This window comes from Epinephelus lanceolatus, chromosome 21 (genome assembly GCF_041903045.1).
Source record: "Epinephelus lanceolatus isolate andai-2023 chromosome 21, ASM4190304v1, whole genome shotgun sequence".
NCBI lineage: Eukaryota > Metazoa > Chordata > Actinopteri > Perciformes > Serranidae > Epinephelus > Epinephelus lanceolatus.
The window spans coordinates 38,039,409-38,104,140 of NC_135754.1; the positions used below are offsets into that span (position 1 = coordinate 38,039,409).

A 64,732-nucleotide genomic window follows, 5' to 3' on the forward strand; every position below is an offset into this window, starting at 1 on the left:
GAGCCTCTCGTTAATGAGTAGATGCACTCTTCCTTCTGCGCAGTGGTACGGTCGGTGGGTGTAGTTTGTTAGACAGAAAATAGTTCCTGAATGAAACTGCTCACAATAAGGTCTGTGGATTATAAAACTCTGAGCCCCACAAGCTGAGTGACATCTAGTTCCATTATACTGCAGAGAAAGCAGACATCTCTACGGCTGATGTCTCCAACACGCTGCAACTATCTGGACTGATGAACAGCTCTACAGGTAAGAGGAAAATACGTGTTTTTAATTTGGGGGTGAGCGGTCCCTTTAATGTAAGCTGTGCCTCTACACCCTGACACTGACGGACGATTAGTGTTTGTATAAATAAAAACAACGGGCTCCAGGCGGAGGGAGGATGTAAGTGGATCTGGCAGACAGCCTGGTGCTCTAATGTTCCCTCCTCTGCAGGGTCTGCTGTCCTTCGGAGTAAAACATACACAGACTGTAAGTTTCAAAGAGCACACTGCAGTCAGCATGGCCTCCAGCCCAGAAGGGAAAAAAGCAGCACTGACACCAGATATGTGCACGTAACTCACATGTACTCTCACATGCGCCAACTCATAAACACACCCCGACTATCAGAGCACATTCCTGCACACCAGCATCTTCTGAACCTTTCCCCCAGTGAAGAAACAAGCGAGCAGCCACTGTTAATCCACTCCTCGGCCCTCCTTTCTCCCCTCTCCTTTCCCAGGACATTTGCCAAGGTTACAGAGATGGGAGGGGAGCGGAGGGGAGAGGAGGGGAGCTGACACAAAGGAACACAGGGGGGTGAGCGACATGCAGAATGTATGAGACACCAGAGAGGAGGGAGACTCTGAGCTGAGCAGCTGCAGTGTTGTGTGAGGATTTTTAAGGATTTCCATCACATCACAGGGCACCGTTACATCTTTGGGTCGTGGGATAATAAATTCCACTGCATCAGGAGTCAGCTGACGGAGGAGGAAAAAAACCAGAGGAAACAGTGTAAGAGAGATGAGGAGGGTGCACGAGGCTTTTGAAGCAGCAGGAAGGGGGCTGGGCCTCTCTGACAATGCCTCTCTCCAGTAAGGACTTTCGCAATGCTAACTTTGACCTGTGGACTTTATGCTCAGGCTGTAGCATTTAGGCAGCGTTCAGCACGGGCTGCTCTCAGGAGGACACAAGCCGCATGGTGAGTGTGTTCTGAGCCGGTCATCAGCAGCACAGGAGCTGACATGCAGAGTGTACCGGAGGAGTGGAGGGAAGGACGGGATGAGAGGACACAGGAGACCTTAGTCCAGAGGAAAGGGGGCTCAGACATGAAGAATGGAGGAGGTGTAGAGGAGGAGAAGGACTCGCTGATGATGGAGCTGACGAGACTGGTGCAGAAGATGGTGAAGGAGAGCAGCTGGTGGGAGAGAAGAGGGATCGACTGCAGCATCCTGGCAGCAGCATTCCTCTGTCTGCCGCCCGGTGAGAGTCTGTGGGAACTTCACACAGCTTTTATTTAACCATTTAAAACTCTCACTGCATTCGTTAAAGAAGAGGATGTGACCTTAATGTTTATGTGTGTGAATGACAGTATGGCATCAACCAGTTAGACTTCAACCTGCAGATTATAAAAAATAAACCAACACATTTACATCATGTAAAGTGATGTGTGACAGGGCCATAATTATCTGTTTAACACTGGGGGGGCCGACAACCCAGCAATTCAGTTGCAACCCTCCTGAGGGGGTTAACGAAAGCTTTCGAAATTTAACAGCTAAACTGAACATTTTAGAGCATTTGGAAACTAAAATCTGAGATCAGAGATATGGATTTTTCAACCGATATGATAACCAACCATTTACATTTTTTTGTAACTCAACTTTTTTATTTATCTTTTCAGTCAAATCTGAAGAAACTGATTCTGTTATTGGAACGTGTCCACAGGCGGCTGGTAGCACCACAGTGGTTCAACTAAACACCACATCGTTACGGTTCAACAGACATATTACAAACAAAAAAAGTCTGTCCATGAGCTCTTAAAGCTTTCACCTTCATCGCTGACCCTAGCTAACACGTGCTGATATGTGACAATTTGGAACATAGATTCTCTCCATTTTACAAAAGCTGGAGGTGATGTACTCTCCCAGAATCTGAGGCTCACTCAAGCAGCTGTGACGACCCCTACATTTATCACAAGGTCATATTTTAATACATTTGGCAGTTCTGTTTGATCCCCCATAAGGCATAGCTTTGCTGATTCAGGTACCATCATACCCAACCACTTCACTCTGTGATACACAAGTTGTTCCCAAAGTGGGGTAACCAGCCGATAATTTATCGGCCCGATACATATCATGCATCCCTAGCACACACATTACTTTTTTAATACAGAGTTCCTGTGGGGCGATCACACCTACAAGGAGCGCTGGAAACGAGATGCCAGTAAAACAATTGATTCCCTATGACACGGCGCGTCTGACTGGTTTTCAAGCATTTTTTATGATAAGTGTCTTTCTGGAGTCTTTTTAGATGCGCATTTGTAGACATTGAAAGTTGAAATAATCTCAACTTTGGGTGTCTGGTGCCAGTAGCACCATAGAACTCCGTCTTGCGTCCATTTTCAATGTTTTGATCGCCTGGTTGCGCACGCACCCCCGCTCTACAGGCGCTCCTCGTAAGGAGCGCTCAAGGGTGTTTCAGGCATTTCAAGCATCTTTGAAGCATCTGCGTTTCTGGCACCACCTGTAGGTGTGATCGGCCCCTTACAGCTTCAGACAGGTTGAATTTAAGACTTATAAGATGTTCTTTAATGCCACTCGGAATGTAATTCAAGACCAATTTTGCAGTAACCAAAATAGACGAACAAAATGCAAAGCGACGTCAATAATTTAGGGTAAATGAAAATGTTGACGAACTGTTTATTTTACCGTAAAACACGATTTTTTCATTGCACAGCCGAGACAAAGACAGTACTGGGGGATATCTGGCATTTACTGGTGAGTTTTCTTGGCGATTTTGTTTCTCACTCTGCAGGTGGGATTCCTCCGCCTTGAATCCAATTGTGAGTTTGGAAAACTTTCTAATCATCTCTCTACTGACCATGGCCACTTACAAATAAAATAAATAAATAACTAATTATTTCAGGCCTAATTGTCTCAATAATTAATGCATGTCATCTGAAACATAATCATGGAACACATACAAACAGCTCTCTCTCCACAGTCCAACACTGTTGTCATAACTGGTTTACACATTCACAGTGTCCCACAGTTCCCCTCTATCTGGGTCACTGGTGGTCAGCTACTGACCTCAATTAGGACGAGTGCCTATTGTGACTCGTGTCACTCGATCATTGGAGCTGACAGCTCTCAGCACCAACACAGGACACCTGCTTCAAGCTTGTAATCTAGATTTATAGACGTGCAGTTAACAGATTAATTTATGTATTCTCCTGCAGCTTTTATCATGTGTGAGTTTCCCTCAAAATAATCCAAACAGTATCTCCCTGACTGTAGCGTGTAGGGTGAATAAATGCTTCTGAATTGAATTTTGTCTGACAGCGCGCCGGAGGAGGCATCTCTCATTGTTTATCACAGCTGGGGACTCATCCCCTGGAAATAGTTTGCTTTGAAATAGGAGGTGCAGAATATTAGCACCTTTTTATTGGGTTAGGGAGGAAATGTGTCACCTAAAACCTGATGTGAGAGCCAGCCAGACGGCCTCAGTGGCTGCTTCTGTTGCTGGGTGATTATAGGTTAAAAATCCTCAGTGCAACATTGATGCTGCACTGCATTAATTATTCATTGTGATCAGAGTGAGGTCATCTAATCGTCAGACTGAATTTGCTGACAGGAAGTTAGTACAAATATTTTAACATTTGTGAATATCGGATTGAATGATCAGGGTTGAAAACAGCAATTAAGAAAATAATAAAGATTTAAATACAGAAAACACACCAGCCCAGTCACCAGAAGAAAATTTTGTCATCGTATGTTTCTGCAGACCACAAATACTTAACATCTGCACGTTTCGTATGTTTCATATCAATGTAAAGTGACGTAGTATATGAGCTACCTGTCATCAGGAGGTGGAGGGGATGATGGATGGCGTGTCACCTTGGCGAGATGCCTGACAAGCTGCAGACTACAGCAGACCGCTGTTAGACACCAACAAACAACAAATCTGTTGTGTTTTAGTGAGTCATCACTGTGCTCCCAGCAGCTTTTTAGCCCCCAAATATGGGTGTTTTGTAGCAACCAGTCACTGTTTTTCCAGCAGCTTTTAGGCTCCCAACATGGGTGTTTTGTAGCCACTCGTCATGGTAATCCCAGCAGCATTTTAGCCCCCAATCATCGCTGTTTTGTAGTGACCCATCACTGTTTTTCAGCAGCTTTTTAGCCCCCAAATATGGGTGTTTTGTAGCAATCAATCGCTGTTTGTCCAGTGGCTTTTGGCTCCAAACGTTGCTGTTTTGTAATGACCCATCACTGTATTTCCAGCTGACTTTTAACCTCCTGACGTGGGTGTTTTGTAGTGACCTGACGCTGTTTTTTTTTTCAGTGGCTTTAAGGCTACAAATGTGTATTTTGTAGTAACTCATCAGTGTGTTTCCAGCAGATTTTTAACCCCCAAACCTGTCACTGCTTTGAGGTGACCCGTTGTTTTTCTCTTTTTTGCATTTTTTTCAGCGGTTTTTCAGGTACCAAATGTGGATGTTTTGTAGCAACCTGTCAGTTTGTCTCCAGGGATTTTCAACACCCAAACATCACTGTTTGTAGTGACCCATCACTGTTTTTCCAGCTGACTTTTAGCCTGCAGTTGTGGGTGTCTTGTAGTGATCTGTTGCTGTTTTGAGGCAACCTGTCATTTTTTCTCCGTTAGCATTTTTCCAGCAGCTTTTTAAGCACCAAACGTGGGTTTTTTGTAGTGACCAGTTGCTATTTTTCCACTGGGGATAGTGACGTGTTTTTTAGTAAGACTTTGCTGCAATTCCTTCCAGGATAGTGGCGAGAAAAGTAGCTGCCTTTTACTGAGACATTGTGGCTTCTCCAGCAGGGATCGTGCTCCCAAAACTGGATATTTTGAGCCAAAACATGACCTTTCTCTAACCATAACCAAGGGTTTTTGTGCCTATTGGGTTGAAAATGTCGATTCCTGCAAAAAAACATGTACATGTAAATAAAAAGAATATAGCGTGATGTCATCGTACAAGGAACTCCCTGTGTGATGACATGATGTCAGACACAAAGCAGCACAGTCACCTGCAGCAGGGTAAAGTTTCCTCCTCTCACATGATCCTCCTGCATGTCACAGCTGAAAGTCACACCGCTGCTGCAGAGGAGCGACGGCAGGTGGAGGCTCTCAGGTGACAGATACAACAGTGTGTGGATGACAGTGTGGGCCTGTTGAGTCAGACACCTTTTATTAATGCATCAGTGTATCTGTGTTAAGGTCGCTGTGCTGTGTCTTCCAGCCTTCCTGCTGCTGGGCTCCTCTCAGCTTCTGTGGTTTGCAGCTGGCATGCTGCTGATGGGCGTGGCGCACGCTGTCATCACCATCAAAGGGACACATCTGGCTAGCCACGGGTCGCTGAGCGAGTCGCAGGCCTGGGGGAAGTTCTGGGCCGTTTTCTTCATCGAGGTGAGATGTTCAGAAATAAACTGAAGAGTATCATTAAACACCCGCAGCAAAGCTTGTTCTCACGTGACGCTCTGTGGCAGGGAGCTTAAAATAACACTGATGCAGACAAGTCACAATGTCGGTAATGTACGATTCTGCAAACCATGAATATGTTATATGTTACTGTCATTGTTTCTAATGTGATGTAGTGTGTCATCAGCAGGTGATGGTGGATGGCGTGATACCTATGCGAGACGCCTGCCAAGCTGCAGACCACTGTTCAAGACCAACAAATGACAAAACTGGCAGCAACCTGACGCTGTTTCCTTTTTTTTTTTTTTTACAGAGAAATCACTGCATTTCGTGCCTGATTAGTGCCACCAGAACTGGGTATTTTAATCCAAAACATTTTAAAACTGAGTTTCAGTGCATCTGATAACGTGAAAATTAACGTGTCTGTGATTTGCAAAAACGTACATTTTTTCGTCTGATTGGGCTGACTGATGAAATGCCTTTACATGAGGCAATTACACGAGAATATTGATACCAATCTCTCTGGTATCTGCAGGGAAAATATGACGCTACAGCTAGTTGGCACATCGACTGGAAACAGGTGGAAACAGCTAGCCTACAGGTCCTTTTAAAGCTAACAAGCTAACAACAAAAGATGTCTTGGTGTGAAGGGGGTTCATGTGCTGGGTTATTGCTGCCTTCTATTTACCTTGGAAATCAGAGCTGGGAATGAGGTCACACCTGATTGGACCATTTCAGTACAACATATCAGAAAACCAAGATGGTGGTGGCAATGCCAGTTCTAGCCAGGCTAGCTATTGTTAAATTACATGGTATTACTCCACATTCTGCTCATACAAACACCATAGCAAAGTGTCCACAAATAGAAGTGTGTGTACAGCTGTTTTAATGAGACACAAATAAGACGGAAATGCTAAGAGCCCCTTTTACTGTTAGTAAACAGTATGATGTTTTTTGGTGGGCGGGGCTTAGCTGGAGGCAAAACAATTCACCACAGACATTAGCTAGCGCTGGCTAACAAGTTGTGTTGGCTTGTTTTCAAGAAAGGAGGAAGAGGATGTGAGTGGTGCGTTCAGAAAACTCATTCTGAGTGTGGGAGCGCACTCTGACACAAACTGGAGCGTTGATAAATTAATTAATTAATTCGTGAAAAGCAGCGCACTCTCAGAGTGTCTCGGAGCAGCAGAGCGCCGAGCGGAGTGAATGTGTGATTAACTTAACCGTTGGTTCATTCATGTAGAAATATAACGCTGCGTTTCTTCCACCAACAGGGCTCTCATTTTAGTGTAGAGCGTCAGACTGAATTTACCAACGCACCATGTCAGGTCACTCACTCTCCGGGACCGCCAGTGTTACTTGAATAAGTAAACACTGACCAACGGGACCAGACTGGCCGACCCGTATGCTCTCACTCAGTGGATGGATGATGTCACAGGAAGCCAATCTTACAAAGGAGGACCACACTTGTTTGTTTTGCTATGGAAGCTAACGTTAGCTAATGTGCTAAAAAGTTAGCGTTGCAGAGAAATCCAATCTTCCTCTTAATCCCTCCCCAGTTTCTGATGAGGTGGACATGATAACCCTTAATACACATAACCTTATTCATCCCTACAACAGGAAATACTTTTTCCCTAACCTGATATGAAGTGTGCGCTGCACATGTGAGCATTTTTGATGATGGCCTCCGTCCAGTCCTTTGGTCTTATCACATTTAACCATAGTTGTCTTTGTTTTTGTTGACGGGCAGTGGCGGCTGGTTTTGAGCCATGACTCCTTCTATTCTGGCTTGTCTTTTATATACTTTGTTGTTGTACAAATGAAACAAACAAGACATTAAGTGTTGCTGGTTAGCGGGTTTGTTGCCTTTGGATGGAGCTGTTTCCCCCTGTTTATAGTCTTTATACTAAACTAACTGTCTGTACCTTCAAATGTAGCATCCAGACACGAGAGTTGTACCAGTCTTCTAGCTCTGAGGAAAAGCACAGCTCCCAAAATGTCAAGCTATTCCCTTTAAAGAGGACCTGTTGTGCTTTCTCTTATTTCCTGCTCATGTTAAAGGTGAGCAGTGTTTCATCTAATGAGGTGAACGTGTTGAAGTAATCCCTGTGAGCAAAACCCTCAGGCTTCAGATGCTTCTGTAAACTGTTTCCAACATTTTTTTCTACTTTGGCTACAAGCTGACATAAACCGGCCAATCAGAGAAGCCTGGGCTTTTTCGGGAGAGCAGCTTAAAGAGGCACTCGCTAAACAGAGCGTCTCAGACAGCACTGTTTTTTAACCATTAAAGCATGTAAACACATTCATGCACAAAGTACAAGTATGAAGTTGAAAATCATCAGAGTAGGTCACTGACATGCAGCTGTTTGAGTGAAGCTGCTCAGAGATCAGTTGGGGGCCTCGGGCTCAGTGAACCTACACTGTGTAAACAGACAAGATAAAATACCCAGATCACTCAGTGCCGGCGCAGCCTGCATGACCCCAGAAACACTAATATTTACAGAAGTGAGTGATGTGTTTGACACTGTGAATCTGGAAATTAAAGCTGTGTTGTTGAGTAACATTAACAACCTCAGTGCTTCAACAATCAATTCAGTGAACTGTTGAACCAGTCAGTTCGGATGTTTGCCGAGCGTCCTGCTGCTCTTTAGGAAAACAGAATGTCATCATGACCTCTGCTGTTCTTTGCCCTCAGACAGTTTTTGGCAGCTTATCAAAGCAAACAGAAAATATAATAAAGCTGGGGCGAAGTCCATCAATAACAATATGGATTTTCCTGCTTGATAATTTTTGTGTTTGTTTTATGTGTTGCATCAGTGACAGTTTGGATGTTCATGAACCCATCTGTCCTTCATCACTCAGATCTGCGGCTCATTCTCAGCGCAAGCCGGCGTTCACGGCCACATTAAGATGCATCATGCTCATACTAATGTCATTGGACTGGGGGACTCCAGCGTTTGGAAGGTCCCCTTCCTGCCTCGCACTGTCTACCTGTTCATAGCTCCCCTGGCCGTGCCCATCATCACTCCACTCGTTGCACTCGGTAAGAGGCGCCAGAGGACCAGAGAAGGCACAGACGCTTTATGAGTTTGCTCAAATATTTCAACATTAAATGTGACTGTCAGCATAACGTTGAGATAGATTTCTTACTGTCTGATCCTGTTCAAGTTCCCGTGTTACCTCGCCTCTCTCACTCAGGTGTGACTTTATTCTCATGCGTGTGATTCTCTGGTTTGCAGCTCATCTCAGAGGACACTCTCTGGCTCTGGTGCTCAGGACCATGCTGATGGTAACACTGGGGCTGTATTCACAGTACTGGCTGCTGATCCACGTCTCTGGCTTCCAGTCGCCTCTCAGTGCTTTGCTCTGTATGCTTGTGTGCAGAGCGATGTTCTCCATGCCGTACATCCATGTCAACATTTTCCAGGTGAGAAATACCTGCAGCACGCCTGCTGTGCTGTACCAGCTCAGTATCCTCTTCATATGACACATGAAGGGTTTTATGTTCTCAGCAGTGTTTTGCCTGTGGTCAAATGTTCAGTGCGTTTCCATGAGTCAATATGTTGAAATCACCCCCCTTCGCCCTGAAATTTTCACATCAAGCAAGACAGTTTTATTGACTTTAGACATTGATACCTCCACCATGGCCAAACGGATTTTTAACGTTCAAACTGCATTTGAAACGTCCATGTCCCTTCATTTTTTTGCATTTCAATTTGCACAGATAGCCCTTACCAATCTCTGTTAGTTTATATCAGGAAACACATGGTCAAAACTCAACACAAGGCTAGACTGAGCCATTGGGAGCACAGGGATGACCCCCTTAGGAACATCAGTGCTTTGAGCTACATGCTAACATTCATTCATTCATTTTCTGTAACCGCTTATCCTGTTTGGGGCTCGTGGGGGGGTGGAGCCAGGCAGGGTTCACCCTGGACAGGTCACCAGACTATCACAGGGCTGACACATAGAGACAGACAACCATTCACACTCACATTCACACCTACGGACAATTTAGAGCCACCAGTTAACCTGCATGTCTTTGGACTGTGGGAGGAAGCTGGAGCACCTGGAGGAAACCCACGCTGACACGGGGAAAACATGTCAGAGCACCTGGAGGAAACCCACGCTGACACAGGGAGAACATGTCAGAGCACCTGGAGGAAACCCACGCTGACACGGGGAAAACATGTCAGAGCACCTGGAGGAAACCCATGCTGACACAGGGAGAACATGTGGGAGCACCTGGAGGAAACCCACGCTGACACAGGGAGAACATGTCAGAGCACCTGGAGGAAACCCACGCTGACGCAGGGAGAACATGTCGGAGCACCTGGAGGAAACCCACACTGACACAAGGAGAACATGTCAGAGCACCTGGAGGAAACCCACGCTGACACAGGGAGAAGATATCAGAGCACCTGGAGGAAACCCACGCTGACACAGGGAGAACATGCAAACTCTACACAGAGGGGCTCCCCCACCCTGGGTTTGAACCTGGAACCCTCTTGCTGTGAGGCGACAATGCTAACCACTGGACCATCGTGCCAATGTAATCTAATTTGATTTAATCTATTAATTTGAATTTATATATACAATAAGATAAAATAAAAAAAATATATATGTATATATGTAATCAATACATACATATATAAATACATATTTATTTATTTTTCCTATAAGTGTATTAGTCACTTATTTTCCCCTCAGTCATTGTTCTTATTATAAACTGATATGTTTCTGTTCTTGTTGCTCTTGGCGGTGGGTGCGGCGGGTTCATTGTTGGAAAAACTCGAGTCACTAAATGATTGTGTGACAGTTCCCAAAATGCTAATAAAATATGTTGTTAAAAAGGTAAAAGCTCCAGAACAGCTCCTAAATGGACCACTCCTACGCTAACCCTGAATTCACCCAGACACAGCCGGGCTCATGTGCTCCCCTCCAACAGATTTGGTAAAGACTTCTGGCCAAACGGTCATGAGAGCGCCTCTTGTTACTCAGACTCAAAGCAGCATTGTGTCGTGGTCGATCAGACCGGCCGGTGAACTAAAGGGATAAAAAGGAACAATTCATGCATGATTTTCCCAGATGGAGTGTGAGTGCCGCAGGTCATTGTGCATTGTTCTGATCAAAGTGTGTGAAGGTGGATTAAACGCAGGTTCTTGACGTGGAGTCGAGGGTCCAGCAGGGGAAGTGTTTGTTCTCTCTGGGGCGTCACACTGAGAACCTGCTCTCCCCTGATCCTGCTGCTGTTGTTGGCCGCTGTCCTATCTGTTGTCCCCTGAACTCAGTGTGCGTCAAGCTGAGGATTAACCTGACTCCAAACATTGTGTCGTAAAACTCCTCCGTTATATGCAAGAAAACAAGTTTCACTTAATAACACTCAATGAAAACACACAGTTTACTCTGTATTTTTACAAGCAGTTTTCTTGATTTGGTCCTTTGACGTCAATCAAATACTGAAATTCCAGGAAGTGAAGTCCAGTCTGGTCGAGCTGGTTCTGCCTCCCTGTGGCCTCAGCTTCACTGTGTGTCACTTTGTGTGTGGACATTTAAACAGGAGAAATCTGCACAACTAAACACAGATTGAGCTGAGATGTTCAGGGGCGTAATGTGGTGCTTATTGTCTAGTCTTAGTTTATAGCTAATATTTTACACATTCCTAATTCAATCTGTGTTTTATCAAATATGTTTATTTCACAAGGCAAACCTGAAACTAAGGGTGCTTTCAGGTGTGCACAAAGACCTTCTCATATTCAGTGTAACAGGACGACTCATAAATGATCATTGTGTGGATGAAGTGCTCCTTTAACCAGTCTTGTCTCTAACTATGTGTCATTGGCAGCACATCGGCCTCCGCATGTTCTCTCCAACCCGCCGTCCGAAGAGGATCTACCAGATGACCCACGGAGTCCTGAACCTGCCACGTAACCCCGTGCTGGACTGGGTGTTCGGACACTCGCTTATCAACTGCCACGTGGAGCACCATCTCTTCCCCTTCCTGTCTGATAACATGTGTCTGAAGGTGAGGTGCAGATCATTATATATTAGCAGCTTCCACACGCTGAGTGGACTTTCACTGCAGCTCTGCCGGATTGTTTTCAGCACAAAGGGAGATTAATGCTTCGTGACATGAAACAGACGGAGAGGTGAAGGAGTTCAGAGGGTCGAACCAACAGGAGGAAACTTTATTGTCCACTACAGTCAGCACTTTGAATTTAGAGGCATTTTTTAATCTACAGGCATTAAATAATGTCATAAAGAAGCTCATATTTGAAGAGACTAAGTGAAAATGTGTTTAACCTTAAACTGAAGCTGCTTAATAAGTCATGAGATCAAGAAAATAAACAGAAAAGCGAACAAACAGTCAGTATGTGAACATTAAATAAGCAACATAAATCAACTAAATACATAAAATAAATAAAACCAACATGGATGTAAACTGTCAGAGAGTTTCGACTGGTGCTCAGATGCAAACGACTGCGGGGAGGTGATTCTAGTTCAGAGCACTTCCAACCCAACAGCCAGAAATAATGTTGTCATCGCACGTCTTTGTAAACCACGTTACATTTGCATGTTCTTATGTCGTCAGTGTGTTGAAACTTTGCACTATGGTTAATGAGTGGTCATGTTTAACAATCATTTGGTTATCGTTCAGAAAAGGTCATGTTATGGCATAACATACCTGTTTTTTGGGGGGCACTATCTCTGCAGGAAGCGCAGCGATGTCTCACTTTTTAGTTCCTAAAAGCCGCTGGAAACACAGCAATGACTCGCTTAATCACAACCTGTTCGTTGTTTGTTGGTGTTGAACAGCGGTCTGCAGCCTGGCAGGCGTCTCGCCAAGGTGACACGCCGTTCACCATCCCCTCCACCTCCCGATGACAACTTCATGTGATCATATCAACGCTTCTGTAGTGATGTAGTATATTATTTTTTGCAGGAACATACAATGCCAAAAATGTTCTTCCGAGGACTGAGCTGGTATTTTAAACAAGCTCCATCTGCTGAAGAAGATCATGCAAAATGACTGAAAGCTCCAAAGAGCTACTAAACTAAACACTCGACACAGCACAGTACACTTTGTACACGCACACTCTTTTTACATTTACTGTACTAATAATTATAATTTATTAATTAACTAGTAAAAAGTCAAAAAAAAATTAAGCCTCGAACGACATCCATTTTCTTGTGCTGCGTTCAGGTACCTTTCAAAACTTGAAAAACACTGGAAAAAACCTGGAGGGAAAAGGCAATGAGCTCTTTTAGAAAATTACAGGAAAACTAGGGAGATGTCAAGTTCTAAATATATATTTAAAATGATATTACAGAAAATAGACATAGATTGTATTTCATTTAATTTTTAGCACTTTTTTGTTTGTTTTTTTGCTTATTATCAGGTAATTTCTTAGTTACTTAAGTAAGAACTTAAAAATGTTTAATGTGCTAATTTTAGCTCCATTTTATTAATTTCTCGTTGCCTTCTTTTCCATATTTTTGAAAAAAATAAAGCCAATTTGTTCATGTTTCAAAGAGTTAATACTATTTCCTGTTTTGTTCTCCCAATGAAGAACAAAAAGAATTAATTCATTAGCTGCAGAAGTTGTTAATGCCCAAATACCTTGCAGATCATTTTTAATTATTGTAGTATTTCTGTGCCATTTCTTGGTTTTAGTTGACAGCAATAACTTTTTCATTAAAATTAGTTTGTGCTGTAAAATAAAAAACATGGAGCAGACTGAGGTTTTATTATTAAAGAACATCTTGATAACTAAACAGCTGCTGTTGGTCTGGATTAATTATTTGTCTGTCATAAATACACTCATATATCACAGTTGAACAGTGAACATGATGGATCGACACTGATATTGATTTTTATTCGCTTTATTTTTCCATTAGTTGTGTCCTTAATGTGTGGAGAAGACACACACACACACACACACACACACACACAGGTCTTAAAGGGGCACCTTGCGATTTCACACATGAGCGTCAGTTTACTCGCCGTGAGGAGTTTGACTGAACCTGTGAAAATAATACTGTGAGATGTCGGCTGTGGCTCTGCAGGAAGTTTCTCAGCATCAGGGAAACTTTTGGTAGAGAAGCCCTTTTTAAACAGGAATTGTGCAAATTTGCAGGAAAGCCCAATCAGTGTTTTTTCAGCATTGGCAGTATAAAAACAAAATCGGGGAGTGCAGCAAAATGCCGCCTACCTACTTTTGTTTATACCAAAGATATTATATTATAACAAGATGGCCCACCTACAGTATACCCCCATTGTATGAAATGGTACATTTCTGGTCTCCTAAGTAGGCGTTGTCCCCCGTAGCCCAATCAAAGACGACTATCCCCAACCTCGCTTGATTATCGTAGATTAGCTGGGCTAACCGTTAGCTGTTAGCGGTGTCTGTAATAAACGGTCCGTGAGTAAAATATTTTTTCCAGCGGATATCTTAGTTACAACATGATTGAGCTAGCAAAGCAGTTTTGTGTTGCTATGTGTGGTATTTATTCAGTTTTGGGAAATCACAATGTCTAGAAAGCATCAGCTGACAGGGACAGCTAACAGCAGCAGCAAAGCTAACATCAGGACGTCATCTGTTAAAAGCCTCCCGTTGTCGGATACGACATGAAACTACTCCAGTTAGCTCAATCATGTTGTAACTAAGACATCCGCTGGAAAAAATCATTTTTTTAATCCAGTGTCTTTGGTGAAACTGCACTGATTTCAGCACCAGAGAGAAGATATCTGTTGCCAGATCTTGCGAGAGTGTGTTGTTAAGACAGAAACAGGTCTTGAACAAAGTAAATTTCCTCCTGATTTGTCCGTCTGAAATTTGCCATTTTGGTGTCGGAATGTTCTGAAGATATGTGGCTTGTGATAAATGGATCCAATATTTGCTTCTGTGACTATGGGGCGAAAGAATCGGCCATAATATGTATTCACGTTCATTGCTCCCACTGAAGTCAATGGACTCAGGACCTGCTGTTAGTCTCCTAAAGGGGCGTGGTGGTCGCCAACCCCACGTGACACTGATACAGCAGTGGACCGTCTTGGTTTATCCCCATTGCCCTGAAAAAGGGGTTACCCTTTTTCAGGGCAATGGGGGGCGTGAGCAAGTAACAAAACGTGTAGCTCAGCGTGTGACGTAAACAGTGACGTGGGAGGGAAGCCGCGGCTGGTCAGTCCTTCGGTGATTCTCTCGTAAGTTGGCCCGTTCTTCACCGTCCCCGTCATCTGACGGTTAATGGCCTCTTCGTTTGCGAGGACAAGGAGGGCGCGCAATTCCTTGTCTCCCCAGTTGCTCATCTTTACAGTGTCTGTCAGGTTTGTGTTTCCCTCTTGCTACTAGCTGCTCGCTAATTCCTGCTATCAGCTGTTTCCTGTTTATCCACCGCCAGTGGCTCGCACGTGCGGCGTCATCAACAGTTCCTCCCACAAGTCATCAACAGCCCCTCCCACAAGTCATCAACAGCCCCCCTTGGTTCTGTTTAAACTAAAAGGTTCCACCAATATGTCTACCCTACGAGGCAGAAAAATTGGGCACCTCGGATCAACTCGCCAATCCTGCTCTGTGTGTCTAAACGCTCACAGCTTGTCAGCAAAATGGCCCAACATTTGCTGAAAATCTGGCAGTGTAAAAGGGGCTTAAGTGAAGTGTGAAAGAGCGAAACATGAACCAGACATTGAGAGACTAATAAAAAATTCTACAGGGTTGCTTTATGGAAAATACAGGATTCAGTGTTTTTGGAGACTGAATTGGAAAGAGTCAGGATGTGTGTCGGCCTCTGCTGCTTCAAGTTTGACCATCTTTCTTTTATGTCTCCTGTGAGTCCTCAGACTTTATGAGAGAGAGAGACACTAAATCTCTGGAGTTAATAAGTCAGAACAAACTTTTAAATGAGGTCTTATAGATCTAATATGAAAGACGGATTAACTAGTTTGCCCATTTTTTCATCTCAGATCTGTTCAGAAACAGATTTGTTTTGGCTGCTGAGGTGAAATTACTGAACGTTCACAGCATATTTTCCTTGTTTCCAAATCAGGGGACAGGAAACATGTATCATGTGCAAAGGATTGTGGGTGCTTTAAGAGCGCTGAGGATGAAATCAGGCATCCTGGGGTTTTTATTTTAAATCATTTTTAAAGGTTTTTTTTTTGCCTTTATTTGGTCGCACAGTTTCAGAGTGACAGGAGAGGGGAAGAGAGGGCGTGACACACAGTCGGTAGAATTTTAAGGATGATGTAGCATCTTTGAAATGCAGCTGATTGAAGACCCTTCATTGACTTTGTGAAGAACCTGATTATTTAAGATTTAATTTAGGTGAGCAGCTTGATGTGGTCCTTTTTATGTCTTTAACCTGCAGCCACATCATGTTGTGTGTCTGTGTGTGTTTGTATAACTGTAGCTGTGGATGTGTGTGTCCTGTAGATGCTGTTCAGTGGTTTCCTAGTTTGTTAGAAACCTCATTTGACTTCTAACCGTGTGTCTGTCCCTCCAGGTGAAGCCTGTCGTGTCCAAATACCTGACGGAGAAGAAGCTCCCGTACCAGGAGGACAGCTACCTCTCTCGTCTGCACCTTTTCTTCCACAAATACCAGGAGCTGATGGTGTTCGCCCCGCCCATCTCAGAGCTGGTGGGCGTGCAGTGATGAAGGAGACAAACTGTTGACACTAATGACTGCTGCTCCAAAGCACAAGCTTCAGTGTTCAAAGTGACACGTTAGAAACCTCCACAGTCCAGGTTTGACCTGCCTCTGACACACAGAGTTTAATCAGTAACACAGTATGATCCATGTAGTTTGATTAAATTACTCCTTATGATTGATTTTTAGGAATATTGTAAGAGCTGAGTGAATATTCTGCACTGTTAGATCAGGGCTCGATTGCTCGTGTCTGTTGTCATTGACATGGCTACCAGTAAAGGCTACCGTTATACTTTGAACATCGTTTCCATGTCCTGGTAATTATACGAGTATCACAGGAACATATACTCACCCCGCATTCGGGAGTCAAGCTATACTACAACAGTATATCTAGGAAACCACAACATAATTAGCACAAAGATAAGAGCTCACCTGATTTAATGTGTGCTGCTATTTCTCCACTGACCTGAGGTCTGGTTTATGAGACATGATTCCCACTGGAGACCTCATTCACTGCAGCAGTAAAAAAATAATGACCCATTCTAGGGCTGGGCGATATGGACTGAAATTCATATCTCTGTATTTTCAGGCTCAACGACGATACACGATATATATCTCAGTGTTTTCTTCGTGTTCAGCTGCAGGTCAAAGACACATTTAAGACGTCAGGAGCACTTTTATAAAAACAGACTGTGATCAGAATAAAAAGCAAAGACAGGGATTTTCTCCCTGTTTGAAAATAAACAGCTGCACAACATGTAAATGGGAAATGATATCAAATAAACAGCAGGGCTGCACGTTAACTCTGTGCACACAGCACTGCAGCTGCAGAGGTTTAAAGGTTTGCAGCGCACGACACTGAACTATAACATGACTGTAAAAGTGTCAGTTAGGTTTGAAACAGTTAAAAATCTTCGTGGGCGGAGTTAAACAGTTGTTCTCCATCTGTCGGCCGTTCAGATGAATCTAGCGCTGGAAATGATTTAAATATTTTAATCTTATTTCTGCACAGAGCATCAACAGAGAGGCCGAGGGAGACAGAGACACTTTGTCCTCCGTATATACGTCTTGTGTGTGAAACATCTGTCTCAGTGTCACACATCAGACTATAACGACCAAGATGAACGGCGACACGCTATGATCCACCTCACACACAACCTAGCAAACGCTCACCTGACACAATCAGGCAGCTCTGTCTCCCACACATGCAGCACAGCGCTGTACTGCACGTGTGATGCTGCGGTCATTTACTTCATCTCACAGACTGATGTAGCGCAGCACGTGCAGCGTACAGACCGACGTCACACTGTAGACTAATGAACATGATGACGGATTAAACACAGGAGCAGTGTTGATGGAGAAACTGTGCAGAGTGTGTGAGAGAGGAGAGATGAACACTGGAATGACATTATGTAACGCAGCTTGAGCCTGTATTGAAGTAAGCCATGTCTAAATTTATATCTTGCTTGAAAATATATCGATATATCACACGTAGTCGTCATATCGCCCAGTCCTGATTCATTCATGTAAAAGTTGCAGCACAACAGTAGTATACTCAACACAGCAACAGAAACATAACACAGGAACTAAAGTTACAGCATCTTATAAACTATAAAACACTTGTCTTGCACAGTAAGAATCATTTTACATGTTTCCTGTGATCATTATGTAGCAGTAATATTTCACCTGTAAAGGAAGTTCATTTATGAGCAGGTTGTTTTTCACATTTGTTTCTCTGTGCTTCTAGTTTTTAGGTTAAGCTCAAGGCCAAAACACACAGGTGGCGTCATTGACGCAAGTCAAGTGCCGCCCCCAACACACACAAAAAGTGTCGCGCTGCGGGGCGTCAACTGGATTTCTATTGCACACTCCAGTCCGGGAAGCTGGGAAGTACAAATAGCGCTTTTTCAAGGGCGGCAATGCTGGAAAAATAGGACAATAGCGTAAAGTGACGCGGCGCGGCAAATTGACGCGCGTTGAGCCGCCGCTGGTGTGTTTTGGCCTTCAGCCAATCACCTGCAGGCTCCAAACACACACACACACACACACACACACACACACACAGAAACCACTGTCCACCAGATACTGTAGTTTTTACTCCACTACATTCACTTGATAACTTCATTTACTTTACAAATTAGAAGAATCTAATAATAGTTTCAGTTTCAGTTCATTTTTCATGCAAAAACATTGAACTGTTTGAGCTTTTTAAAATGAGAATGTGTTGCTTTTTCTTTAAAAAAAAAGTAAATCAATTTAATAAATCAAAATAATTCAAATTTAATTTGATTTATTGAATTGATTTACATTTTTCTGCATTGAGCGTTTTTTTTTACGTCTAATACTACAATGCAGGACTTTTACCAGTATTTTTACAGTGTGCTTTTATTTAAGTAAAGGATCTGAACACTGCCTGGAGATGAGTTTTAGCACTCGTGGTTCCCTCGTCTCAGAGTCAGTATCAAATAAAGTCTGTGGTTAACACAAGCTAAGATGCGTTCATGTTCTGTTCTGCCACATAGTGAATATCTCACTGCTGAACGTTGAAGATTTTTACATGTCTTAAAAAAGGTGAGATAAATGAGATCACAGAATGTCGTCATGTTTAACACAGATTAAGAGTCTTGCTGTGGTAATCAGCTTCTGGTAATGTCATCCTGGTTAATGTCAAGTTGACATTGTTTGGGTTGTCTTGATTATGACAAGTTGACATTAATTAAAGTGACATTACCAGAAGATGTCTTTGTCATAACAAGTTGACATTAACAAGAAATGCACCTCTTTTTGTGTTTATGACAAACTGACATAATGATTACTATTGTTATGACAAAGACAACTTCTGGTTAATGTCAAGTTGTCATTATAAGGACAACCCAAACAAATTTAATGTCAACTTGTCATTACAAAGACAACTTCTGGTAATGTCACTTTGATTAATGTCAACTTGTCATAATCAAGACAACCCAAACAATGTCAACTTGTCATTACAAAAACCGAATGACACTTAATGACAGCAGTCATAAACATTTATGACATGTACATAATGTTTATGACAAGTTCATGACAGTGTCATGTCACCCTTATGTAGATACCTTCAAGTAAAGTGTTACCCCGTGTCCTAGCTGGATGTGAGCGTCAGACTGTCGCACCACATCACGTTACATTGGACGCTCTCTGTCCACAATGGATCTGATAAATACAGACGTCCATCATGTAATTTAAACAAACCACCTTGAGGCAGCTGTGTCTCAGAGGGTGGCAGCACTTGATGCTGTTATTCAGCAGTCTGATGGCCTGTGGGTGGAAGCTGTGTGTCAGTCTTGTCCTGGATTTCACGCTCCTGTAGCGTTTGCCTGATGGCAGAAGTGTAAAGAGACTGTGCTTAATGATGTTGTGGGAATAATAATAGAAACATGTGTGACACTGTGTCCTCACTGAACTTTATTCTTTACTTTGTTATATGTCAGACAAAAGTTTAGCTCAAGATGGCGTGCCGTTTCCCAGGTAGTTAGGATGGTGCAGTAGAAAACAATGCAATCAAACTGATTTAGTTTCTGACGCTCACTCACATGTCATCCAGTTAGGACATGGTGTGTAAGAGTATTTGCACACAGCACAACACCTGCTGTTTCACAGTGTTTAGGGGCCATTTCTGGTGCTAATAGGTTACTTATGATCAAGTGGGATTCATCACTCAGCACAGCTGCAGATGAGCAGACTGGGATGGTTTTGAAAATTAAGAGAAATTTAAGAGAAAGTTTCTGCATGAGGCCGATGATCTTCTCGTCAACTCTACTGCCTTTAATCAGATGGAGAGGAGTGTTCCTCAGTCGTGTTACTGTAACAAAACAGTCTCTTAAGTTTTAATGGAATAAAATGTGTGTGTTTTAAATACTGAACAAACAAAACCTCTCAAGTTAACTTCCTGTGTTAGTTAACCCTCTGTGTTTAATGCTGCTGCTGTAAATGTTCAGCTCCTTGACTTCACTGTAGCTGCAGCACATCAGCACAAAGAGGCGTCTCAGCGTGTTTGTTTTTCTGTTAATAAATTTCATAATTTCAGAAATGTTTTTTTGCCTTTATTGACACAAACGTCTGAGCTGCCTGTATGAGGTTCTTCTTTTAGTGACATTCCTCATTAAATAATTGAACATTTATTCACGTAAATTAAACTCTCCATGGTTTAATCAAAACATATCGAGAGCTATATTTAAAATTGTGGATTTACTGAGACATAACAATAAAGCTTTTCATTAAATTTTGTTTGTGGTGTAAAAATACTTCAAGCAGTGTTAATAGATTTTTTTGCAGCAGAACACACTTTAAACACTGAGTCTGAACACATTCATTGGTTTTATTCATGCTCCTTTCACATTGTGACCTCATCATTTGATCCATTGACATTATCCACTCAGCGACCACTTTATTAGGTACACTCTGTTCAAAGCAACTGTCTGAACTCTGCTCAACAGGAGGCACAAGCAGAGTTCAAACACACGTGTGTCCCCAAGTACGGTGTCAGTGAAATGGCATGTGTTTGTGTGTATAGGCAACAGATCACAGTGTTAAAGTGAACCAACAACGTTCATCTGCACACACTGTGATGACACACAGCTGGTTGAATATGAGCAAAGTTTCCCTGCTTCCCTTCACTGGTTCCTGTACAGCAGGGTCGCTCTTTGTTTCACTGTTAGAATCATTACAAAGCAAAAGCAGCATGTGTATACATTCAGTAGGCTATATCTTCAGTAGCTAGCTAACATTAGCTAACCCTACACTTTTCAGGGTCTGATTTTGGTTTTGGAACAGGGAAGAAACGTATATCAAATATTTCTGTGTGTTTTTGGACCTTTTGTTCACCGTGAAGTGAGAACAACAAAGTTGTCTCCATGACAACGTCACACACAGTAAATGGGAACTTTGTGGGTGACGTGTTCCTTTAAAATCCTTTTGGCCTTTGCAGAATAAAGTCACAAATAAAACATGTAGTGATGTAAAGATTTTTTTAAAACAAAAAAGTGGGGCAGCCAGAGGTCACACCCATGTCTCTGATTGGCTGAACACACATGTGATTAATCACATGACCACATGACAGCTGCCCTAAATGAGGAGGAAGACATGAGTCACTTCATCTTCACTTCTGTGTTTCTCTGTTGACGTCAGGCTGTGGTCACTTGGTGGCAGCATCTGCTCTCATTTACTTCATTCACTCTGTATTTACATTTTCACTGGATTTTCCACTTGAACTTTGGAGCAGTTTCAATGCTCACATGATGTAAGAGAGGAAGCAGAGGAACAGACAGACAAACGGCTGCAGACATGATTTCCTCAGTTTCATCAGGACAGTTCAATCAGGCCGAGACAGAGACATCAGAGGAGCACTGAGTCTGTGTGTGAGGTGAGATTAAAACAATCAACAATCAGTTTCAGTCCAAACACAGTGCATGTTGGGGAACGCAACTCTACACCTCTGTGTTCCTGGTTTACAGTGCGGGCTCCACCCTGCGGCTTCTGTCTCTTCCAGGGAAGGGGAGGGCAGTGATTGTGCGTGGGGGTGTATCACTGCTGAGGGCTGAGGGGGCGGAGAGCTTTTAGACTGAAACTACGAGCCATGACTGTTCACATCCTCTAGGTGTGGCCTCCCAGGCTCCTCAGTGTGATCCAGGAACTACCGGCTGACAAAAGTGGCTGAGCCAGTTATTCTCAGAGAGCATAAGAGGAGTGGAAGTGAGGCCGGGCTGACAGAAACAGGCTGAAGACATGGCAGATACAGAGGCTCCCACCTCCAACCAGCAGCAGCAGCTGTGTGGCATCTGCTCAGGTGCGCTCAGTGGAGACAAGCCGGCAGCCTGCAGTCACTCTGTGTGTGGCTCCTGTCTCGGGGACAAAAGTAAAGGATGTCCTCAGTGTCTCCAGAGCCCGGACAAGCCTGCAGACGCTCCCAAACAGAACGGGACAGAGGCTGAAGCTGTGATCAAGAGTAAAGAGGAGCAGAGTCCGGACCCTAAGGCTGCAGAGGAGACCAAAATCCAAGAAGACCTGAAGGAGTCTGAGGACCCCAAGAAGCCTGAGGTTGAGGAGCAGAAGGAGGAGAAGGAGCAGACAGATGGAGAGGTGAAAAACAGAGCAAAAGAAGAAGAGGTAAAAGAAGAGGAGGTGAAGGCAGAACCTCTCGGCCCCGACGATGTGGTGTGCGACTCCTGCATTGAGAGCCCCTGCAGGGCCCTCAAGTCCTGCCTCACCTGCCTGGTGTCGTACTGCGAGGCTCACCTCCGGCCTCACCTGGAGAACCCCAAGTTCAACAACCACCGACTGGTGGAGCCGCTCAGGGACATTGAGAGACGGACCTGTGAGAGCCACAACTGGCCCCTGGAGCTTTACTGCTGCGCTGACACCTGCTGCGTCTGTCAGGACTGTGTGACGGAGGAGCACAAGGGCCACAACACCGTGCCTGTGACGGAGGCTCGCAGTCAGATAGAGGCAAGTTTTTCTTAAATTCTCTGTCATTTCCCTTTCAGAAGTTCTGGTTTATAAATCTAAATGTTTTAAATTATTAAAACAGACCCTCATCACAGGTTGTTTCTCAGCGTGGACACAAACTAAAGAGTCATTTTTTCTTAACAGATTTATCCTCTTTGAAGGATTTTCAGAAACCCGCAGAGGTCAGAGTAGCCACTATTTCACAGGAAACAAAAGCTGAGAAGTCTGGAAAAAAAAACTTCTTGGACCCTGACCCTCAGGTCAGAAACTGCAATCTGAAATCATTTATCAAGCGAAATGTCACAAATTCACTGGTTCCACATCACATCTCTGCTTTACATAGTTGTAAATTAAATATCTTTGGATTTATTTGGACTCTTAATTGGACAAAATAGTAATTTACAGACAGAGTTTGTCATTTTATAAACTGAATTATTAATCAGACAGTGATTATTATGAATCATACTTAGCTGCAGCAGTCTTTGCGCACACCAGTCTCAGATTACACCCGGCCTCCAGAGTGGTTTTGTTATCTGACATCTGTGTGTGTGTTTTCTGTTGCTATCGATTTTTCAATCTGTGGCAAAGAAGGCTGAGTCCATTACAGTGTGAGCGGTCATGAGGACTTAAATAACTGCCTTCGAGTAATAAATAAAGTTTTCCAACATCAAAACAAGTGCCGTTAATCTCAGTTAATCTCAGTTGCTCTGAAATCATTGTTAAATCGTCCCCACGCTGCTGCTCTCACATTGGAGAGAGATGTATGTCAAACTGAGAGGCTCTGATGGATGTAACCTTCAGCACCAGAGGAGAGGGGATCTTCAAAATGCATCACAGTTGTTCTCACATGTCCAACATTGCAGCTCTGATCACTTTAATCCCAATTAGGAGAGTAATTCTGATTTATATCCTCTGTAAAGGTCATCAAATCACGGGCTCGCTCTGTGTGATTAACAAGATATTTTGGTTTTCCAGCGCTCTGGAAACTCAACGCTCGGATCTATTTCTCCCCTCTGACGCACAGAAAAAGCTCGAGCTTCAGCTAAAGAGTCATTCGTCTCTCTTTCTGACAGTTCCTGACCCTCAGGTTCAACAGTCCACTCCAGGTTCCTGCAGCTTTTAGCCTCCACCTGTTATTTGCAGAGTGTTTTGTTGCAAAACCTCAAAGTGCTTCATTAGAGCCGTAAAGCAAACAGAGTTGGGAGGCCTGTAGTGTCGGGAAGGTGTTTGGGAATATAGGTGAAAATACCACAAACGCCACTTTGAGTTCACGGCTGCTGCTGTTGATGACCTGTGTGAGGAAATCTGTGATTGTGTTTGAATAGAAAACAAGAAGGGAAATACTGAAGTTTATATGTAAATAGATTCTGCTGAAGAGGAAATCATCTCACATTTTCAGCTCTTCCCGTTCAAAGAGGTTCATTTCCACAGAGCAGACATTAGACATGAAGACAATAGAGTGAGATGACTTCCTGTTCAGAGTTCACCTTCCACATTTACACACTAAAAATCCTCTTTTCATAGAGCTCATTATACAACTGTTTCTACTGTGCACTGCTGCTGTGGTTGCAGGGGCATAAATCTGCTTCCTGTCAAACCAGGTGCAAGAAAAAATGTTGGCATTGAACATTTCTGCAAATCACAGATATATTCGTACATTATTATTTAGCGGACATGACTACGCTAATTTGTGGTTATGTTTAGGTAGAAATAGTTTGGAAAAGATTACGTATTTGCTTAGAAACCCACTTTTGGGCCACAATCCTGCTGGAAACGCAGCAATGTCTGTTAAAAACAACTGCTTATCATGTTGCCATTGCTGCTGTAAAAATAGCGATGGGTTGGTGTTGAAGTCACCCACATTCAGGGGCTTAAAAGCTACTGGAAGACGGAGCAATGTCTCACTAAAAAACAACTGCTTTTGTTGTTTGTTGGTCTCAGGCCACGTTTACACGAAAACGATCCACTGAAAACCGAATCGTTTCTCATTTTCGTTTTGAAAATGTTCTGCGTTTAGACAAGAACATTTTGATAACAATCACTGTGCACACGGACCGCAAAAATGACCAAAAACGCTGCAGTATACATGCCAGGCCAGTAGTTGGCGGTGTGACGCTTACGTTTCCTTCTGTATAAACAAACCAAATGGCAGCCGCATGAACGTTTGTCTGGGCGGACGACGAGGTGGAGTAGCTACAGTAAATCTACAGTATGATGGGGAAGCATTGATAAATTCAACAGGGTGAGCAGCACAAGCAGAGCTCGGGAGTCCGCCATTGTTGTTGTGATGGTCGACTTTCTTGCGCATGCCTAGTGACTGGAACCGTAATGAGCATGTGCGAAAAGTCTCTGTTTTCAGAGGAACTGCATATTGCAAGTTTACATGACAATGGAGACGCTGCCGTTTCCAAAAAAATTGCACTCCGGAACCCGTTTTCAAAACGTTGCATTTTCAGGCACCCAAAACGCAGCTGTCGTGTAAACGATCGGCTAAAACGCAACTAAAGTTTACTGTTTTCAGTTGAAATCGTTGTCGTATAAACAGGACCTGAAAGAGCGGTCTGCAGCCCAGGCGTGGTGCCAAGGTGTCACACCATCCACCATTCTCTCCACCTCCAGGTGACAAAGTCATACACCCGGTCTCACTCCAAAGTCGCCGAAATCCGGTGCTTGGGCAGTGACGCCTGGTGTCAGACACAGATGAAAAAAGCTTTCACGTTGGCAAAATACGCTTCCTGTAAGATCATAAAGCCAAACCCTGCCCTCTTTTCCTAATACCATCCATGTGTCCGTTAGCTAAACGTAACCACGAGCGTTTGTAGTTGAAGGGGGAAAAATCTCAATTCACAGTGTTGTGCCGACGTAGTGCTTTTATTTTGAAAGAGACTGTATCAAACTGTACATTTCCTGTGAAAACAGAAGTGTATTTTGAAAACAGACAATGCATGTAACAGGCTGAAGTTGACACGGCGTCCCAGAACGTCAACAACCAACACACCCAGGGTACCTTGGACGTCATATGTGGACGTGGAAAGTCCATGACCAAACGTGGACATGTGATCTTAAGATAACAGTTTGCTCCTCTTCACAGCAGCAGACTGAATATTTTTTTCATCTCGAGTCTGAGGATTCAAAACGACCTTCTGTGTTTTTAATTGTTGGGTATTTATTCTCCAACACTGTGACTAAATGTGATCCAAGAGACATAAACCACAGCAGCTAATTGCGACAGATTCCCTCTGGATATAAAAGATGAGCAGCTGTTAGGTTCTCACCTCTAATAAAATAAAACAGATATTTCTTGTCACAGTGCCAAACAGCAGATCTGCTGTACCTGTTTAGCACTGAGGTATTTCTGCTGATGTTCTCACTGAGCTCTGCTCCTGCTTCGGCCTCGTGTCACTACAAATCATCCAGAGCTTAAAGTGGTGGATGAGTTAAATAAACACAGATGAAGAACATATCAAAGACAAGTTTGTGATCTTTGGAGGCAGATACAGGTCTGATTATACAGATTATACTCACTGAGTGCTAACGTGGCTTTGTGAAGTCAGGTTGATGAGTTTTTACTGTACATTTTATAGTATTTAGACTTTTTAACTTAAGAAAAATGGATACTGACAGGTGGTTTTGAGAATAGACTCACGTCATCAATATGAATCCATACCAGGCTGAGTGCAGGTGCATATGGGCACAAACACTCACAAATATTAGTTTCTACTCTGAGATGAAATATTTATTTACACTTCAGTTAAGCAGGCACAGATTTTTCCAAGTTTATTATACACTGCCTGGCCAAAAAAAAAGTCACCACCAAAAAAAAAGGTCATACACTCTAATATTTCGTTGGACCGCCTTTAGCTTTGATTACGGCACGCATTCGTTGTGTCATTGTTTCGATAAGCTTCTGCAATGTCACAAGATTTATTTCCATCCAGTGTTGCATTAATTTTTCACCAAGATCTTGCATTGATGATGGTAGAGTCTGACCGCTGCGCAAAGCCTTCTCCAGCACATCCCAAAGATTCCCAATGGGGTTAAGGTCTGGACTCTGTGGTGGCCAATCCATGTGTGAAAATGATGTCTCATGCTCCCTGAACCAGTCTTTCACAATTTGAGCCCGATGAATCCTGGCATTGTCATCTTGGAATATGCCCGTGCCATCAGGGAAGAAAAAATCCATTGATGGAATAACCTGGTCATTCAGTATATTCAGGTAGTCAGCTGACCTCATTCTTTGAGCACATACTGTTGCTGAACCTAGACCTGACCAACTGCAGCAACCCCAGATCATAACACTGCCCCCACAGGCTTGTACAGTAGGCACTAGGCATGATGGGTGCATCACTTCATCTGCCTCTCTTCTTACCCTGATGCGCCCATCACTCTGGAACAGGGTAAATCTGGACTCATCAGACCACATGACCTTCTTCCATTGCTCCAGAGTCCAATCTTTATGCTCCCTAGCAAATTGAAGCCTTTTTTTTCAGTTAGCCTCACTGATTAGTGGTTTTCTTAAGGCTACACAGCTGTTCAATCCCAATCCCTTGAGTTCCCTTCGCATTGTGCGTGTGGAAATGCTCTTACTTTCACTATTAAACATAGCCCTGAGTTCCACTGTTGTTTTTCCTCGATTTGATCTCACCAAACGTTTAAGTGATCGCCGATCACGATCATTGAGGATTTTTTTCCGGCCACATTTCTTCCTCGAAGACGATGGGTCCCCACTATCCTTCCAGTTTTTAATAATGCGTTGGACAGTTCTTAACCCAATTTTAGTAGTTTCTGCAATCTCCTTAGATGTTTTCTCTGCTTGATGCATGCCAATGATTTGACCCTTCTCAAACAGACTAACATCTTTTCCACGACCACGGGATGTGTCTTTCGACATGGTTGTTTAGGAAATGAGAAGCAACTCATTGCACCAGTTGGGGTTAAATAACTTGTTGCCAGCTGAAAGATAATCGCCCATGCAGTAATTATCCAACAGGAGGCTCGTACCTATTTGCTTAGTTAAATCCAGATGGCGACTTTTTTTTTGGCCAGGCAGTGTATATGTAAGAGGGGGTAGGGTATACCGAGTAGATTTTAAAATCGGTTGGAGAACAACACTGAAATAACCACACAGTGCAAGTCAAGCTGAAAAATAATTTATTCCAAAAATTAAAATAATTACAGTGCAGACCCACCAGTGGTGTAGATAAGACCCTAAAAGAAATTAAGTTAAAATACTAAAATATTATTTATTAAAAACAAAGCAAGAGTCATAAAAAAACATAACAGGCCCATGTAAAAATGTAAAACGAGAATTAAAACAATCAGCTGACCTTGGTCCAGTTATCTGGCAGCAGGCTCTTGCCAAAATGGTGTTGCAGCGCTCCATTCTTCTGTGTCTGAAGTCCGCGCATCCACAGGCAACCTGTAACAAAGACAGCCGGCAGCCACTGGTCCACAGCACTATGACGCGCTACACCCATGTCACGTAATCAGGCAGATCGAGCTCTCAACTCTGCTGAGAAACATCCACCTGCAGCGCCGGAGACCCACCACTGTTTCAGACGTGCACATGCGCGAGTATCAGACTCTTGAGTTGTTTGTTGTACGGACGGATTGCTAAATACATATTTAAGATCGTTACTGTAAAAATAACATTATGAGCCTTGCGCTCATAAATTTTTGTTTAATGCAGAAATAGAAAACTTTGCTACTACCTAGCGCGCTAGCCTGCTAGCTAAAGCTGTCTCCTTATCAGCTCCTGAATCATGGATCAATAGAGAATATAACAACTTTCACTACAGTTCACTTTAGGAGGACCACTCCAAACTTTTTAGCTAACCTAGCCAGTGTGCTAGCTAATGCTGGCAGCCAGAAACAAACAACCATAATTCATTGTTAGTTCACTGCGCAATCATTGAAACAAAGAACACATTTTCTCATGGTGGTCCTTCTAAAATGAGCAGTGGTTGAAGTTACTGTATTCCATTATGATCGGGGAGTTGATACGCAGACGCTAGTTAGCACTAGCATAGCTAGCTAGTTGAAATGTTGACTACTCCCACTACTGTGAAGTAAAGTTTTTGACTGACAGGGGATTGTGAACCTTTGATTAGCCACATTAAAAATGACTGACAGATACCCGCTCTCTTGACTTGCACATGCGCACGTCTAAAATGGTGGCTCTCCGGCTCTGTGAGGGGATGATATTGACTCTGCCTGACAGGTACGAAGCACCGAAGTGCTGAGGCCACTGGTCGCTCCTCTGCACCAGCCTCTCTTGGTGGGCCACCCCTGGATAGACTGCCAACCACTCTGCTGCTTCCAACGTGGTGTTGTCTCACCACTGTCAACAGTGCTGCTTCCTTCGCGCTTTCTCTGCTCCCCTCAAGCCGTCCTCTCGAGTATTCTCTCTGGCTGTCCTTCCCGAACCGACACACCTGGCCTCTTTTTTTCAGCACCTTTATCGCTGAAGTCTGAAGCCCTCCCCTCTGCCAGTAAAACCAAGCACAATAAAAACATGCACGATAAAACACACTGAAAAGATTAAACACAATAAAACTATCACTTCCACCTTGTGACACATACATCAAAAGATCATCTGCAAATAAACTGATATTGATTTTTGCCTGTTTTGACAAATGTTCTTCAACTCCAACTGCATCGTGGGCATTCGTCGCATAACTCGCATAACTCACTGACACTTTGTTGTTACAAAGAGGAGTGAGGAGAGACGGCATCCCCGTCTTGTACCCCTCCCTATGTGACATTCCTCAGACAATGTGATTCAGCTGTAGGGTGTGTATATATAATAATTTTGGGGATGTCAGGTTGGTAACAGGCACAAACGTGATGCCCTGTCACAGTCTCAACCAGTGGAGATGCAGTGTTCCCCTCAGGGTCTAAACTTCATGGAAAAGAATTTACCTTGACTCCAGCCTCAACTCCGGAGTCGCCTGAACCTGCCCGAGGAATTCAGACAAGTCCACGCTCTGAAGTCTACAGATATCAGAGAGTAGAGTAGGATGTGTGACCCCCCTCCACCCTCCACCCTCCACCTCGTACAGAAAGGAGAGGAAACTGGGAAACACCGTTTTCCTGCAGAAACAACCTAAATGTTTACATCTGCTGAATACATTCACTGTTAGGATCGGGCATATTTTCAGCATGACAGCATGGTTGTGGTTTCTGTTCTGATCTGTGTTTGTTCACAGAGGGAGCTGAGAGAGAAGCAGACGGAGATGGTGAAGACGGTGACGGCGGGAGAGAACGCCATCAACAAACTTCAGCTCAACACAGTTTCTATTGAGGTAAACACACCAGTGTGACGAATGTGAACTGAGCTCACCTGTGTCACAGGGATGTCACAATACTTAATGAAATAACAGCTGGCAGCAGCTATTCTTGTCTCAGATGACACCATCCTATAAGCCCTGCGGTGAGAAGCCACCTAAGCTGCACCGCCTGAGGCGTGGGAGGAAACCAGTGTTTTCAGGTGGTAGTGAAGCAACGAAGCGTTCCCCCACTGAGCTGGCAGTTATGTCACATTATCATGTGACCTGATGCATTCCTGCCCTGTTACCTGTCGGAGCTTTTGATATGCATCGCTTACTGACTCACAGTGTAAAGAATGCTCCGCCCACACTGTGATCTGAAACTAAAAGTTTTCAGGGGAGTTTTCCCATGTCTGAATCAAAGGTCTGAGCTGTACAAATAAAACTTGACTCTCCCGCAGCAATCTGTGACCGAGGTGCGAGCGGTGATTGAGAGCCAGTTCGAGGAGCTGCAGGCGGTGGTGGAGAGGGCAAAGCGGGAGGTGACGGAGATCCTGGAGGGCGAGGAGAAGCAGGCGCTGAGGCAGGCCGAGGGCATCCGGGTCCACCTGGAGCAGAGGTGCACAGAGCTGAAGAAGACGCAGGGGCAGATGGAGAAGCTCTCCAAGAACAAAAATGATGTGGATTTCTTACAGGTAACAGAAACACCACCTGGGTCGGAGAACATCGTCTGTTGGTTTGGTCATCTGAGCCTAAAAAACAAGAACAAGATCACTGGTGTTACTTTGAATAACCTCCAGCATCTGTATGAAGAGAGGGTCACCTCTAAAGCTCAGACTCTCAACAGCCCCTCCATGTTGAGTTTTAGATGTTCCCATCAGGGCGGAGGTTTTGCCTTCCTAAAAGTAGCACTAAGCGTTGCAGATCGTCCTTTGTCCCGTCTATCACTTATCTTAACCAGCAGTGACCACTGATGTCCATGATTGACCCCTGACAGTGTGTGATACTGGATTCTGTGTTATGTTATGTACTGTCTGTTTTGTTGTTCTCATGATGACTGTATCTCAAATTGCCCCTCGAGGACTTTAAAGTTTACCTTACCTTACCTTACCTTACCTTAGGGTGAAGTCAGAGAGCCTGTTTACGCCTGGTATTAACACACGTTTCAGTGATCCAAACACAAGCCAAGACACATCAGCGTTCACACCTGTGTCTATCATTCGTCTTCAGCTGATCACTTGTGTTCAGATTTTGTTGCTGCCTATGTCACTCACCTGAGAGAGTTAAGGGCCCAGCACGCCATTATTACGTCCACACTCTCACCAGCATGCTCACTAGTCACATTAGCACATGGCTCAGTACAGTTGTCATATTGCTGTCAGCAGAATTCAACACGTCTTCTTCCTTAAGGCAAAACGATGGACGATCACACAACACTTTGTCCAACTTGTCTTAAAATGGGGAAGTTATAGAGTGTTAGCATGCTGGCACCAAAACAACCACCATGTCCTGAGGTGATGACGTAGTCCTTGTCGGGGTCACATCAGGACGCATCAGCGTTTACACCAGGGCCCCAGGAACGCTGTTCAGGTTTGCTTCTAGTATTTCCCAGTGGTCACTCAAGTTATTGCAGAAAAAAAAAATCCCCCACTGCCCAAAAAGCATTTTCCCCACAGACCACTGCTATAACAAGACGTCATTAAAACTGTTGACACCTCCAACTGCAAACAAAGTCAATTATGACTCTTTCTATTATGAATATTTGGTCCATGGAGGTTTTATATCTGTAAAACTGCATCAAGCCGAGAAACACAATGCTCAAAAAAATCTGTGACGCCATCAAAATGTAAAGTCTATGAGATGCTTGGAGCCAACGACAGAAACACTACTGCACATATTCAGTGAGCCACATACCCTGACAGTAAACCCGGAGGCTAGAGACTTTATGGTCCTATGTGCCAGGCCATGGGTGGATTACTGAATGGGCACAGACTCAGGGCCCCCTAGCCTTCACTTACAAAATGTATCCCAAGTTAACACAAAATGACCAGGAAAAGACTCAAAACTATCACAAAGAGATGCAAAATGTATAAAAAGACACTCAAAATGATCAAAAAGGGCAAAAAATTATCTCAACGAGCCACAAAATAACTACAAAACGGGTAAAATAAGCCCATAGATACACAAAAGAACCACAAGGAGATACAAAATAATGAAAAAGTCACTCAATGACCTAAAAGGAGACAAAATTATCCCAAAAATACACAGAGGCTCAGAAATAAGAAGCCATAGTTTGTCTCAAGGCACAAAGTCATGCCTGCAGGCTGCAAAGATCCATCTCACTCCTGAATGTCTGTGTTTGTTCACAGGAGTACTCAGAGTGGAAGAAAGAAGCCACTGATATCTCTCTGCCTGGGATCTACATCGGCCTGACGGACCGTCTGAATTCCTTCAGCCGCGTGATCGTCGGCTCCACAGAGGAGCTGTGTGCCATGCTCGTGTCCTCTTACATAGAGAAAGTTAAAGAGATCTGCAAGAATGGTAAGAAAAGCTATCACAGGAAACAAAGCTGCTGGCAGTCTTGACTTAAGTGCAAAGACTTGAGACTTGTGACCTATGTAACGATGACTTGGTCCCACCTCTGCTGCTGGGTGGAATCACATTAAACCACACATGAACAGATAGCTGTCTGAGCGTGTTCACACATGTGAGGAATGCTCAGCCTGTCGCAGCCGCTCAGCTCAGCTGAAGATAATAAATATGCTAACAAACAACCCGAGTGCCTCTGACACACCTCTTCTGTGTGTCGCCTACAGAAGCTGAAAAACAGCACACACTTGTTTCTCTGTGATGCGGAGACAAATTGTATGCAAATGAAACCAGACTGTGTAACCAGAGACTGACATGTGTTCTCTTTCATTGCAGATAAAATTGGAATAAAGACGACAGTTCATGAAATAGTTGCAGCCAAACAGAATATGTCCATACCAGATCCAGAGACACACGCAGACTTCCTCAAGTGTAAGTGTTTTATGTTTGAATATGACCATGAGATACTGCAGTCATGGCTGTAGAGGAGCTTATAGAAACACTGAGGTAGTCCCTCCTCCCTGACACCACTGAACCCTTCACTCAATGAAATATCAGCCATATTTGCAATATGAAGAAAATAATGTGCCAAGTTTAATTTTACTGCAATAACATTATCAAGAACGTCAGCAGTGGAAGAACTGACATCCTCAACCAGAAAAAAACGCATTGTACTCTTGTACAAACCACAGATACATTACATTTCTACATTATTATGTGGATATGTTGAGACGTGTTGCGTGTCAACAAGGCTGTGGTTAGGTTTAGGCACAAAAATCACTTTATGGTCAGATAACGATCATGTTTTGGCCTAACATGTTTGGTTTTGCAACCACAATTCCAGCTGGAAGAGCAGCATGTCTCAATAAAAAAACATTTGCTTTTTGTGGCACTATGTCTGTTGGAAAAACAACAACTGCTTGACAAAGAAAAACCTACGTTTGGTGCCTAAAAAGCAGCTGGAAACAGAGTGATGTCTCGCTAAAGAACAACCGGTTTTGTTGTTTACTGGTCCAGAGCTGTGCATTTTTAGATGGACCAAATGTACAGAGCTGTAAAGTTGTCCACCATGATAGCAGTTAGCTGCTAGCTAACCGTAGCTAACTTGTTTGTCCATTGTTTGGTCTGTGACGTAATAGGTCAACAGGAAAAAGGTCCAATACTAACAAGCTGAAAGGGGGCATATCTCCACCTATCGTAGAGGAGTCGCACATACTTGGCTCAATAAATGGATTCCCCTCCTGTGCTTGCATACTGGGACAAGGACAGTAGGCCAGTTAGATGTCCTCGTCCAGCTGTGACTGCAGCTCCACTTCACTGTACATGTAAGCGTACTGACTGACTGGTTTGTCCGTAGTGGGCTACTGTAGAAACAACATGGCAATCTCTGTAGACAAGGACCTGCTGCTTATGTAGATATAAACAGCTCATTTTAAGGTAATGAAAACACACAACGATCCTTATTTACAGGTGATTACACGCTAAAGAAAACATACTTTAGCCTGGGTTTGTTGAAGGTGGCAGTACTGTTTGGGCTGAGAAAGCCTGTGAGTTTATCTATCTCCTTTAACTTTAGCTTATATTGGAGTTATGCTATGTAGCGTGTGAAATAGAGTATGGTGAATGTGCTAGTAAAGGTAGTATCAGCACTGTCTCTACCTGGAGCTCGCATGTATGGAGCCTGGGTTTGTTGAAGGTGGCAGTGCTGTTTGGGCTGAGAAAGCCATGTGTAAGTAAGGTAAAGGAGGTTGTTGGGTTGGTGCGGGGAGCAGTGAGACCTGGCATTAGGGGAGTGTCTCTGGGACGCCAGAGATCACTGTTTAGCCTCCTGGAGGTGTCGTGGGACCAACTAGATGAAACACTGGTGAAAGGAGGTTCCCACCTGATGACCCCAAAGACATGTTAGTTATCACTGCTCACTGGTTTGTATAGTTAAGCCTTGCCATAATAGCTTATCATAGGGCTTAGGAGGTTATTCACCGAGTGCTGATCCTTTCTCTAGAGCACAAACTTCTTGTGTTTATTTGAACTTATATTCCAAGTCTGCCAATACACCCTCTAAATCCTACACACTGGACCTTTAAATGAACTGCCACACTGTAGACATCCGAAACATGACATCACTGTGGTTTTGTACAGAGTCACGAGTCAGACTACTATGTTGTGACTATGGAGGATATGACCCCAATGACCTCAGTGGTGTTTGTCCTCCTGATTACAGTCTTATGTCACACTTACAACATGAGTAAACATTTTCACAATCCTCCCCCAGACGCCGCCCAGGTGAGTTTCGACGCTGACACCGCTCACAAGTTCCTGCGGCTGACGGAGGAAAACAGGAAGGTGACCAACACCACGCCGTGGCAGCATCCTTACCCTGACGTACCCGAGAGGTTTGAGCACTGGCGCCAAGTTCTGGCAGCAGAGAGCTTCTATCTGGGGCGCCACTACTTCGAGGCAGACATCAGCGGCGAGGGCACGCACGTCGGTCTGACCTACAAGAGCATCGACCGCAAAGGCAGCGAGAGCAACAGCTGCATCACAGGAAACAACTTCTCCTGGTGCCTCCAGTGGAACGGCCGCACCTTCTCCGCCTGGCACAGCGACGTGGAGACGCCTCTGAATGTGGAGAAGTTCACTCGTATCGGGGTGTACGTGGACTACTCGAGGGGCCTCCTGGCTTTCTACGGCGTGGATGAAACCATGACGCTCATCCACAACTACCAGGCAGAGTTCCTGGAGCCGATTTACCCGGCTTTCTGGTTGTCCAAGAAGGAGAATGTTGTTGCCTTGGTGGTGCCAGGGGAGCCATTACGACTCAAAAGCCCGTCTCCTCCCACCTCACCTGCAAACGGAACTATCGTTTCAAAACCAGCAGCGCAACAATGAGTGGAAGTCAGTTTCTCCTGGATCATTAAGGGACAATTCAACAATATGACACTGCTGCTTTTAAAATGTTTGCCTCCCAAAAATAGATTTAATATCTGAGACTTTAAAGGGATAGTTTGGATCTGGGGTTGGAAGTGGGGTTGTATGAGCTTTCTTGTCAGTACTCCAGCCTGCTTCTCCAAACTGGGGCTGTGCTGCCTGACATCTGCTGTAGGTAACACACCAACTATGTGTAAGTACTTCATACAACCCAGCTTCAAGAGATCCAAACTGCCCTTTAAGGAAAACATAAACCTGTTTACAGCAGCCTGATATTTTATAAAGCTAACATAAGTTGTGAATGTTTATCTGGTGTATGTTTGGGTTTAAGTCGTATTTATACTCCTGTACTTTTGGGACTACTGTTACTTTTCATCCCACTGTGAATTCAGAGGTGTTCTATATTTTCTGTAGGCAAATAAAAATTTGTATCTTCATTTGCAAAAAAAAAAAAAGGCATCTGGTTTCATTCACCATTTGAGTTTCCTTATTGCATCAACTGGTGGAAACACTGGGAAGTAATTTTGTCTGTTGCAATCATCATAAATTCAGAGTCATGTCTGAAATGATTAAATACAGATGAGATATGTTGTCAGAGCCCACCAAACAAGACAGGATCACATATGTATGTAGTTCATGTAGAAGCTCAAGGTAGAATTTTGATATCGACCGAAACAAAAACAATACAGTAACATTAAAGGATAACTTTGGTATGTTTCAACCTGAACCCTGTTATCTCATGTTGTTGTGTGTTAGTGACTTATTGGAACAGCTGTGTCTTAAACTGATTCAGTATTGTGCGAGCGCAGCAGCCGGCAGCCATGAAACAGACTTATATAATCCCTCAGGGGAATATTGCACCGAACCTTAACAGCCCTGAAATTACTTTCACCAAAGCCACCAGAGTCCATTTAAATTAACAGTAATTTTATCATCGTATGACACACGTCATTCAAAGTTGACAGAAACAAAATAAATCTCATAAAAACCACCTTGGTTCGTCTTTCCACTGTTCCAACAATCCCCAGCTCTGGTTTGGTTGATATAAACCCTTAATTTCCCCAGTTAGATGTAAAAATATTCTGCCTCTATACACGCTTAAATGACCATTTATTTAAATGGAGTCTGGTGGGTTTGACGATGGTGATTTCAGGGCTGTTTCTGTTTAACCCTTTGAAACCTGAGCAGACTGACTTGATTTCTCACAGAATAAATGGGAAGAAGGCAATGAGCAACCAAAAAAAAATGACGCAAGAAATCGCAAGAAATTAGTAAAAAGAGAAAATTAAAAACAAGAAAATTAGTCAAAGCAAAAAGAAATTAAAAAACAAACAAGAAAATGACCTAAAAAAATTCTAATAATTCTGTTCCATAATGTTTAATTTGTAATAATAATAATAATAATTATTAATATATATTTTTCCTAGCCATTTCCCCAGTTTTTTTAAAAAAAAATAATTTTCTATATCCTATTCTTTTGAGTTTTTCCCCCCCATGTTTTTCAAAGAAATCGCACCAAATTGCTCAAAGGTTCAAAGGTTTTAATACTTGTGAAAGGAGTCTGAAAGCAGCACAAGAAAAGTGATGTCACCCCAGGTTTCAAAGGGTTAAACAAAAAGGATCTTACTCTTTAACTAAAAGGTCTGTCTCCATAGGGATCCTTTCAATTGTGTTGTCAGTCACAAATAACAATCTGAGCCTGTCAGTGGCAAAAACAAACACTTTTAGTGGACATAGTAAATTGATGGTGCGCCAGTGTGGCCACATTGCAGTATATTTTGCGGTTGCTAGCAGCAGCGTTCTCCTCAATACTGAACCAATTACAGACGTGATTGTTCACATTAGTCACTTACACACAAAAACAAAAATATGATCCAGATTGAAAAATACTAAAGTTGCCATTAAAGTTGTGTAACACAGCAAACTGATGGCAAAATCTAAGGTTTGCCTATATAAGTGCAATTGGTGATAATAAATCACGGTCTCACACCACACTCGCCCCATGGCCTTCCCTTGTGAAATGTCACCCAAATTAACACGTGCCAACCAGGAAGAGACTCAACTTCAAAACAAAGAAATGCAGAGAATTTGCAAAGAGACAAAAAGTAACTCCAACAATGGGAAAAAGAATCACAAATGACAATAAAAGACACAAAACCACCACAAAAAGATGCAAAATGACCACAAAGAGACATGTAACTGCCACAAAGTCTGTGTGACTTCAGAGTCAGAATCAGTTCATGTGCACATACAAGGAATGTGACTCCGGTAGACTTGCTCTCAATATACCAGAAGTGACAGAAGTACTCAAAATTAGAGTGGAATATACAAATATACAAAAAATATATACAATATCAATGCTCAGTGCTCTGTAGCGCTTACCAGAGGGGAGGAGTTTAAACAGAATGTGTCCAGGGTGTGAGGGGTCTACACTGATGTTCCTGACCCTTGACCTGTACAGGTCCTCGATGGAGGGAAGATCAGTCTCAATAATCCTCTCTGCACACCTGATTGTCCCTTTCAGTCTGTTCCTGTCCAGTTTGGTGACAGATCCAGATGGTGATGGATGTTCAGAGAACAGACTGGATTATGGCTGTGTAGAACGTGATCAGCAGTTCTTGTGGCAGGTTGAGCTTCCTGAGCTGTCGCAGGAAGTACAACCTCTGCTGGGCCTTTTCCCGGACAGTGTCTGTGTGGGAGGTCCACTTCAAGTCCCGAGAGATTGAGGTACCCAGAAACCTGAAGGTGTCCACAGTTGACACTGTGCTGACTTGCTCCAGAAGTGGTGGGGCCCTTTGCATACCTGTGCCCAGGGGCCCATTGTCTTATAATCCTCCGATGGCTGTGTGAACAAATTAGTGTGCAAACTTACATTTAGTCCTCCTGTGGAGTTTTTTTTCATACAAAGCCACACTAAAATCAAGTCCAGATGTCCTCTCCACCATATCTAATTTTTAAAAATGTCAACCATAAAACTGTCTGTCCTGTTTTCTATAGAATCCATGCATCAGGGGGTACAAAACTTCTCATAAAGCACAACAAATGTTTACAAGGCCTACAGGTAGCACATTAATACACCTGCAGCATTTTACATATCAATGCGATAAAATAAAATAATATAATATAATATCATATAATATAATATAACATAACATAACATAACATAAGATAACGTGACATGACATGACGTAACATAATACAAGGTAACATAACATAACATAATATAATATAATATAATATAACATGACATGACATTATATAACATAACATAATATAATATAATATAATATAATATAATATAAACACATCAGTTATCGGGGGTATTATATAATAAGCACACGATCTAAACACTCCAATTAAACTAATTATTAAACTACTAAAATAAAAACGCAGCCTTTGCAATGACGTAACAATATACGTGACACGTTCTGGTCAGCTGACCACCGTGTACAGTGACGTGTATTCCAACTGAGCATGTAACCACGGAAGATCCTGCCGAAATTTCAACATGCTAACAGACGTAAGTGACTCGTTTTACTGTTTATTAGTTATGTGCAGTGTGTAATATGTCCAGCAGCTGATGTGGCGTCATGTAGTGAGATTAATAACATGAAGTTAGCTCGTCGACACAAAGTATCCTCCAGCTGAGTTGAACATCTGTCGTGCTAATGTCGCTAAGTAGTTAGCTAGCATGCTAGCTTTGGTGGCTATTTACATGTACACACAGCGAACGTTAGCTTAGCTTCGGCTTTCCAAACCTCATAGCGGTGAAGTTTTCCTTTGATAAACAGTCACACAAGTGTTTAGTTTACGTTTGTGTACCGTTACATAGATATAAACTTTGTTGCTAACAGTCAGCTAACGCTAGCAAGCAGCATCAGTGTCAGCTAACGTTAGCTGTTAGCTTAACTTAGCTACGTTGTTCCATTATTACAATGCTGAAACAAAGATATAAACCAGCACCTTAAATCAACAGCGACACTTCTGCTGTTGATTTATATGTCATGTGTAATTTTAAAGGAGAGGCCATTTTCTTGAAGTGTGGTTGTATCGGCTACTCATCCATAGACTGTGTAATTTAATTTAATTTAATTTAATTTAATTTAATTTAATTACCTAATATATTCCGCTGCTGTTAATTGAATTCACTGTATCGGTGCTTTGGCAACACACATGAAATGTTATGCTAATAAAGCTAAGTAAATTGAAATGAACTGACTAAAACACAGTGTTGGGTACGTTACTCTCTAAATGTAATAAATTACATATCATTCGTTGCTTTCATTTGTAAGTAATCACTTACTTATTGCACTACTTTTGAGATACTTTCACCAAAATGACCTCAGAAGAACTGATGTTGATTTTAAATGGATGAGGGTCGTGTTGTTTCACAGCAGGTAATCAGGTCTGACACATTAATATGTTCACAAACAGTGGTTACTACTTTGTATTAAAATCACCTGCTGATATTTATAGTTGCAGGATGATATAAAACAATTAAACAGCCTAAACTGTTTAAAATAAATGAATCTCGTGGACACAGGGAGGGTCAGGCACATGATCAGAGTCTGATAATTGTGAGATATGGATAAATATTTGTGGGCCTATGATGTGAAACACAATAAACAAATATTGAGGTTAGCACAACAAACAGAAGGGTGTGTGATCAAGTCACTGTGACGAGGGCAATGCCGGTTCCTCCTCATATCCTGGAGCACCTTCCTTCTGGCTGAAGCCTGCGGGCTCACGTGTCATGGCCGTGCTTCTCTGTGGCATCACACAGGCTCAACAACAACACGTATCTTAGCCACCTAAACAAAGTCCCACCTAAAAGGTCAATATCAGCTGAAGTGAACGCTATATAGAGACTATTTTACCTTAATGTCAGAGTGATTTCCAACAGGAAAAAGAAGCTGTTATGTTGCCTTCTTCCAAGTCAGACTCCATTGAGCAAAATAATGATTTAACATCTCTGATCACAGGAGCTGCTGGTCTGCTGCTGCCTCCATCAGCTAGTTTGTTTGAGCTATTGTGTGATTCAGGTGTTTTAAAGGGTTAGTTCGCATTCACCAAAGTCACACAATAACACTAACTAACTAACTAACTAACTTGTCGAGGCAGCAGTAGACCAGCAGCTCCTTTGTTCTGTGTGCTAAAATTACTATTTTTGTTAATGGGGTTTGGTGAATTTAATGACCGTGTAAATGGTGAACTGTAGTTGTTAAAAACTGAAGCAGTGAAAATACTCTCAATGTAGCGTACACTTAAACTGATATTGATTTTTTTAGGCGGGGCTTTTTTTGTGCTCGCCAGAATATGTTTTGTTGCTGAGCCCCATCCACAGCAGTACATTGCTTAAGTCTGATTTATGGTCCTGCGGTGTACCTATGACGTACCTACGTCGTTGCCGTGATGCCGTCGTGAGCCCTTCGAACTTCTCCGTCACTCCATTTCATCGCGGTGCAATTCACCGCCAAAGCGGTAGGGGGCTGCGTTCCTTTCCTGAATGGTTATCGTCGTCTGTAGTTGATTCTTTGTTTAGCAACCGGCTTTTCCGGTCACAGTGAACAATGGCGACCGAGAGAGAGAGAATCTTGCTGGAGTTGGAGTTGTTGGATGTCGAAGAAAGTATGTTAATACTGCAACATCTACATCGCAACAGAAGATGTTTAAAGATGGCGGGGATGGCGCAATCTGGAAATACGGAACTGGAAATTTGTTGCTACCAAGCAAACAAATCACAGCCCTCTTGGTCTACGCTGGGTCTGCATCGCCTCGACGTGTAGTTACATTTTTTGGGAGGTGCACGTCAGGCTACGCCTTAGGCTACGCCTTGGGCTACGGCGAGCCTTCTGCGTAGCCACGTACCCTACGATGTAGGTACGTCGTTGATTTAACGCAGGACCATAAATCAGGCTTTAGCTTCTGTGTCTGACTCTGACAACAATAAAAAACAATAAAATGCACAGTAAACATAAAGTGCAAATTCTCAATAAACAAACTAGATAAATAAAACATCTCCAAAAAGGAGTAGGAAGAAGAATACACATACATGGTCCTACTCATTTTGAACTTAGTGTTTATTGAATATACATAGGAATAATAAGCTTAACATCTATCCAGTATAACATAACCATTTACCTTTACCTAGTTAATCAAATATAACTTAAAGGTCCAGTGTGGAAGATTTAGGAGGATTTAGTGGCATCTAGCAGTGTGTGTAGCAACTAGCTAAAACTTCTCCAGCTAGAATTCCTTCAGTGTTTATTGTTCAGGAGGTTTTTATTGGGAGCTGGAAATCCACAGAGGTCTATTCCTCTATTTGTAGGTGATTATACACTAAAGAAAACATACTTATTATGTTCAGTTTCTGCCAATATATCATTGTAAATCCTGCACACTGGATGTCGTTTTATATAGACATACATAATCATTGTGCAGATGCCATCCAGCATAGATAGATAGATTTTTCTTACTGAATACACAAAGAACACGAAGAATTTAAGAACCAGTATTGTTAGTAAAGACTAAAACATGTTGTTACTGCTCAGCTCACATGACAGATGACTGGTCCTTATGTAAACAGAGCTGAGGCTGTAGTTAAGATGGTTTTGTGTACTTAGTCTCTGAGGATTCAGCCTCTTCCTTATTGATCCCTCAGGATACCAATGATGAAGACGTGTCTCTGTTTGACGCGGAGGAGGATGCAGGGAAAAGGTCAAAGAGGACCAATATTAAGTAAGTTAACAGAGCTGATGGACTATAAGTGTGTCTCAGTACTGGCTAAACTTCACATGATTTATTTTAGTTACTTTTCAAGCAAGAAAATGCCAAATATGTTCATGTTCCAGCTTTTACAAGTATCAGATCCTCACATTGAGGATCTGATACTTGTCTTTGTCATGCGTGACAGGAAACTGAATATACTGAGTTTTTGATTGTTGGTCGCGCAACACAAGCAGTTTGAATCCATCATGGCTTGTTTTACGATGCAGGTAAAACATGCTCAACGTTGTGTTAAACGTGTTCTGTCACCAGGCATCCAGTGGCCTCCTTCTTCCACCTCTTCTTCAGAGTTAGTGCCATCATCGTGTACCTGCTCTGTGGGATCATCAGTAGCAGTTTCATCGGCTGCATGGTCGCGATAATCCTCCTGCTGTCATGTGACTTCTGGACAGTAAAAGTATGTCCCTTATTTCTTTTTAAGATGCATAGAGTCATTAACAGGAATTCTTTTCACAGTGCTGATGTTAATGTTTTTACAGAACATCACTGGGAGGCTGATGGTCGGTCTGAGGTGGTGGAACCAGGTGGATGATGACGGACGTAGTCACTGGGTCTTTGAGGCTAGGAAGGTAAGCCTGCTTGTTCCATGTCGCTGTGTGCGCTTTGGTGTCACAGCAGTTGTTGTGTGTCACATGACACTGACCTCTTGGACTGTGTGGAGTTGATAAATGAGCTCTTTGACTTGTCAACAGGCTTTATGGTCTTTGCAGATGTCCTAGTTGTGAGAATATCCTGTTTTCTTTCAGGGAACTGGGAAGCAACAGGCGTCAGATTCTGAGTCCCGAATCTTCTGGATCGGACTGGTTGTCTGTCCGGTCCTCTGGGTCATCTTTGCTTTCAGCACCCTTTTTTCCTTCAGGATTAAATGGGTGGTAAGTCCTCAACTTTAAAGGATAAAACTGCAGTCATTTTATGTTGTCTTACTGTCAACAAATCCCCAAAAAGACTGTCATTGTGTTAGCCCATTTCTGAATACTCTCTGACCTTTCTGCACTGTCTAAGGCTCTCAGCACCAAGCCTACAGCTAAACCCCACCCCAGGGTATTTTGGCATTTCAAGATGTTTCATATTCTCAAAATTACTTCCTGATAGTGCTGATTAGCCACACTGTTCGCCACATACTTGTTTGACAAATAGCTTAAGTTTAAAAGAGTTTAAAGAAGAGCGTTGTTGCTAAAACAGGAAGATGGCGTATGACCATAGCAGAAGCTGCAGGTCATAGGTCATCCTCCAAGCTTGCCCAGGTGCTCTGTCATGCCTCTCTGCACCTGAGTGGCAAAGTGATAAACATCGCCGTGAGCAGAAACCCTGCAATGAGCCATGGCTTTGATAGTTAATCATTCATGAATACACACCCAATGAGCCCATGGATGGATTACTGAACGGGCCGACCAGGCGCTGGTCCAGGGGCCCAAAGTGTCAGGGGCCCCCAGGGCTTGACTTGCAAATTGTAACTTAATTCACACGTGGTGACCAGAAAGAGACTCAAAACAAACATAAAGAGATTCAAAGACAAAAAACTCACTACAAAAAGGGGCAAAACGATCAAAAAAATACACGAAATTACATAAAAGAGAAATGAAATGACACAAAACCACGATAAATGCATAACGACAATAAAGACGTGCAAAACAACAACAAAAATATAGTCTGTGTGTCCCTGTGTAGATGAGGTGGGGCCTTTTGCAGATGTGTTCCCAGGTGCCCCATTGTCTCATGATCCACCCATGACTCAGCCAACGAACAATATGCATTCAAACTAAAATAGCAGCAAGTACTTTCATGTTTGCTTTTTTGTGCTTGTGTTAATATGATTGTTGCATGTGACAGAGCTGCTTAATTATTTATATGTGACTAAAAAAGCTAAGAGAGCTTGTGGAACGAGGCAAACTCGCCGCTCCCTTATCTCCCAGCTGATTAGATGCGAGCAGTGCGACGCTGGCGGCAGTATCTCCCAGAATGCGAGACATTGGCTCAGGTGTAATTGGGTTGATAATAAGATACATATGAACGACCATCAGCCTCGTACTTTCATAAAGTCCTTTTGCTGTCAAATCACAAATATTAAACTGTGACTGTCGTCCTCCACACAGCCTGTTGTGATCATGGGCGTGGTGTTGCAAGGGGCCAACCTCTACGGATACGTGCGGTGTAAAGTGGGAGGCAAGACCAGCTTAAAGAACATGGCTACAAATTATTTTGGACGACAGTTCCTCAAACAGGTGACTTTATATTTTGAGTAGAACACACTGATTAGTCTCAGTGTTTGTTGTTAATGAATCCTCACGTGTGTGTGTTGTGTTTTCCGTCCCCAGGCACTGTCTAAAGAAGAGGAATCGTAGTGTGCAGCTCTGCGATTTTAACACGTTTGCATTATTCTTAATGCTGTTATATCTATTTTATTTAGCAGGTATGTACGTAGAGAGAAACCTTTTTGCAATCTGAACTGAAAATAACTGTTTTTGATTTTTTCTTTTCTTTCTAACTTCATGTGTGACCCCATCAGTCCCAAATCTATAGAGGGTTTTCTTAGAGAGGTTTGAGGTCTGATGGCTGTTTCCAATAACTGAGGCAATAAACCCCAAAGACTTTAACTTTGTGTACATGCATGAATGAAACAGGGTGTAAAGGCTTCAGATGTAGTTTGATGTGTCCTGTCGTCTCACAGCTCCCTGAGGTGTCTTATTTAGTTTGTTTTCATTGCCTCTTCAATCTTTATAAAACTAAACCTTGTCGTTTCTGAGAGGTGTCGTACAAACATTTTTGTTTGTATAAAAGAAAAGGTTGTAAAGTAACAGTGCAAAGAATTCCAGGAGATTTGTAAATATGTATGTAAAGAAACTATGTGGAACATCTTCTTTTGTGCAAATACATTTGTAACATTTTTCCGAACAGTGTGGTGTTTTTTATTGATGCATTATGCATGCAGGTGTTATTGTGACCAAACAAAAGTACAGGTTAAATCTGATGAGTTGTGTTAATGGTTTAAAAAAAGGATAATGATTTAATACAGACAATACAATGTTGTCGGGTCATCAGTTATCATGAATGCGATATGTCAAGAACACCTCAAGGAATTTCTTCAGATTTGGCACAAACGTCCAGTTGAACTCAATGATTATCTAATTAGATTTAGTGGTCAAAGGTCACTGTGACCTCATGTCATACTCATTCTCGTGAACGCAATATCTCAAGAACACCTTGAGGATATTCCTGAAATTTGGCACAAATGTCCACTTGGGATCAATGATAAACTGAGGATTTGGTGGTCAAGGTCAAAGTCACTGTGACCTTGCATCTGTCTCATTGTCATGAATGTAATATCTCAAGAATGCCTTGAAGGAATTTCTTCGAATTCGGCACAAACGTCTGCTTGGACTCGAGGATGAACTGTTTAGAATTTGGTGGTCAAAGTCACTGTAGCCTCGCGTCAGTCTCATTCTCATAAATGTGACATCTCAAGAATGCCTTGAGGGAAGTTCTTAAATTTTGGCACAAATGTCCACTTAGACTAAACGATGAACTGATTAGATTAAATGGTCGTAAGTCAAAGGTCACTGTGACCTCACATCGAACTCATTCGTGCGAACGCATCTCAAGAACACCTTGAGGGAATTTCTTGAAATTTGGCACAAACGTTGACTTGGATTCAAAGATTGATTTAGCTGATTAGAGTTTGGTGGTTAAGGTCCAAGTCACTGTGACCTTGCGTCCATCTCTTTCTCGTGAACGTGATATCTCAAGAGCACCCCAAGAGGATTTCTTCAAATTTGGCACAAACGTCCACTTAGACTCAACGATTAACTCATTAGATTCAATGGTCACAGGTCAAAGGTCACTGTGACCTTGAGTCTAACTTGGTCTCATAAACGCAATTTTTCAAATTTGGCACAAACGTCTACTTGGACTCAAGGATGAACTGAGCACAATTTGGTGGTCAAAGGTCAAGTTCACTCACAAAACATGTCTGTTTTCTAATAATGACAGAAATTGACTTAAATGGCTAATAGGATATAATAATAAGGTGATGACATCTTATATATAGTAGGTCAAAGGTCAACTTCACTGTGACATCATAATATTCTACAAAAATACTTCTCTGGCCATCTATCAACATCCTAACTCAGGAACAGGAGGGGAGACATTTGGTTGGAATGGGTGACACCAATCTTGGGTGTCCACCTTGAAACTGCTGTTCATTTAAATGTTCTGAGCTGTCAGGGGGAGGGTGTGTGTGAAGCAGCCATGTTTTAGAATTTGTAGCTTCATTGCAGAAACATCCATATTTAAAGTTTAACTACACTTTGAGTCCTTCAGTAGACTCCAGCGCCTCCCAGTGGTGCCTTTAGGTCACTGCATATTATGTGCTATATGTTGTCTTAGCTTACGGTTACATGTGTGTCAGTTAGAAAGAGCTCACATTGTTTTACACACAAGTTTTAAGCATATTACTTAATTAATAATTATCAGTATTGAGTCAGCCACAACAAACATGGCGTCATTTTTGTTCCAAACACTCCCGGGATGAGCCACACGGAAGAGAAGCCTCGCCTTCGTCCTCTTCACCAAAAGACCGGAACTTGGGAGATTGTGCTTTCAAAATAAAGACGTTTCAATTTCCACACAGGGAAATGCATTATTTATGCGTCAGTTCTACGGGTAATTCTCACCTACGCTAACTTATTTCCAGTTATAAGATGCGCTGATGTCTTACATTTATTGTAAACTATCAATAAGTATGAGGTAACTGCGTATCTGCATTTTATGAACAACAAATGATCAGTAAGTTCGATTAAGCTAGTAAATCCGTTTATATTTGACATTTTAGTATCACAAACGTTGATGAAGATACTCAGAGAGGTAAGAAACCAACAGGAAGGTAAGTAAAATCTGTTATTATCTGTTTCATGGCTAATAAATATACTAACGGCACTAAATTCGACAACACGGTGTTTTACTTTGAAAATCTAACCGGAAATGTCTGTATTGTAACCGCTAACCTGGCTAGCTTGACGTCGCTGCTTGTAGCTATCCACAACAGGAGCTCTGAGTCGCCGTTGTTTTCATTTTTAAACGTTAAATCGGTGTGTTATTCGGTTTAAATTCACCGGTGACCGTCCTTTGATGGGAATTAGCTCCAGGATGATTCCTACCGAGGACGCGTCCGCCAGGAAGCGGGAGATAGAGGAGAAGCTGAGGCAGGTCAGTCATGGCTGCAGAGGAAGGAAGCATCACAACAACGAGCCTGTTGTCTCTGCGATTTTTATCACACTGGATTAACTTTGTGTTTTAAACTGTCATTATTCTGACACGTTAAATGTCTGTTCCCACTGTCAGCACGAGAGAAGTGAGTCAGTGCTGTTCTGTGTGATGTTACAGGAGCAAGAGACGCTGTCATTCATCCGGGAGAACCTGGAGAAGAGTGATCAGCTGACCAAGGGCATGGTATGATGGAGACACACTCACCCCAGAGAAACCATTATACAATATATATAAGATGTGTTAATGCCTAATCCTACTGTGACCTTAGTTACTGTGCACATTTGGGTTATTTCAGTCACACTGTCATGTTGCTGCATCACAGACTTACAGAACACACTTTATTTCAGTTAAAAATAATCTTTGTGGGTATTTATGTTATTGATTGATTCACGTCCAAACCTTGACATTTGAGTGTAAATTATTTGAATTCTATATATTGTGTTAAAGATACACACAGTGACTGCCCTCAGCTCTGGCTAATGCAATTTAATTTTGCTATTAACTGATCTGGTGCCAAGTGACATATGTCCTCCTGAGAGCAGAGCTTTTGTTTAGGATGCATTTTTAATTTCTCCTTGTTATTTGGGATGGAAAGGACCTGATGAATATAAAAAAACTACATATTGTCTTTGAACAAAAACCCAAACAATACAACCTTAAACAGTAGGTGAAAGTTACAGAAAGTCGCTCAAAGAAGGAGTTTAAAAGAAAGATACAACGACACCATTAAAAACCTAAGAGTTCTTCAATAAATAAACAGATGTTCCAGTAAATAAATAAATAAATAAAGGTGTGCAGAGTTTGCTATGTCTTGTTCACCTGAACAATAGCAGCTGTTTCTGTAGCGCTTTGTTTTACATTTTGGGACTGCAAACCTCCGACCAGAGGGGAGAAGCTGAAACTCTTTATGTAAGGGATGAGAGTGGTCACTGAGGATGGACTTAGTTATCTTCTGTAGCTGCCTGTTGTACAGGAACTCAGGACTGGGCTGTGGTTCGCCAATCAGCTTCCCCGACCTTCTCACAATTTGCATCAGTTTGCTCCTTTCCTTCACAGATAAAAAGCCATACCATGACACCAAGGAAAAAGATAAACGGACTCAATAAAACACTGATAAAACAATGTCATGATGGTTTTGTCCATATTAAAAGATGACAACTTTATTAAACAGAACAAACGTTGGTGTCCTTTTTTACTCAAAGCCTCATAGTTTGTGTCAAAATTTTAATTTAAAGTCTAAAATAGTCCCAAGGTACTTAAATGATTGCACAGTCTCTACTGCTTAACCCTTTTTAACCTTTATTTAACCGGGCGACCCTTAATGGTTGTGTCAGGTGTTGTGGGATTTTTCCACCATCATGTCTTTAATTTTTGAGGTGTTCAGCTGAAGATAAGACTCTTCACAACACCTGACAAAGTGCTCAGTGATAGGTCCGTGGCTGGTCTCACTGTCCTTCAATAAACTAACGATAACGTGTCATCTGCATACTTTAAAATGGTTCGTTTTTCAAACAGGCTCTAACACATGTTTGTGTACAAGATGAAAAGCAAATACTGTTTATTTGAATGCCTGAACATGGCTGTGCAAATACTTAGTTAAAAAAAAAAAAAAAAAAAAAATGCAGCATATCTAAAAGCCTCGTGATTCGTCCTCAAATGACACAATAATAAAGCTCCAGTGTCCTCGAAGTTGGTCAAATTTGTTGTCATATCAAACTACAAAAGCACAAAATAACAAGTTTCAGACAGAAAATGTGATCAGGTTTTAGTCCTTGTCCATTTATGTGTTGGGATCGGCTGCAGACTGACTTGGCAGAGACGGCTGCCATCTTGTTTTTATAGATTAGTGTATTGTGCTCTTACTTAAAGCAGCATATCGATGCCATACCAAGAAAAAAAAGACCAGTATCAGTATGTAAAGTTTGTTGTTATAAAAATGTGAAAAACTTTTCATGTTGTTACCTGATACTGATCTTTTTTTCTCTCAGCTTAGCATCAATATGCTGCCGTACTTACCAGCACTACATGGCACAAAGAAATTTTGACAAACGAGGACAACAGGTCTAAGTTTAGCAGAATGAAGTATAAGGTGCAGGAAACCTAAAATGTGATGTGCTCATATGAGGATGCAGGGTCTCCATCCATCACTGCACCATCATATAAAAGCAACGTCTTATGACTGTGCAGACGGGCGAGTAGTGGATCGAGTGTATTACGTGGATTGAGAGTGGTGATTGTGATTCTTGATTCAGCATTAACGTTAGTTAGTTTTGGTATTTATTAGTGAGGTTTGTAAAATGGGTCGGCACTGTTGCCTTCACGGCTGCAGAAACACTGCAGTGTCACTACATACAGTATAAGGCCAGGCAGTGTGTTGGTATATAGTCCAGTGTCTCCAATCACTCAGGGGGCTTTGCAAGATATTGTCTTAGATTTTGGATATCATATTGTGAGTGTTGGCTTTTCCTGGTTTTAAACAAGGAACCTGTTGTAGGTCTGTTAAGGTTTTATAAATCCATAACTGGGTTTTAAACAGTCTCTTGAATCCCCATATTAGTCTAGTCCAGGTTTGACAGGTCTATGTACAATATTTTTGATCTAGCTGGCTCACCTGAGAACACCCCAGAATAAGAAGACAGAAATGAAACGTCAGGGTGTGTCTGTTTCATTCTCTCTCATGAAAGTCTTCTCACACTAGTGGAGGCAGATTTATGTTTGTGTCCATGTTTGTTGACCTGAGCTGATGTCATTCTCGTCCTGAAAGGTCTCCATCTTGTCGTCGTTTGAGAGTCGCCTGATGCAGCTGGAGAACTCCATCATCCCGGTCCACAAACAGACGGAGAACCTGCAGCGTCTGCAGGAGAACGTGGACAAGACTCTGTCCTGCATGGATCACGTCATCAGTTATTACCACGTGGCCAAAGACACCGACAGGATCATCAGAGAGGGGTGAGACTTTGGTCTGTGGGTGGTGTTGGTGTGTTGCTCCGCCTGATGACATCCTCCACTGTCAGGAAGAGCTGATGGACTCTGAGCAGACGTCGAAACAGACATGTTTTGATTTTGTATTTTGGCGTTTCAGGCCGACGGGCAGGCTGGACGAGTATCTTGCTTGTATCGCAAAGATTCAGAAAGCTGTGGAATATTTTCAGGATAACAACCCTGACAGTCCTGAGCTCAACACAGTGGTACAGTATTAACCTTTATCTTTATATCTAGGTACTGTCTAACAGGAACAGCTCCAACATTTGGGAAATACATTTATTCACTTTATTGCAGAGTTAGATGGACAATACGTTTTAATACAGATTAAACAAACCAGATTTCAGATGGAGAAAGGCGAGCTGTTTCTCTCCATCCTCATATTTAACAGACAGTTGTAGGAGTGGTGTCAGTCTGCTTCTCTAACTTTCAGCAAGAGTGAATAAATAAGAAGCATCTCCCCCAGAAACCAGAATTTTGTGTCTTCTGTGCAGAAAGCGCGCTTTGAGAAGGGCAAAGAGCTGCTAGAGGCGGAGTTCCGCAGCCTCCTGACCCGTTACAGTAAGCCTGTTCCTCCCATCCTCATCCTGGACGCCATCAGTGTCGACGAGGAGCTGGAGGTCCAGGAGGACGTGGTGCTGGAACACCTGCCTGAGGCCGTGCTCCAGGACGTCATCTGCATCGCCGGCTGGCTGGTAGAGTATGGACGCAACCAGGGTACGACTGGATTTGATCTGCTGCTGCTCTCTTTACTGCTCCTCCTCCTCTAGCTTTCCTTTTCTCTTTTAGTTTTCCTGGTTTTCAGGTTTCACACACAGAGTTAGATTGTTCAGGTGGTCAAATCAGAAAGTTTACATCCTATAACCACATTGTGGACCAGCCTTAACACCAGCCTCATATCTAAAAGAGTAACACCTGCATTTTTCAACCTTCAACTTCTCATGTTTTTGTGTCTAATTGACTCATGGGAATTACAAGTTTTGAAACTGGTCCAGTTTTAAGAGAGAGCAAAACAGGCTGCAACGTAATCACTCTGTTCACTGTCCGTCCACTAAAAGTGTTTGTTTTGTCACTGACAGGCTCAGACTGTTATTTTAAGTGTCTGACAACATTATGTAAAGGATGCCTACAGAGATAGAGCTTTGTGTTACAGAGTAAGATCCTTCTTGTTTAACCAGAAACAGCCCCGACATTACATCACCAAACCCACCAGACTCCATTAAAATAAACAGTAATTTTAGCGTGTATAGAGGCAGCATGTTTTCACATCTAACTGAGTGGATTAAGGGTTAATTTCAACCGAACCAGAACTGGTGATTGTTGGAACAGTGGAAAGACAAACCAAGACGTTTTTATGAGTTTTATTTTGTTGCCATTGAGTTTGGTTTCTGTTTCAACAAAAAGGATCTTACTCTTTTACTTCAGGTCTAACTCTATTGGGATCCTTTCCAAAAAAGTTGTCAGACACTTAAATTAATAATCTGTGTATGTCAGTGGCAAAAAACAGACACTTTTGGTGGAAGTAAATTGACGGTACACGATTGCACCAAGTGGTTATTGTAGCCACTTTCACTGCAGCAACCGTCTCGCTCAATACTGGACCAGCCTTAAAAACAGTGGTTCCCCTTAGTCACTGAGGGGGCCATCACACCTGCCCTGTTTGGTTTGGTTCAGTCAAACTCAAATTCATTTGCCCCCTCAGTGCGGTTCGTTTGTGCAGGTGTGAACACAGCAAAACAACCGGACTGAGACCTTCTTGAAGAAGTGGTCTCAGTCCGGTTCCAAAGGAACTCTGGTGCGGTTGGTTTGTGGTGAGAAGGTGTTGCGACCTGGATGTGAAGCAACTGCAGTCACATGACACATTGTTTGGGTTAAACATGAGCATGTTACAGTCCTGGAGGATTATTAATGTGCACCTCCTCCTGTACTGCCTTAATATGCACATTCAGCACATCCAATGCATCAAAACATTGTTTTCTAGTTGGAGCCGCGCCTCGTTTTCAAACTGTATGGTTTGACTAAAATGAACAATGACAGCAATATAGTCCACGATGAGCAGCGCTAAAATCAACCTGCGTAGTTGTCCCTCCATTGTGACATTAGAAAGTGTCACATTTATCTTGCAAGTGTACTCTTCTTCAACGTTTGCTTTACTTCCTGGATTTTTCCCACATGGAAATTCTGACCAATCAAGAGCAGCTTTCTCACACAAGGCATTTGATCTGGTCCTCTTGTAAATGCTGCTGTGAGAACACCAACCAACTCTAGGCAATTATACAACTTTGGAACAACATGAGTCCCTGATTCAGACCAGAGGAGACCACTCTAGGACTGACAGCAGCCTCAGAATTAAAAACATGGTAAAATAGGGTCCAGGTTGAAAAACACCAAAATAACCCTTTAACCCTTGTGTTTCCTGAACTCTTCCTTCCCCTCTCCCGTTCAGATTTCATGAACGTCTACTTCCAGATCAGATCCAACCAGCTGGATCGCTCCATCAAAGGCCTCAAGGATCACTTCCGCAAGAACAGCGCCTCCTCTGGGATCCTCTACTCGCCTGCCGTCCAAACCAAACGCAAGGACACGCCCACCAAAAAGGCTCCCAAGAGACCAGGTCAGCAACAGAGACCTTCTCGTACAGACTCCACTCTCACTCCTCTTCAGTCTGTAATCACATTGTGATGTATGAGCCCTCTTTAATAGACCAGTCTAACAGACGAGCATGATCCTGCACAGTGTTGATTATTAAATTACAGCAGCACCTCTCAGCACACAGAAACATTCACTACATTGTTTGATTAAATCACCATCCAGCCACATTATCCTGTTCCAAGTGTCCCCTCCCATCTCTCTATAATGATCCCACTCACCCAACTACCACCCCACACTGTGTCCCTGTGATCTTACAGTCAGCTCCAACTAATCCTTCATCTTTCCTCTTTTATAATCCCTATGTTGTGATGACAGTCTACATCCCAGGTAAACATGAAGCTTTAGTGTGTGCCTCGTGCTTGCTTCTGTCTGTCAGATGTCACGTTTCACTGCAAATAAGTGACAGCATGAGTGTGTGTAGTGTTGAGAAGCAGCAGACTGTGTGTTCTTTGGAGAGATGTCGTAGATGATTTTCAGTGACGATGTGGCCTCTAGTTTCAGTGTGCGACTGTACAGACGGAAACTGCAGTGACGGTGCGAGGAAGAGACAGCAAAGGTGGAATTATTTAAAGATAATTAACTACATGGGTTTTTCATGTAGCAGACATCATCTTAGTTTCAGTTCACCGCTAACATCCATCAGTTTTCAGACCAACATGTCAGATTCACCTTCAGCTTTTTGACAGAAATCTGAGGAGAAATATTTGGTCTATCATCCTGAAAACAAGGAAACGTGTCAGGTGTCATATTACATCATGATAGTTGGCTGCAAACTAATGATGATTTCATTATTGATTAATGTTCATCTTCTTAATTAATCTGTTAATTGTTCTAAAAAATGTCCATCAGAAGTTCCCAGAATTCTATGGAATACCATTTAAGTCAATGTTAAATAGATAAATAATAAAATATGGCTGTGAGATAAATCATGACATAAATAAGTAAGACAACAAATATATAAATATATATATGAATTTAAATATAATATATATATATGTCAGTGTAATGAAATGAATAAATAAAAAGGATTTTATTTAATTTTAATTTTAAAAGGACATTTTTAGGGGCTACTTCTAATTATTTCAGGAGACTTTTATTCCATAATTCTACATTTATTCATTTATTTATTTATTTATGTAAGGGACTTTTATTTCATAATTCCACATTTATTTATTTATTCATGGGAAATTATTCCATAATTCCACATTTATTTATTTATTTATTTATTTATTTATTTATGTAAGGGACTTTTATTTCATAAAATAAAACATTTTATTTATTTATTTATTTATTTATTTATTTATTTATTTATTTATTTATTAATGGACATTATTTAATAATTCCACATTTATTTATTTATTCATGGGAATTAATTCATAACTCCACATTTATTTATTTATTTATTTATTTATTTCATGGCACTTTTATTTTCAAATGTCACATTTATTTTCCGTCTCTTTTTATGTCACATCTGTTATATTCAGATGAATGGGACATGGTTATTTCACAGATTCACAACAAAGCAACACCATCAAAACTGCACTGAATTACATTTATTTATTGATTTAATATTGACTCTAACAGCACTCCATAGCATCAAAGCTGAGTCACCGGCAGTTTGCCACTGTGAAACTAGAGGCCGTGGAGTTGTTCTTAGTGTTTGTGTAAAGTAGTTGTGCAGAGTGTGTGTGTGTGTGTGTGTGTGTGTGCTGTGTGTCGTGTCGATCAGAGGAGTGTGTAGCCATGAAACAGCTGATATTCACTCAGGCTCAGCTCTGTGTGCACTGTTTACACTCACTGCTTGAAGTGTCGTTACAGTACTTTTACAAGAAACCTAATGTTATTAAATATCAGATATCTAAGACAGGTTACAGGCAGTGAAGAGTGAGGATGAATGTATGTATGACCTAATCTAATCTGCCACTTACAGATATATTTTTGTATTAACAATGAGTCAAAGGACTATAATGTGGAAGAGGTTGTTTGCAGTGATGAATGAATTATGGAGCCTTTTAGCCTCTTTTAGCTCCTTTTGGCTCCATGGAACATTTACAGTATGGTTCAGTCTCAGCATTAGGAGACTGCTGTTAGTGACAAAGCTCTGATAAAGCCACAGTGCTCCACCTGCTCAGCAGCAAACAGCAGACAGACACAGTTAGAGACCTGCAGCTGAAGAACGTGACGTAAAGAGACAGACATTTATCTCAGGGAGATTCAGCCTCATACGTGACCTCAGCTTGTTCAGTCACATAGTTTTTAAATGTTAAAGCTGTTATCCAGCAGCAGGTTGTATCTTTAAAAGTATTTTTGTGATGTTACAGTTACCTACTGTCTGCCTCAAGTGATCAAATGTTCGCCCAGAACAAAACCATTTAAATCCAGGATGGTTTTAAACGTCAGTGTTGCCCTGGGCAGACATCTTTTCACCCACTGCTGGCTAGTGTTGTTTAGATGTCTCTCCTTAGGTCTGCGTAGGAAACAAGCTGGCGTTTCTCATCTTGTTGCGGAGTTCTCCTGCAGCTTCGAGCGTGCTACATGCTTACTAACTGACTAACCACACTAAGATACTGTGTTGTAATCCTGAGAACATGACTGTACTGTAGACTTTGCCTGTCTAAACCATGTAACAATATGTTGTGGTAATGTTAGTGCTGGATATGACTGTATTAATTGTATTAATTGTGATGGCTGTTTTTACAACTGACCTAACCTGTTTATTCTGCTCTTACATGACCCCGGGCTCTGTGTGTCTGAGCACATGTGCCCCGCTGTGTTTTCATGGCATAGCTGTAGTTGCTCTGTTTCACACCTGGTCATCATGCTGTGTAGCGGTGGTGCTAGGCTGTGCCCCCCCCCCAATACGAGCCTCTGCTGCCTGTCTCGGTGGTGGTGTCTGTGTTTCATCACTCACTTCCTAGCTCTCCTTTCTTTCTCTTCTTCCTCTTCCTTCTTCTGTTTCTTGGCTGTCTGGACCTCGCTGCCCCTCCTCCTCTTCTGGATTCTGTCTCTGTGTCTTTGGGACCAGGGACCATTCGCAAGGCTCAGAACCTTCTGAAACAGTACTCACAGCATGGGCTGGATGGGAAAAAGGGGGGCTCTAACCTCACTCCTTTGGAAGGTAACGCACCTCGGTCTCCTCTTCGGTGTCTTCTGTCCCTCCTGGCTTACAGTGTACCCGTTATGTTGTGCTTCCATGTTTCTCATTCAGAGCAACAGGCACACATACATCTCCTCACAGATGTCACAACAGCTTTGAGATCATGCAGATGTTTAATAAAAGTAAAAAATGTATCTAATAAATCCTAAATATGGTTGGATTTACCTTCTGGCCCGACATGGAGCCTGAAAAGAATATTTAGATTATTAAAGGCAAACACATTCATCCTAAATCGCTCATCACTGTGCGCCCACACAGTCCCAAGAACCATGAACAGGAAGACAGAGACAGACATTATATGAAAACCCATTTTTTTGCCAGTAGAATGAAAACAGGATCCTGTAAGTCATCGTAATGAGAAACTTTCTCAGATCAAAGAGTCACTATCTCACAATGACAAGTCTGATTCTCAGAATAATGACTTAGAATCCCAAAATGATAAGAAGCTAATTTATTATTTTGAGATACTAAGTCATAATTTCGAGATACCAAGTCATTATTTCAAGATACCAAGTCCTTATTAAGAGACTCCAAGTCATAATTTTGAGATACTAACTCATAATTTCGAGATACCAAGTCATTATTTCAAGATACCAAGTCCTTATTAAGAGGCACCAAGTCATTATTTTGAGATACCAAGTCATTATTTCGAGATGATAAGTCATTATTTTGAGATACCAAGTCATTATTTCAAGATACCAAGTCCTTATTAAGAGGCACCAAGTCATTATTTTGAGATACCAAGTCATTATTTCGAGATAAGTCATTATTTTGAGATACCAAGTCATTATTCCGAGATACCAAGTCATTGTTTCGAGATAAGTCATTATTCCGAGATACCAAGTCATTATTCCGAGATACCAAGTCATTATTTTGAGATAAGTCATTATTTCGAGATACCAAGTCATTGTTTTGAGATAATAAGTCATTATTTCGAGATACTAGATCATTATTTCGAGATACCAAGTCATTATTTTGAGATAATAAGTCATTATTTCGAGATAAGTCATTATTTTGAGATACCAAGTCATTATTCCGAGATACCAAGTCATTGTTTCGAGATAAGTCATTATTCCGAGATACCAAGTCATTATTCCAAGATACCAAGTCATTATTTCAAGATACCAAGTCATTATTTTGAGATAAGTCATTATTTCGAGATACCAAGTCATTGTTTTGAGATAATAAGTCATTATTTCGAGATACTAGATCATTATTTCGAGATACCAAGTCATTATTTCAAGATACCTAGTCATTGTTTTGAGATAATAAGTCATTATTTCGAGATACCGAGTCCTTATTAACAGACATATAAAGTATTAATTGTCAGAAGTGTTCATTCTCCTATGGAAGACATTAAAGTATCCGTCACCTTTATCATTTTAAGTCATGTATGACCTAAAGTTAAAGGCACCCTGTGGAGTTTCTGACCACCAGGGGTGCCGTTGAGCACTTTTCATCAGCAGGTACCCATTTTTGCTGCATTGACACTGCCTGGTATGACAGTTGACTCAACTCGGCTCGCTCCTTCATAGTTTTCCATCAGCAACAGTTGATAGTACGTGATTTGAGCTGAGCTTGGTCAGAGAACCGTCACTAGAATCGTCACCTGTCCAACACGAGGCATCCTGCACAAACCTGCCATTTGTAAAGCTACTGTCACTAGTGACTGTAGTCATTTTATTATCTCGACCCAGATTTAAAGAAAAAAAAAAGGCATCAAAACTACACCGTACAGTTGACGAAATGTAGAAGCTCCTCTGTTTGATTGTCGATGAAAGGATTCAACACGTGTTGCAATGAATATGATGTCCTAAAGGTTGCAGTGAACCTTAGAGAGCTGCGATGAATCAGAAGCTGTTGTGACATTTTTCCTGAAGCTCTCATGTAGTTGAAACACACACTGACTAACTTAGATGAGTTGCACACACACAAAACAAACCTCTCTGGGCACCTCCAGTTGCGCCATTTGACTTCAGTGGGTGTCCCCTGCTTCCTCCCCTCCTCCCCCCTGCTGGGTGCTTGGTGGTGGTCGGTGCAGATGTTCCAGGTTCAGGTTTGCCCCCCCACAACCCCCTCTGGGCCTAGTCACGACCCCAGTGGTTTGACTAGGCCTGTGTCCCTGCTGCCCCACCCCACCCACCAGGTTACGATCATGACTTGCGGGTCAAACACCTCACTGACGCCCTGACCGAGAAGCACGGGGCCGCTGCAGGTGAGTGACAGGAACACGTGGGAAAGAGAAGGAACATTACCAACAGAACAGGCTGATGAGACATTAAAGTCTCGCCTACTGCAGCTTTAATACAATTTCTTTTACCAAACACGTACAGTCACAGCCTGCAGCATAAACACCTTCATCTGAATATTAACACGTACTCAGTTACTGCTGTTATCGCTGCCAGTCACAGTACCAGAGACCATGTCTTACATGGGAGTCTTTGTGTTTACTGGCTCACTGGATCTTTCCTCGTGTGCCTCTCAGGAAAAGATGATGTTCTGGACATCGAGATCGACTCCTACATCCACTGCATCAGTGCCTTTGTCAAACTGGCCCAGAGCGAGTACGCCCTGCTGACAGAGATCATCCCCGAGCACCACCAGAAGAAGACCTTCGACTCCCTCATTCAGGTCAGAGACCAATCAAAAGCTCCACTGCAGCCAGTGTTGCATTCTCTCTCAAACAGAGAATGGGGGCTTTAGTACATGCTTTCATCAGGAGACGGGTCTTAATTTAGCCTGACCATGTTTGATTTAAAACAGGAGTTTCAGCTGTCATTAAACCGTCATCCGTCCTTGTTTGATGAAACAGAAGTAAAAGGAAGTTCCCAAAATAACAGCCCATGATGTTTAATCACCTTCCTGTTCCCTCGTCTGTCCACAGGAGGCGCTGGACAACCTGATGCTGGAGGGAGACAACATCGTGTCTGCAGCTCGCAGGGCCATAATGCGCCACGACTACTCAGCCGTGCTCACCATCTTCCCCATCCTCAGACACCTGAAAATGAACAAGTCTGAGTTTGACTCCACGCTGCAGGTCTTCATCACTTTAGTCTCATTATTCACACAGCATGACCTTTTGTGGGAGCGACAGAACGTGCTGCATGGAGACGGTCTTTTAATTAATCTTCTGAGTTAAATTTATCCACTGTGTCTGCAGGGAACAGCTGCGAGCACCAAGAACAAGCTGCCGACACTCATCACCTCCATGGAGACGATTGGAGCCAAAGCTCTGGAGGAGTTTGCAGACAGCATCAAGGCAAGATGCTCACATCATGTAATCTGTCACCAATCACTGATCATTGATTCAGGAGTTTAATCACTGAGCTCTGTGTGTAACCGCAGAATGATCCTGATAAAGAGTACAACATGCCCAAGGATGGAACAGTCCACGAACTGACCAGCAACGTAAGCAAACACACAGCTGGATTTATTTGCTCTGTCTGCAATTCAAACTCAACAACTTTCCACAAGGACTCTGCTGTTTGTCCGTCTCTGGGGATCCAGGTGGTCTCCATGGGAACGGCTGACAGCGCTCTGTTTAATGAATAAGCGGAGGCGATGCTTACCTTGACCTCTCTCCTGCAGGCCATCCTGTTCCTGCAGCAGCTGCTCGACTTCCACGAGACAGCAGGAGCCATGCTGGCCTCACAAGGTAGAGCCTCACCAGCATGAGCAGTTAGCTGTCGTTGTCTCAGACGTCCTGCTGACCCGCTAGGCTGCTAATACGCTGTTTGCTTCAGTGCTCATATCAGCAGCGGCCCCTGTTGGATGTCTACATTACATATTCATATTCCTGAAGAAAGCATTTTCCTCATATGCCTCCATAGTGAATGAAAAATCCAAAATCGAAGTTGTGTGTTTGTGAAGCACTGATCACATGGTTGGATAAATGAGACTTGGATTATAGTTTTCCTGTTCTTTAATGCGGCACACTTTACTTCAGTTTCATCAAGAATTTTCTCAGCTTTTGGATTCTTCGTACACTGTGGAGGCATGTGAGAAAATGAAAGTATTCTTCAGGAATTCAACATAACACAGAGTGAATAATTAATGTACAAAAGGTCATTTTGTTGGAGAATTATTCTTTTAACCTGCACATTACACTTATCACCCTGTCAGAGAGTGTTGGAAAACATATTTTCCTGCCTATAAACAACCAAAAAAAGAAAATCAATCAAATTCTGTTTGTTAAAGTGGAAACAGACATTTTCAACATAGATGTTTCAGGCTGGTCCTGGCTTCCTTGTAGCTCCTGGATTGTTCTCTAGCTGCCAAGCGTTAGCCACATGGCTACAGCTAGCAGCCTGGCTACTCCCCAAATCCAGAAACAACCGTAAGACTCCCACATTGAACTAGAAATGAAGGTTTCTAGATATTCAGCGGCTCCACCAGAGCCCCTGAAATATCAGCCACTGCTCCCCAAAGCTTGATCATCATCAGACTGATAGCTGATGGATTATGAGACTGGCTTTACAGTAACTTAAACTGTCTTTTAAGGACCATACCAGTGTGTTTTGCAGGTTTTACCTATACTGTCTTTGCCATTTTGTCATTTTCAAACACAACAGTAGAGGAGAAACGATTAGTCAGTTAACAATAAAAAAACAGAAATTGAAATAGTTGTCATTTTGATAATAGGTTAATAGTTAAAACAAAAACACCAGCTCTGGTTTCAGCTTCTCCCAATGCGACAAATTTTTGCTTTTGTCTTGTAAAAAGAACAAAAAACAAACAAATACACAAAAAAAGTTTGTTTTTTGAGTCTAGCAGGACAAACCTATGACAAGAATTTGTTTACAAAGGGAGTGCCTCAGAGTTTTGGGTGATTTTTGTGTCTACATGTGTCCTCATCCAGAGATCACCTCAAACAAACTAAATCTGAGTCCAGGAGGCGTCCCCATTCAAACATTTTTTGACACAAAACACAAAAAGATTTCTGAAGATCAACTTGTGTTTTCCAAAAATAAACACAGACGCTTGTTTCCGGCCTGTCCTCCTGCTTTGTGTTCTGGCTGCTAGAGTTAGCAACATTGCTATTGATAGCAGCCTGGCTACTATACAAAGCAAGAAACAAACATAAGACTACCAAGTTGAACTAGAAACGAAGGTTTCTGAGTAGACACTGGCTCCACCGGAACCCCCGAATTATCAGCCACTGCTCCCCAAAGCTCGATCATTGTCAGACTGATAGGTGATGAATTATGAGACTGGTTTTACAGTAACTTGAACTGTCTTTTAAGGACCATACCAGTGTGTTTTGCAGGTTTAAGCTATACTGAATGTGCCATTTTATCATTTTCAAACACGACAGTAGAGGAGAAACGATTAGTCGGTTAACAATAAAATTTGACAATGGGTTAATAGTTGAAAGGAAAACACCAGCTTTTCTCTGGTTTCAGCTTCTAATGCGACACATTTTTGATTTTGAAGTAAAAAAAAAAAAAATCCTTGAACTCCCTTTTTTGACTCTCTGACAAAAGCTTGATGCTCAAAACTGCAAGTTTGTTTTTAAAGGCATAGTGCACCCAAAAATGAAAATTCAGCCATTATCTACTCACCCATATGCGGAGATCCGAGGGGAGAGGAGGTAGCAACACAACTCCACCTAATGAAGGCTGACGGCGCCCCAGAATTGGGGCTGAATTTTCATGTTGGGTGCACTATCCCTTTAAGTCTAGCAGGAAAATGCCATGACAATACAGGTGCTTTGCGTTGAAGTTTTTTTGTAATTTTTATGTCTACATACATTGTTATCCAGAGAGCACCTCGAAAACTAAATTTGAGTCCAGGACGTGCTCTCACCCAGACAATTAATTGACACAAAACAAGATTTTTGAAGACAAAGTCACGTGTTCCAAAAATAAACACAGATGCTTGTTTCCAGCTGGATTGTTTTCTGGCTGCTAGCGTTAGCAACACGGCTACTCTCCAAATCAAGAAACAACTGTATTAACAAGTGAAAGGTTTTGTTAATTTCTAATCTAGTAGAAATGTGCAGTGATTGACGCAGTGGCAGACAGAACTGCACAGTAAAAGCGAATAAGGAAATATATGAGACATTGTGCAGTCAGCATGTACTCCATGAAGATAAGTTAAAGCAAATAAACTTGTCTGTTTCCACTTTAAGCTCAAACTCATGTTGTCATTTCAAATCTAAAGTACAAAACAAGAAAACACGTCACTGCCCAAATATTCACACTGCACCGTCTCTGTGCTTCATCAGTTCAGATACAAAGCTTCATGTTACTGATACTCACAATCTGGACTTAATGCAGTTTTATGTGTGTGCAAATATAAAGAAATGAAAATAAAACTGACATGTGACGGGGACGGATGGACCCTCCCTCAGTCTAGCTGCAGCACTGATCAACAGTGTCTCTCCTCAATCATCCTGTTTCTGTGACTGATGTGTTTCCACCTTCACCAACGCTTCACTTCTTCTTCATGTGCAGCTTCTCTCTTCTCTCAGAGGGAGCCTGTGCATCAGACCCAGACAGTCATATTTCAGAAAAGATTTATTCATTTGTTCAAGTTAAATTGGATTTGTCATGAATTTTGATCCAGTCATCGCTCATGTGGGGGATGTTGATGAGTGTTTGAAGGTCTCTGGCTCCCTCCTGTTCCTGTCGACGGCAGCTTTGCTCTCCCTCCTTTTCATTATCCAACTGTTCTCACACCTCGACCCCTCGCTGCCTGGCTGATGACTGCTTGCTTACTTGGCTTTACTCTGCACTAACAGATCTTTTCTAACCTTTTTGCACTTGTGCCTCTTTCTCTTTCTCTTCTCTTCTGCCTTGCCTCGGCCCTTTTAGTACTGGGGGACACTTACAATATACCTTTAGACCCCCGAGGTAAGCAAAAGACTGCGCGCAGGCCCCCGGTGATGAGTTACAGTCTGTTTTCATGTTGATTCTTGAAGCTATAATTGCAGCTAATTATCTCAGAGTGACAGAAGAGCAGTGTGTTTATTAATGAGACGCTCAGCTGTGATGTGCATGTGCTCAAGTGCAGGTTGAAAGATGCTACCATGGGAACCCGAGTGCCTCGACTGTAATTAATACTTATCATTTGAGTGGAGATGTAGATTTACTCAGTCTTGATCTAAAGAGAAAATGAAACAAGCATTAGAAAATAAATTCAGCTGTAAAACTCTAAACTGTAGGTCACATTTAAAGTCGACACCATTTGTGCTAACACTTTGTGTTTCTTCCAGAGTCGAGTTCATCAGCGAGCAGCTACACCTCCGAGTTTAACAAAAGGCTCCTCAGTACTTATATATGTGAGTACAGAAGCAACCACCACCTCTGTCCTGTATCATGTCTGGGTTTTATTTTGCATACTGACAGATGACTCTCTCCTCTCAGGTAAGGTTTTGGGGAACTTGCAGCTGAACCTGCTCAGTAAATCCAAAGTGTACGAGGACTCAGCTCTGAGCGCCATTTTTCTGCACAACAACTACAACTACATCCTCAAGTCGCTGGAGAAGTGAGCAACGTTTCCTTCTTTTTACACCTTCACGGGCTGACGGGAATTATCTGTGTAGATCGACTATAGACGCTTTCAGTGCCGACGTCACGATGACATCATGTGATCACCTGGAGGTGCAGCTGCCTCTCCCCACAGGGCTGTAGGCTCCATAGGAGTGTTAAAATGTGTTTGTCTTGTTGTGTTATTGGGAGCCAGAATAGAAGGAGTCATGGCTCAAAACCAGCCGCCACTGCCCGTCAACAAAAACAAAGACAACTATGGTTAAATGTGATAAGACCAAAGGACTGGACGGAGGCCATCATCAAAAATGCTCACATGTGCAGCGCACACTTCATATCAGGTTAGGGAAAAAGTATTTCCTGTTGTAGGGATGAATAAGGTTATGTGTATTAAGGGTTATCATGTCCACCTCATCAGAAACTGGGGAGGGATTAAGAGGAAGATTGGATTTCTCTGCAACGCTAACTTTTTAGCACATTAGCTAACGTTAGCTTCCATAGCAAAACAAACAAGTGTGGTCCTCCTTTGTAAGATTGGCTTCCTGTGACATCATCCATCCACTGAGTGAGAGCATACGGGTCGGCCAGTCTGGTCCCGTTGGTCAGTGTTTACTTATTCAAGTAACACTGGCGGTCCCGGAGAGTGAGTGACCTGACATGGTGCGTTGGTAAATTCAGTCTGACGCTCTACACTAAAATGAGAGCCCTGTTGGTGGAAGAAACGCAGCGTTATATTTCTACATGAATGAACCAACGCTTAAGTTAATCACACATTCACTCCGCTCGGCGCTCTGCTGCTCCGTCTCCACAGACACAGTGTCCAGAGTTAGTTAACGACTTAACTACAAAGTACGTACACTTTACAT

General features: G+C 42.4%; 4 protein-coding genes across 14 annotated transcripts in view; all 4 read left to right on the plus strand.

The window, feature by feature from the left end:
- The first annotated feature begins 655 nt into the window (after positions 1 to 655).
- fads6 (fatty acid desaturase 6) lies at positions 656 to 18,757 on the plus strand. The gene is made up of 6 exons (XM_033611695.2): positions 656 to 1,458; positions 5,450 to 5,616; positions 8,488 to 8,668; positions 8,865 to 9,052; positions 11,471 to 11,650; positions 16,129 to 18,757. Exons 1-6 carry the CDS (start codon positions 1,221 to 1,223, stop codon positions 16,276 to 16,278), a joined length of 1,104 nt encoding a protein of 367 aa, XP_033467586.1. The 5' UTR covers positions 656 to 1,220; the 3' UTR covers positions 16,279 to 18,757.
- A 2,644-nt stretch (positions 18,758 to 21,401) lies between these two features.
- trim16 (tripartite motif containing 16) lies at positions 21,402 to 36,231 on the plus strand. Its single transcript, XM_078163030.1, has 6 exons — positions 21,402 to 22,752; positions 29,961 to 30,056; positions 30,482 to 30,715; positions 32,390 to 32,561; positions 32,946 to 33,041; positions 34,882 to 36,231. The coding sequence occupies exons 1-6, from the start codon at positions 22,033 to 22,035 to the stop codon at positions 35,496 to 35,498; spliced, it is 1,935 nt and encodes a 644-aa protein (XP_078019156.1). The 5' UTR covers positions 21,402 to 22,032; the 3' UTR covers positions 35,499 to 36,231.
- Positions 36,232 to 38,962: 2,731 nt separating this feature from the next.
- tvp23b (trans-golgi network vesicle protein 23 homolog B (S. cerevisiae)) lies at positions 38,963 to 45,215 on the plus strand. Its single transcript, XM_033610688.2, has 7 exons — positions 38,963 to 39,057; positions 42,199 to 42,275; positions 42,576 to 42,720; positions 42,803 to 42,892; positions 43,070 to 43,195; positions 44,417 to 44,545; positions 44,639 to 45,215. The coding sequence occupies exons 1-7, from the start codon at positions 39,046 to 39,048 to the stop codon at positions 44,663 to 44,665; spliced, it is 606 nt and encodes a 201-aa protein (XP_033466579.1). The 5' UTR covers positions 38,963 to 39,045; the 3' UTR covers positions 44,666 to 45,215.
- Positions 45,216 to 47,301: 2,086 nt separating this feature from the next.
- Positions 47,302 to 64,732, plus strand: part of exoc7 (exocyst complex component 7) — a 21,917-nt gene continuing 4,486 nt past the window's right edge. The window contains exons 1-17 of one of the 11 annotated variants that reach the window (XM_078163737.1): positions 47,302 to 47,525; positions 47,703 to 47,768; positions 50,350 to 50,534; positions 50,668 to 50,773; positions 51,062 to 51,284; positions 53,014 to 53,181; positions 53,535 to 53,546; positions 56,245 to 56,337; positions 58,523 to 58,591; positions 58,862 to 59,007; positions 59,261 to 59,413; positions 59,537 to 59,635; positions 59,722 to 59,784; positions 59,965 to 60,031; positions 63,192 to 63,230; positions 63,593 to 63,658; positions 63,744 to 63,864. In XM_078163737.1, the coding sequence (XP_078019863.1) occupies positions 47,448 to 47,525; positions 47,703 to 47,768; positions 50,350 to 50,534; positions 50,668 to 50,773; positions 51,062 to 51,284; positions 53,014 to 53,181; positions 53,535 to 53,546; positions 56,245 to 56,337; positions 58,523 to 58,591; positions 58,862 to 59,007; positions 59,261 to 59,413; positions 59,537 to 59,635; positions 59,722 to 59,784; positions 59,965 to 60,031; positions 63,192 to 63,230; positions 63,593 to 63,658; positions 63,744 to 63,864 (1,754 nt within the window). In that variant the 5' untranslated portion in view covers positions 47,302 to 47,447. The remainder of the gene's footprint in view (positions 47,526 to 47,702; positions 47,769 to 50,349; positions 50,535 to 50,667; positions 50,774 to 51,061; positions 51,285 to 53,013; positions 53,182 to 53,534; positions 53,547 to 56,244; positions 56,338 to 58,522; positions 58,592 to 58,861; positions 59,008 to 59,260; positions 59,414 to 59,536; positions 59,636 to 59,721; positions 59,785 to 59,964; positions 60,032 to 63,191; positions 63,231 to 63,592; positions 63,659 to 63,743; positions 63,865 to 64,732) is intronic. The other 10 variants (XM_033611311.2, XM_033611321.2, XM_033611315.2 and 7 more) reach the window with 10 other exon arrangements.

Excerpts from the sequence above, each read along its gene's own strand:
- fads6 (XM_033611695.2), top strand. The coding sequence starts at position 1,221 with ATGCAGAGTGTACCGGAGGAGTGGAGGGAAGGACGGGATGAGAGGACA. Across the intron at positions 8,669-8,864 it reads CACTCCACTCGTTGCACTCG|CTCATCTCAGAGGACACTCT; the intron begins GTAAGAGGCGCC and ends TCTGGTTTGCAG. Across the intron at positions 11,651-16,128 it reads CTGATAACATGTGTCTGAAG|GTGAAGCCTGTCGTGTCCAA; the intron begins GTGAGGTGCAGA and ends CTGTCCCTCCAG.
- trim16 (XM_078163030.1), top strand. The coding sequence starts at position 22,033 with ATGGCAGATACAGAGGCTCCCACCTCCAACCAGCAGCAGCAGCTGTGT. Across the intron at positions 22,753-29,960 it reads AGGCTCGCAGTCAGATAGAG|AGGGAGCTGAGAGAGAAGCA; the intron begins GCAAGTTTTTCT and ends GTTTGTTCACAG. Across the intron at positions 30,057-30,481 it reads TCAACACAGTTTCTATTGAG|CAATCTGTGACCGAGGTGCG; the intron begins GTAAACACACCA and ends ACTCTCCCGCAG.
- tvp23b (XM_033610688.2), top strand. Across the intron at positions 42,276-42,575 it reads TCAAAGAGGACCAATATTAA|GCATCCAGTGGCCTCCTTCT; the intron begins GTAAGTTAACAG and ends TTCTGTCACCAG. Across the intron at positions 44,546-44,638 it reads GACGACAGTTCCTCAAACAG|GCACTGTCTAAAGAAGAGGA; the intron begins GTGACTTTATAT and ends TTCCGTCCCCAG.